The sequence below is a fragment of the Fulmarus glacialis genome, unplaced genomic scaffold, assembly GCF_000690835.1.
Source record: "Fulmarus glacialis isolate BGI_N327 unplaced genomic scaffold, ASM69083v1 scaffold1267, whole genome shotgun sequence".
Taxonomy (NCBI): domain Eukaryota; kingdom Metazoa; phylum Chordata; class Aves; order Procellariiformes; family Procellariidae; genus Fulmarus; species Fulmarus glacialis.
In genome coordinates, this window is record NW_009223652.1 from 39254 (window position 1) to 98482 (window position 59229).

At 37.9% G+C, this 59229-nt stretch overlaps 1 protein-coding gene across 1 annotated transcript; it reads right to left on the reverse strand.

Annotated features, from left to right (window-relative positions):
• Positions 1-6682: 6682 nt before the first annotated feature.
• PDK3 (pyruvate dehydrogenase kinase, isozyme 3) lies at positions 6683-43480 on the reverse strand. The gene is made up of 10 exons (XM_009581858.1): positions 43344-43480; positions 33904-33975; positions 25369-25553; positions 23168-23257; positions 19480-19557; positions 17281-17357; positions 15925-16026; positions 15222-15332; positions 9591-9704; positions 6683-8437 (listed from the first exon to the last, which is right to left on the reverse strand). Exons 1-10 carry the CDS (start codon positions 43409-43411, stop codon positions 8294-8296), a joined length of 1041 nt encoding a protein of 346 aa, XP_009580153.1. The 5' UTR covers positions 43412-43480; the 3' UTR covers positions 6683-8293.
• Between the last annotated feature and the right edge of the window lie 15749 nt (positions 43481-59229).

Genomic DNA, 59229 nt, shown 5'->3' on the forward strand with positions numbered 1-59229 from the left:
GCAGAAGCCACGCACACCACCGACAACCTCAAGTCTGCTAGGACGGCTCCTGCATTTTAACGCCTTACATCTCACAACAGTGCAAGCTGGCATCATTTTCCACAGCCACAAGAAAATTTCAATGAAGCTGTCCTTTGAAAGCTTTCTAATACCAAAACACAGATCAACATGTGACCTTGAAAACTGGCAGAACTGAAGCTTTCTTCTGAAAAGTCTTAAATCAGCATATTTACAGGCATCTGCTCATTTATTAATTTCAAGAAAAGAATCCACAGTGGCAGATCAAGACAGAAAATCATCTTACAGCTTTCAACTCATGTCTCCTAGTTGCATGCTAGTAGAAGCAAAGTACCATGCCTGTTGCCGTTGGACTAGGAGACACAAAGGGAAATAGTTTGGGCCAAAACCATAAAAAATTATCCAAGTCACTAGATGGAGAAGGGTTTTCAGATTGCTGTAACAAGTCTTTTGAATGGCTGATACTCTTAAACAAAACACAGCAGGCATTATTTACTAAACTCACTTGATTTTACTCTTACTACTAGAGGAGATGGTACAAAAGCTAAAAGTAAAAACAGCCTTAGAGTTAGATGATGAATATAAACTAATCTGACAAAAAATTGTTTCATTTTTCCTATTAAGCATGCCTGACGTTTTGTAATGCCTCACTACCTTTAAAAACTGTCTACTGCAAGATTTCTGTTTTCACTGAAAGTAAGAAATCTAAGTACCAAATGAGTCTACAACAGCCTAGAAGAGACACGAATGTATGACAAGCTGCTCCCTTATTACAAATTGTTCTCCCACATAAGCCTGTGTCCTAGAGCCATAAATCTTCATTATACTGCTGCTGCAACTAGTTGCTTCACATTCTACAGAGAGCTACTGTCAAATATTATGCTGACAGATTTTGCAATTTTGAGCTACTTAATTAACCACTCAGCTCCTGTGAATATCCTATCATGGCAAATGGTTAAGCAGCGAGAAAGTGCAACATAGAGATTTCTTCTCATCTGAAGTTTTAAAATAAATTCTTCATCGGAAAGAAACTTAGATCTCAGTTCTAGCATAATTCTGACCAACTGGAGCCTCATTTATTACTTAATGAGAAAGTTAATGAGTCAAGAAATCTGGGTCTCCAGGCATTTTCCTGCTCTGGAACTGCCTGGTAACAGACTTTGTTCTTCATTTTCTTGAATAAGTTACAAATGCATATAAAACTCCATGGAAAGTTGAAGAAATTTCAAGGTAGAAGCCTTGGGTGTTATTTTATAACAGACCTTTCAAGTGTCAAGAATAATCCAGGAAATTTTAGCGTTAGGGAGATTTACGTAGCAGAAAAAAACAAATCCAAACCAAAGAAAACAACGTGTGGTAACAAACCATGCTGACGTACCCAGATCAATCGGATACCAGAGTTTCAGAAATCCCCAGTAACTCACTTCTGGTTCTAAACCAGTGTAGGGCTTCTGCTGCTTCAATATCAGGAAATCAAAAACTCCAGGAAGCAAGGATGCACTAGAGGCAATCCTTAACAATACTGAACATTAAGGGAAATGCATACTGCACAGAAGTATTAGGAAGTGGCTAAAACTGTAGGCTTCATCTCTATTCACTTCAGAGGAAGCGTCAGCACTGCCAAAATAGGTAGCTCAATCTTTACCTTCAGCATCTCACTGAATTTGGTCCCTCTAAATCCCTTATTTCCGCAACCCAGCAGCCTGAAGTGCTGTGAAGCTCTGCTCCTACCACAGTAACAATGAAGATTCAAGGGCTTAAATACTCCCTTCTGTTACTTGCATTGATATATTAAACGAACAAACTATTAAGTTTTGATCAGTAAGGGCTATAAAACCAAAGAAAAAAAAAATCCATACACTTCTATAGCAAAATGGTTAGTGAAACCACAGCAGTCTAGCTAAATTTAAGCCAAGTTTGAAACACACCTAGCATTCGGCTGGTACCAAAATTCAGCTCTTAGGTTTTGCTAACGCTAACACCTTTTCTGCTTATAAACCTGTGTGTTCCCTCAAAACCAAGAATTTGGAGAACATGAATGAAACTCATTTTTTGAAATGTTACTTCATATTTCCAAATGGCAAAGTTCTCAGTCGCCATATAAGTTTAATTTATAATTATTTCAACTTAATGCTCTTAAACGACAACCATTTCTGGATTCCTCTATGAAAGTGAGAAAAGGAGAATTTGGGGTTCTTGCCACAGACTTTCTATTTTAGGCAGTTATTCAGAAACAGCCATTTCTAAGTAAGAGGCCTGAACTTTTCTTTCCTCAGTATTCTGAGAAAGAACAATGAATTCTAGTTAAAGAGAGAGAGTAAAACAAGAGGTTAATCCAATTTTCTCAGACTACAAAAGAGAAAATTAAGTTTTATCCCAAAATACATTAGGGTACACATTCCCACCTACAGCCCCTCCCTTCCTGCCGCCCCCAGCTATAAACCTATATAAACCAGGGAGCTCATCTTGTATAGAGAAAGGAATAACACAGAAAAAAATATTTGCAGAAGTGATGGACCCAGAGTAATTTCTGTAGTGACTAGTTTTTCAAGAAGCCAGTCTCCCACAAATGTTTTTGCAGTTCCATTATTTTGCAGAAAGACATCTTCAGATTTACAATTAGCAAGAAAATTCTTACATTTCAATTTTTCCCACTCAAATAAAGTGCAATTTTATTTTCCATACAACTGCCGTCTTTTTAAATATTTTGATATCAGGTCCTTGACATAACAGCAAAATCAAGAATTGCAAAGTTCAGCTATGTTGGCCATATGATTTTATCTTTTTAAAAAGAGGGGGAGGGGAGATGGACATGGAAACACCTAAATGTATGTTTCCATAGAAAATTTCAACTGCTTACTGACAAAACAGGCAAGAAAAACACTTTTATCTGAAATTACTCTGAGCTCCCAACTGCAGCTGTCTGAGGGTGTCCCTCTGTAGGCATGTGTGAAGTTGACCTTGGGCTGTCAAACTAAGCTCCACAGTGTGTGAAATCGAATCAGTCCCTTAAAAATGTCATCATATAGTTTTTACATATTTTTATTTGTTAGCAACGGAAAGAAAAAAGGAAAATAAGAGTATACACAAGTTATATACACAGGTATTGGACTAGAAACAATTCCAACACAAGTTACAGAAGACTCAAAATTAAAACATCACCAAGTAATCTCATGAAAAATTAGCTTCCCACTCACCCGTTACAGGTTCACTTGATTCAAATGACGCCACCTCAAAGGAAAGGCAACACGAGACCCTCTTTCAAAAAAAACAGGCCAGCTCACCAGTAAGAGTTCTGTCCCATAACCGACGTTGGGAACAAATTGACTTGATTTCCACCCACGTCAGAAACTCACATCATAAAACCCAGTATGAGTTTAGCACACTTAACAGTTCATCAGAGACGGCAAGTGTGAAACAGCTAGCAGGTCCCTCGCATAAGGACAGTCCTTGCTGAACAGCTGAGAGCACCGATAGTGCACCACCTGGAAACATGCCCTGCCACTGCCTGGTATGATCTACAGAGGGTATGAACTTCAAAGGACTGTCAATCTGGCACCTCTTGGCAGTATTCAAGTCAAAGGAAAAATTTTAATAAAGCAGTTAATACTAGTTTGACAATGTCAGAATTATCACACACACACTAATCCTACCGATACTACATAAAAAAAATCTCTAGATCTAAGAAATAAACAAGTTCTCTGTGCCAATTTCTGAGATCTTTTAAGGCAACATAATACTGCAACTAAAGCACGTGAACTTTAAATTTTCTTATTTATTTTTAATTAGAAAGCCACTTCAGTTAGACAAATCTTCATTGTTTCAAATTAACGTCAACAGCTTAAGTCCTGATCCTGAGAACAGATTCAAGTGGAATTAGTCTCATATACTGTTTACTTGTTGCAAGCATTTGCAAGATTCAGCCCTGAAGTCGCTACACAATTTATAACTATGTTCCTCATTTGTGAATACACTCACCTTTGAACTCAGTAATACATGGTTCTGTCATGTGCCATCATATTCTCTTAAGTTCTGCAAAAACACTTTTATACATATTAATTCATAGGCAGGCGAGTATGTCAGGAAGAAGAGATGAGGAGCTACTAGAAACCACAGCATCTATATGGCAACCGAGGAAACATGCAAGGAAACTGAACACCACACAATCAGACATGGTTATCTTCAAGAGATAAATACTAAAAATACACATTTAGGCTGTTTTCTACTAAATTATTTATATCAGTCAAGACCACTTCGCAGCACCTAACACATAAGGATCTAGAAGTGCTGATTAAAGGCGGGGGCAGGGGGAAATGTCTTCCACTTCAATGAGGTCAGGATTTCACCCTAAATACTAAATTTGGGTGGAGGTGAATAAGAGATCGCACTACACTGAAAGATCACGCTTGCTCACTTTTTGGAGAAAGTGAACAGCTGTTTCAAAGCAAATTCTACATGCCACTGAGGACAGAGAAAAAGTATGTTATCCAGTTGGAGCAGCAAGTGTAATTTACATAGCCAAAAAGTAGCTTGAGTTTTTCAAGAACACTACAATTAATATCCATATTCTTTAAGCATGTGTCAAGGAACCTGCTCTAAACACTGCCCAGGAGGTAGCACAAACTGCAGCAGGACAAAGACTTTCTCAGTATTATCCTAGATCATCACAGTGAAGTACAGAGGAAAAGACTGTGCATTTGAGTTGTAGAAGAAGCATTTCAGTATCTTCTGAATATTTCTCATCAAGTGCTGACACTGAAAGACCCCTTGTTAGCCTCAAAACAAAGTCTAGAAAAGCAGGGAGCACAAATATGTATATGATTTGGAGAGACTTCAGTATCTATTAATATTAAACTAGGCAAGGGATTAATAGATTACGCTCAAGACACATAGACCAGAAAAATGGACAACGGACAAAAAAGTTAAACTATGTGTTACACTACGACACATAGAAGTTGTTTGTAAATTCTCACGAAGAATTGAGGAACAAACATCTCTTGCTCACTTTGTTTCTGTTAATCACTAAACACAACAGATACGAAGCATTTTCACTGAAAACATTTTTTTCTATTTACGTGTCCTGTAACTCAAGACAAGCAGGTTGCAATAACATTAGCAGGCCATACATCTGAAATCCATAAAAAAGAAATATACTTTTATATTGTCAGAAAGTTTGGAATTAACAGCCCCAAGATATTATAACAAATAGTTGTAACAGACTCCAATCAAAGGTAGAAGTAACTGAAAAAAGATCAGTATCTGTAGTTAAACTAGCCATATTAAAAACCCATCCAGCCTCATCTTTCAGGCATACCCATTGAAAAACTCTCTTCTAATCAAAGGCCTGCTGCTGTTGTTTCCTAAGACAGTTTTCAGACTACTACCCCTATGTAGAAACATGGCATGAGGACAATGAGCGAAGAACAATTTATGGCATACCTGGGATCTCCACTAAAGCACAGGCTGCCTAGACAAGGTTGGAGAAGAGAAGAGTTGCTTCTCACTCATATTCACCATAATGCCCACGAACAGACCTTGGGAAGTGGAAAGAAAACGCATTCCTTGTGCTCTACCTTCCTGCTTTGAGCTGTTCATACATACACGCTCAGGGTTCTTGGAAATAGGTGTCACTTCAGGGGACTTCAGTTTTCACGTACTAGAGCACTTCAGTCCCCAAAGCCAGCCAGTTGTTTTTGTGAATAAAGAAGTGAAATGACTAATATACCATAACATCCTCCGCGATATCTTCAGCTTTCACTCATTGGCTTCCATGGTTTATATTTGCTTCATGAAAACAAGTTCAATATGCCTGCATCCTTTCTTTTCTTTCTGTTCCCTCTCCTCTTCATGTATAAGGAGACAGCCAAAAAGAAGTACCAGATCAGGATTTACTACTTCAAAATACGATTTCTAACAAAAGCTGAAACTGGGCTTCTTACACAAACTATCTTATTCCCTGGAATGTTTTAGGTAGTGTTCTAGGAAAAACTGACCACATGCAACTGGGAAAATATTAGTTTCATCACAAATTTCTATTTTTAAGCAAGCCCTCCCCTGCGATTACTAGAGAACATATACAACTTGAACTGAATTTTAAAAACAGTAAGAAGTTATGGGTGAGGGCAGAAGTTAAGTGACTAAATTTTAGTAGATGTGACTTCCAACTGGTGTTTCAGTCAAAGTATTACTCTGATTTCACCCCAGAAGCATAGCTGTATCACTTAACTAGCAATTTGCCTTCTCTGCAGCAGTGCCTGCAGTCGTGGGAAATTATTGCTCTGGAGGCCACACCCTCACCATACCATGCCAAGATCCCCCAGCCAGGGTCAAACGAGTCTGGTTTGGGAACAGAAGAGGACAGCCCCATCAGCACGCACCCTCCTCCTACCTGCTGGCACCGCTTAACCAGCTAACAAGTCAGACAGCCTTCAGCAGCTGTCCTGGTATCTCTACCTCTGAACAGTATGGCAGCACTCCGCAGAGACATGTATGAGAGAGCGTTAAAATGACCTGGCGCTCCAGCGTGACTTATCTGTACAGCGTAGCGAAGTCCACAGACCCTCAAGCCCTGCAAACTCATGAACTGTTCACATACAAATTCTTGAACTGACTGCAACAGATGAGAGTAAGGGTTTGCAAGGTAAGGACTCCGACTCTTCAGAAATGGGGCCATATGAAGTTTATTGCTCAAAGCACTTTGTAATCCTTTGATGAAATATGCTATGTAAGTGCAAAGTACTATCATTAAGTCAAACTAAGATTTCTTTTAAAAAATACCTAGGGATTTCTCAACATTTCCCTGTTTACCTAATAGATCAGTTCTTTACAAAAATAAATATTGGGAGGACAAAAGGGACAGTTCCCCCACAATTTTAGCAACCAAGTCTCATTTTTTCATGCTAAAATCTGCAATATCTTTCAAAAAAATATCAAAACACCTAAGAGAAACTCAGGGTGCAGAGTTGTAAGCAACTCATCTACTTTATTCCCACGGCTAGGATATCACCAGAACTTCTAGATTTCCCAGATTTTTCTGAAAGGCCATAGTATCAGAAACAGTATTTGGCAAAGACTTGGTGAAGAACAGTTTCCTAATAGTCAGCAATAACCCTTACAATAAATTTAGGGGGAAAATATTTAGGTTTTTTCCTCTTTGATTTTTTTTTTCTTAAATCAGGTACCAGCTATGTTTTATCCCTCCCATTTCTACGGTATTTCCAGTTTCATGTATTTAGACCAATGACAATTTCCAAAAGCTGGTGTACAACATCTTTATATACACTACAAATTCAGATTACCAGACTATAGTCAGACACTGAATTATATAAATAACTTTGCAAACTATTTACAGGTTTTAACTAATCAGGTTCCAAGCAACCAACACTCTTAAGGCAAATTCATTTGTATGACTGGCTGTCTGGCCTTTCAGCATTTCCCTCCCCTCCCCAACCCCCCAAAACTGATAGGCAATAAACATGAAATTGAATTACCCCCTGCCCCTGTATTGACAGAATTTCTTGTATGGAGAGATGATCTAACTGCTTATGATCTTTCCTCAAAACAAGGAAAAATGTATAGAAATGCATTTCTGTGTTTGCGTGTCAAGAAAATCATTAAGGTGCATACCAAGGAGTGGAAGTCCCAATGTCTTATAACAACATCATTTTTGTATGCACTTGACAAATGGATTTGGGAATTTGGGGAAAGCATCAGTTTAAAGCTGCACAACCCTTTTTAGAACTATGCATTTACAAGCTCATTAGATATAAGATCCGAAGAGCTCAAAGGGATTTTCTGTAACAGGTGACACTGTGCAATATAAAATGCAGCAAAGAGTGGATTTTCAAAGTGTATGTTTAACTACATTAGAATTTTTCTCTTATACCATATTGCTGTGCAAGATACTGTTCACCATTTAAATGGATTCTGCACAGCTCGCCAATCCTTATATTGGAATAAAAATTGGCCATTTCAAATAGTATCTTTTTGTTACAACATTGTATTCTTAAGTGCAATCAGAGTGCAATCCCTTTTGTCAATGCATGACTGAAGCAACCAAGCATATTCTGGTGAAGTAGACAGGATTCACATACCAAACGTGCTTAGTGCCTTCCTATAAGTCCCAATCATCACTTTGTTCTTTGTATTTTTCAATGCCCTGATTAGGTCTTTGTTTGGAAGTAATTAGCTATTGTGGTTTGAAGGATTTTGGAACAAAGCAGAGACTTTATACTGAATGCAGAGGTCATCTCCAATAGAGACAAAAGGTGGCAAATTATCGATTAGCTTTATATTTAGAAGCATCCCTTGGTTCACTGCTAGGATTGCTCCAGTCATCTGCTTCAGGTGTGGTCTTGTAGTGTCGCCATGCTGACTTATTAAAAACCGGAAGTCTTTCAAATGATTCACTTGAAAGGGCCTATGGAAAAACAAAAGCAACGGTAAGATATCATTAGAGATACTCTGGGGAGTTCTACAGTTACAACCTCTGTATCGAACAAGTGTCACAATTATCCGAGTGTTACATGTCACAATACTATTTTGAAAATACTTTAGCTGTGACTGATTCGCTCTAGTCACAGTCAAAGTACTAGTCATAGTAAAAGTTAAAAGAAAATAGTAACACTTTAAAATATTTCCCTTCTTTCCAGGGAGTGGTGTCTACAAAGAAAGCAAGAAAAAAAGTTTTGTTCAAAAACATTTTAGGGAGATTTGTCATTGACATGGGGCAGACAGCTACTTTACTTAAACATTTCACTTCTTCAACAAACTCGGACTCTGTCAGCACACTGATCTGTGAGGACTGATCTAATTCAGTCCATTAGCATGCCTTTTTCCTCTGAGAAAGACCATGCCTTTTCCCTCCACACATACATGCACAGGATTAAACTCATCAGAAACTAAAGTTAGCACAGGATTCCACAAACTCACTCGCTACGTACAGCAAGGCACAGTGACAACGGATTCCACAAACTCACTCGCTACATACAGCAAGGCACAGTGACAATGCTAAGTCAATGACCTACACATGAGCTATACACTATTATTCTTTTAAATTTCCTGATGAAATTCAAGCAGTTAGTTTCAACCTTAAGCTCCTGAGTAGCCTGGGGTCTCGCAGAAAAATGACAAGAGGATCAATACAGTCTATTGCAAAAAGGTCAAGAACTACATAGAAAAAAAATTATGTACTAGTCAGGAGTTACTCAACAGTCTTCTCAGTTTTATTGTGGTTGAAACTTTTAGAATCAAAAAGTAATAACCAAAACTATCTCTCATCACACAGTTCTTTGAAAATTCAGCCCTTATGACGGATTAACAAAATGCAAAGATCCAACTCAGGGGACTGAAAAAAAAAAATAAAAGCAAACTAACTAGTAGTAGTGCTGGGTTAATATTTACAACCTTGGTTTTTTGGATTCTGTGTAACTGATTTAGACAAAATATAACAAAGATAGCAATTACAAATTTGAAAACAAGTTGAAGAGTGAAAAGAGAGAAAGTTCACTTACTCAGCCTGCTATAAACAAATTGCACTGCATTACCAGCTTATAAAAGGGTCAAATTCATACCTTCAAATAAATTACAGCATCTGAACCAACGCCTTCCATTGAGTAGAGTTTAAGGTCACCTTGAAAGTACCTAGCGTACAGACGAGAAATTGGCAAGCCATAGCCAAACCCAGCCTACAAAAACAAGAAAACAAAAGGAAAAACATGATGGGAAGTTAAAAAAATGCAATAGATCACTGCAATCATTTATAAAACAGAAGATACCTAAATATTAGATTTGCAACAAATTACTTTTCAAGCTTTCCTTTATTATTCAGCCTACACTATAAGTTGGTATTCAGCTTTTTGAGCAATCTCCTTTTTTCCTAGGCATAATTTTTTAGTTTAAGTACAGGAAAGGGAAAAATATCAGAGTCCTTTTTTAGAACTACCTTGTCCATTCTGCATTTTCTCAAAGAGACAGGTAGGTGTAACATACACTACATGCTGCCTCCAATCACCAAAGCAAAACGATACTCTCTACTGCTTCCTCACTATGATTACCATTGCTATAATATTCCATTCTTTCTTTGCTAAAAATAAGATTTTTGACGGCATTTTTTTCTCCCCGAAGCCCGGGATTATTATTCTGAAACGTCTCCACACTTAGGAGACTACACAAGAAAGCCAGAGACAACTCTGTTTACTTCATCTAGGTCACAATATTAAATGATTGCTGATGCCATACTGCAATAGAGATCAGGAGACTACTGCAGAAGACTACATACAAAGCAATAAAGCAATACAAGGCAAATAATCCTCACTGTTGTTTACCCATCTAACAAAAGATCAGGATTCCACAGCACTGATTGATCTACTAAGGACTGAGACCCTGTACAGACCACACAATTTTCAAAGCATAATAGACTTGACAGGTACAAATTTTAGATTTTACATTTACAACACTAATATTTGTAACCATAGCTGCAGCAAGGTCAATGCTTGGCACCTCTTCCAACCCACCCTTGCCAGAAAAAGTTGTAAAAAACCCAAGCCTTTCTCACTGCAGCCAGGGAGTAAGATTTTGGTCTACAAATCGACTCTTTCAGATGACTGGGTATGTGCTGAGAATCACAGTGGTTGATTATTCATGTGAACCCCCCCTGAATTTTTCAGGGCCATCCAGAGCAATGAAGGAAGGGTTCCAGACACAAGCATTTGAAAAGAAGGATATACAAGGCAATGAAGTAATACAACTTTTCCATAAGGATGGATTACAAGAAGAATTAGACCAGAAAACCAGTAAGTCGTTCCACTATAATATTTCTACAAAGTCAACCTGACAGATAACTGAGAATCATGCCCTGAATCTTAGAAACAAAGCCCCAAAGTGATACAAAAAAGAGAAGGCTAAGAAGGACTTGTGAGCATTATACACAGCTAGTATCTGGTATCACTTTACAGGAAATCCCATGAGGGAGGGGTGAACATTAAAGAACTTTGTACTACAGTATCCATCACAAATTCTCTTGCTGCCATCTACTATCTCTACTGTATCTTTTGACCTCTTTGCCTTGTTTTTACAGAAGTCTAAATTTAGTGATCTCAAATTGGTTAGAGTTGCTCACTCAGTTCTTCTGAGCAAAATGAGAAACAGAAATGCCAAAGATGCCCTTTTCTACTCACACCACTTGTCACAGTTATTAGTGTCCATTTCCACAGTTAAAACAGTTGCTTAGCTCCACTTTTTCAAACAACAGTATGCTTTAAAAACGTAATTCTCAAAGATTCCCATTAAAGACACCTGCATCACTTTCAAACATCTGGTCTTGAAACTAGACGCATTTATTTCTTAACCTCTAAAAAATGGAAGTTACTTGACTGTCTTAGCAAGCACTAAAAAAAAAAATTCCAAAAACTGACTTGCATCTCTTCTGGAGACTGGACAATAAACACATTACAGAAATTAAAAAGCACAGTAACCGAAGGGCAAGTTGTAGATAGTACATACCACCAGGAACAGCTCAAGTAAAGGGCAAGTATCAAGCAATCCTGAAAACACGTTATACTTTCCTCTCTCCAGAATTACACCTCCTTAAAACCCATGCCCAACTTCTGTTTGTCTCCTGCTCCTTGCAGGAAAATCTTTTTTTTTTTTTTTTTAAAATGCTCTGTGCTAGCCCACATGATTATTTCATACTGCTATCTTCCAAAAATTTCCTGTCAGTCTCTTCTCTACATTGTCTTCAGGGTATTTTCCAAAACAGACAACTGAAGAAATAACATAAGAAATATGAAAACGACAGATCCCAGATGAGTACCTTGTTAAGGCAAGACCTTGCAAAAGGTCTATTTTGCAAAAGCCAGTTAACAAGAAGTGATTACTATGTAGGTCTGTGCTTGACCTAGAGGACAGAATATAGTCAATGATGGCACATCTGCCTTGAGAAGGGAAAGCTGTTTAGAGACGATTTCTCATTAAATATTACAGTATGCATTATACAAATAGGAAATTATTAAGTTTCTGTGTTACTAGTGTCTACAAGTTAAATTAAACCTAATTTAAGCCACAGTTCTCCCACTACACACAAATGCTGCCAGAAAGAGAATCATTAAATTCTCTAAGGAAACCTAATTATCATTAAACATTACCATGTGTTTCTAACGTTTCCACTATGTGTATAGCAGTAGAGATGAATACAAGACCTGCTAGAATGCGAATGCTGCCATGGTAACAAGGTTTCTCAGCAGTTATTGAACAACAGTTGCAATAACACCAAGAAAGAATTTTCACCAATCAACAAAAAGATCCCTCTCTTCCACTTCCCAAGTCCATGAATGTTTCATAAACTAGACAGGGGATCATATAACAAGGAGAGGGAGTGTTAGAAAAATATGTCTATTTACACTGCACTGCAAGAATATTACCTAAGTCAAGAATGACACAAGCACAGACCTACCTACCTTCTGGAGCACTGTAATTCTTAAGTGGTTTGGTCTTTGGCACTAAGCAATACAGAAACACTCCTTCTGCATGGACTTTGAAGAGGATTTATGCGGAACCTTTCTGCTGAAGGATTTTTATTTCTAGAAGTATAGCATAATTGTTTTCATAACTGGATCTGGGCCATAATACATAACGTGTCAAGCTTCACTGCTAAGTTCTTTTTCCTCTTAGTAGAAAGATATGCCACAGACTTGTGGCAAAGCTCTTGACTTTTTTCTTTCTGCACACACATATAAATAACAGAGCTTAACAACTCTTCTCGACATTCACTCATGTACAGACATCAGTCAGACTCACAGGGCAAAAGCTGCCAGGTTCACAAGAGAGGGGGATACTTTGCAGGTCTGACTACAGTGACATATAGACTGAACAGGAAAACAAAGCCAGAAAATGGGGTACAGTAGAAGAATACTAAGTATAAAAGCCACAGAATCAAAGCAAGCGATCTTGAAGATGAGGAGATAAACACAGGAATGCATTGCTAAAGATGCACAAAAAAAAAAAAAAAGAATAGTGTCAATCCTAAGATTTTACAATCAGAGAGCCACAAAGGGAGAGACATTTTAATAGTGAATACAACTGGTAATCAAGATCTAAGTTTATAGTGATAACAAGTTTCAGGAAATCCTTGTAGGCTGATACAGTAAATTGCTGATCAAAAGTGAGACAGAGCAAAGGCAGATTATGAATCAAGAAAGATTCTATCGCTCCTGACATAAAGAAAAAAGTTTATATTTTAATTAAGGCCTGTTCCCTATCACCCATCCCATTCAAGAATATTCTATGAAAAGGCAAAAGTTTGAAATGTATTACTAAGGTGTGTTGTAGAGGTAGGAGCTGCGAAGGATTAATCTCAAGTCAACGCAGATACAGAACTGGGTTTCACACCTACCATGGTGGCATCAAACACTGGTGAAAACAATGCAATACACTTACGTGCCACAAAGTTATGAACTGTGCACTAAGACAGTACCATAAAGACTTTCTGCTAAAAATCTAAAAGGAAATTTATTATCTCTGAACCACTCTGAACTGGTTTCACCCTCAGTTCACTGTTATTATTTTATATCAGAAATAGTCACACATTCTCTGTGCCACATTTTATTAGCTGCCTGAAGGCACTTCAAGCACAGAAGTATCAGCAGGGCGGGTGGGGGTGGGGGTGGGGAATCACTTAGGAACATGCTAGATGAGAGCGTTCCTAAATGGGGAAAGGAAATTTCTCAAAGAATCAACTTTTTCTGGACATGCTTGAAGAGAAAGGATTGCATCAGAAGCAATCGAGAACAAAGATGAGAAAAGGCAAAGATGCATTATCAGTATTGATCCACTTATTGAAAGCCAGTCAAACGGAACAGTAGCTGTATCATTTTTATCACAATGAGCCAATATGTAATTTAATAAAATGATTTAGAAATAATAATTTGACTTTAATAATAATTTAAAAAATCACGCTTGCTAAAAGAATCTACGCATTCCACACTGAAATATTTCCCTGCTTGGAAAAAACTATGGGGAAATTTTGTTTGTTTGAAATCTGACCCTGATACATCTCAGAAGGGAGTATCACATGAGATATTTCCAACTGAAAAGGAATATACCAAAAGTGTTCATATCACATGCAGGTTTGGGAATTTCTTTTTTCAAAATGTGTTTTTACAGTCCATAACTTACATAAAAATAATTTTCAAAGTTCTATATAAGCTTGTGCATTAGCAGGAGGTGTTTCTCAAGTGCTGTAATTCTGACAGTGTGGCTCACCTTTTCAATATTTATTATATGAAATTTAGATAAACAGTAATTTACACACTGAAGAGGAACTCATTAGGTTATCCACCTTCTTAGTAATAACAGCACTAAAAATCCTGTCCATTAACCTGTGAAAATATTGTGCTTATGCAGACATGCTTGTTTCCAAGAATATAATGTCAAGACAAAGAAAAGCAATTTTCTACTCCAAACTCTAAGTGATGATAACAGAATCAATTTTCTCCTGATATGTTTTACCTGCACAGAATTGCTAATGATAAACAATTTCTTCAATGGAAAACCTGACCCAGTAGATTGCAGTGAAGGGAAACGTACAACCAGAGCAGTGCAAAGGGACATTTAAATACATATTTGTCCTGGTTTTGGCTGGGATAGAGTTAATTTTCTTCCTAGTAGTTGGTATAATGCTGTGTTTTGGATTTAGTATGAGAATAATGTTGATAACACATTGATGTTTTAGTTGTTGCTGACCAGTGTTTACGCTAGTCAAGGACTTCTCAGCTTCCCATGCTCTGTCAGGTGCACAAGAAGCTGGGAGGGGACACAGCCAGGACAGCTGATCCCAACTGACCACAGGGATATTCCATACCGCATGACATCATGCTCAGCATATAAAGGTGGGGGAAGAAGAAGGAAGAGTGGGACATTCGGAGTGATGGTGCTTGCCTTCCCAAGTAACCGTTACACATGATGGAGCCCTGCTTTCCTGGGGATAGCTGAACACCTGCCTGCCAACGGGAAGTAGTGAATGAATTCCTTGTTTTGCTTTGCTTGCATGCGTGGCTTTTGCTTTACCTATTAAACTGTCTTTATCTCAACCCACGAGTTTTCTCCCTTTTCCCCTTCCGATTCTCTCCCCCATCCCACCGGGGGGGAGTGAGCGAGCGGCTGGGGTTAAACCACGACAGTCCTTTGCAGGACTTGCAATTGCTTACCAAAGGCACAGCTCTCGAGGGCTCCAAACTAGGCCTGGGTGCTGTTGAGTACATGTAGTTAAACAATCTGTCTATTTTTCTTAAAGGTACACCTCCACCTTGATCACTTATCTAAGGAATGAAAAGTTAGAGTTTTAAACATTATGTTCTGAAAAAACCCTGCAAAACTCAAGCAGCATTATCTAAATGACTTTAGAAATATTAAAGGAGCAGCTAAGGACTTCGGGTTTGTCTAATTTGGAAAAAAGGAGGCTGAGGGGTGACCTCATTGTGCTCTACAGCTTCCTGAGGAAGGGAATTGGAGAGCGATGTGATCTCTTCTCCCTGGTATCCAGCGACAGGATGTGAGGGAATGGTTCAAAGCTGCGGCAGAGGAGGTTTAGACTGGACATTAGGAAGCATTTCTTTACCAAGAAGGTGGTCAAACACTGGAACAGGCTTCCTAGAGAGGTGGTCAATGCCCCAAGCCTGTCAGTGTTTAAGAGGCATTTGGACAAAGCACTTAATAACATGCTTTAACTTTTGGTCAGCCCTGAATTGGTCAGGCAGTTGGACTAGATGTTTGTTGTAGGTCCCTTCCAACTGAAAATATTCTATTCTAATGAATATGAAACAAACGTCAGAAGTGATACAATAATTAATTTGCCTTTTCAAATTACAACCTAGCAGGTTTGTAAGCTGCGTATTATTTTTAGGCATTTACCTTAATAGATAGATCTTCTTTCCCCAAAGTGACTAAAGTTTTGATCGATGGATAGCCTTCTCTCTTACCTTCATGCAATTCCACTGTAGCTCTCATTGAATTCTGGAGATAAAAGAAAAACCAGTGTCTTTGATTCTAACTTTACCATATATGCTTTTTGTGACAACTCAGAACTTGCATTTATTTTGTTGAATCTAGATACTTTAACCTACATTTGTATACAAGACAGAAAAGGCCATATTTAAAACAAATTCAAGAAGTGCTTTCAAGTCAATGAATTATCCAGTTAAGCTTTCACATCAAAACTCCATTATACCTACTTATATCTATTTGATATATAGAGAGATATAGGCAGAGAACATAAAGCAAGAATTTTTTTTTTTCCGTGTGAAATCAAGTAATTATATGTAAGGGATGACAACATCCTTCACCTCCACCTTGCAGAACACCAAGAGTGATGTTCACCACAGAGAACAAGCTTTGATTTTCTCAGCCTGGGTCACATAATTTTTAAGTTACCATCTATCAATCTGACTTTATCATATCTATTAACAGAGTTTCCACTGCCAGTCTGTCACAGATTACCATTACTTACAGCTACAACTTACTGGTTTCATACTGTTTCATGACTTGTACCAAAACATACCTACAAGTAGCATACAAATTCTCACCTGTTTTGCCCTAGAACTAATTGTTACAAATGGCAAAATAAGGGAAGATTTAAATGAACATACTTGACAAATGTCAGAAATCAAACCCAAAATACCATTATTTAGGAAATACAAGAAAAGTTTCTCTCTGACCAAATGCATTTTTCCCCTGAACTTCTAGAGTTCAATTGCACCACCTAGAGACCACCTACCTTATTTGAAAGCATACAATAGCTCTCACACTTTCCATTTTCACTGTTCCCATTATTCAGAAAACACAAATAAAAACAAAACAAAGCACGTAATTTATACTATTCAAAGACATATGGGCTGTTTCCACAATAAACAGCAGACACTGATCCTAACCAGTCCTCAAATATGCAATAAAGAAGCACGCTTATGAAAATTGCAAGGTAATGAATATATCATAATTGCAAAAATAGACTATCATGAGCGTTTTAAGTTAATCAGCTGCAAAAGCACAGAAGAAGTGGGAAAACACAGAAATTTTTTTAAGTACACAAGGGCGTAAGAGAAGGCTGTAAGCCTAGCTTGTAACAGTTTCAAACCCTCTTCACTTGTTTAAGAATAAGCTTAAGAAAGGAAAACTGAAATAACATTGAAAAGCTATAACTGAAAAGAATCTCGATTTCAACAGTAATGTAAGTTCACAAAACCCTTCCAAATATTAACAAGTGCAACCTACCTTGAATAATTCAAATAACATATGAAACAAATGAGAAGGTACATAGACTACTTGAATAGGCTTGTTTGGAGCTTTAGCTAAAAAAATAAAAATAAAAAAGCCAAATTATTTTTTTTCAAAACAGTATTTTGTAGCATTTCTATTTACAGGAATAACATAAAACTGTAGGCAAAGACAAATATGTAAGCATGTTCTAATTTTCCAAGTGCAAGATTAGCTCCATGAAGTAAAAACATAAATTTCAGTTACTGCTATCACCCGAAATAACACATTCTAATGATGATTTTCAAAGACACCTCTGTCAGCAGACTTTCTTTAGATATGAAACTTCAACTAAGCAGGGGCTGGTTTTGTACTGACAATGTATGTTAACTAAGAGAACTTTCCCACGTAAGTGGGAAACTTTCTTTTTCTTAACACACACAATATTTAAGCATAATATTTGCTGCACAAAAAGAATCTTAAACTAAAAAAATTCACTCTTTAAATATTCTAAAAACAACTACATATTTTCCCTTAATTAAAATATAGAAAATGTAAAGTATTCGTAAAATTTTTCAAAATGTATTTCAAACAGTATCACAGTTTTCTTATTCCAAATCATAACTGAATTGTTTGTCCACTGTTGTCCTGTTGTTAGTGTTTCGGCAGAGGTGTATGGCTTGGCACAGCTCTGAATGCTAGAGTGCTAATTGATTTGGCAGGAAATAATACAGCTGCATTTAATACATTGCAGGACAGTTTTGGTACTGAAGATGCAGTCATCCCTGAACATTCAAATATCTACTGGCATTAAATTATACAGTCACAGCTTGTCGGATTCAGCAGCAGTTCAGATTGAAGCAAAGTCTCTAAATGCCTGCTTCATAAATTGCAGGAAGATACAAACATGCACACAGAACACGACTGGAGTCAACTTCATCCTTTTTGGCACTGAGGGCTGATGATAATACCAGCTACTACTTTAAGAGAGACAGTAGTGAAAACTTTTAGGAAAAGGAAAAGACCAAAATAATGCTTTGCATAATTAGTTGCAAGGCAACTTGCTGGTTTACTATGTTAATTTTGTCAGAGTCCATACTCCAATCCTCTTATGCATCACCAAAACCAAGGCAGACTGATTCGTACTCGTTTGAGGCATAGAGTACACGTAGAAAACAAGTTATTATTGCTCTTGTGAGGTAATCTGCAAAGTCGCTTTCCTCACATTGACAATAAGCTAGTTTAAATGAAACAAGTAATTCTTTCCTCGCTTCTTTTTTTATGAGATCCAGCAACTTAGGCCTTCAAATGAATTTTGCATTGGTTCCTCTGCTGCAGTACTTTTAGCTCTAAAAATCACTCAGTTTTGGAAAGGGGAGAAGGTTGGGTCCTTTGATTTTGGGAGAAGGGGCTGGTAGTAATGCATCAGTGTTGACAATATCGCTTTTGTGTAGAGAAGTATTTCTACAATATTAAATAGTACTTTGAGCAACATATATTCCCGTACATCACTCCCTCTATTTTAAGTGTTACCTATTTCTGAGACTTTTGCAATTCTTCTGTTGAAGTTTGGAAACATCTTAGTCTTATGTTTGGACAGCTGTCCAAAATTTGTGAGAGGATCACTCAAGACAATTTACCTCTTGTCAATAGAAATGATGAACAAAAATCAGTCAATACACTGATAAGGACTGTCTCACCAGTTTCGTAGCATCCAATTTTCATCTTTACAATCAACTTGAAACAGATTTTCGTGTGAGAAGTTTATGGTAGGACTTAAAGCACAGACTATGTAAAAAAAGTTTCTAATTTTGCCATCTTACATGGAAGAGCTCACCACTGGTGCAAGGACCCATAGTGGAATTTACAAGCACACTTCAAAATGAAACAAATTTCAGCTCTATTAAAACATTAGTTAGAAGGCAGGCGTGTTTCTTCCCCAGTTATGAAGATTCTTGACTACTTTATTTTCCTTTAAAGTGATAGCGAATTCAGCAACTAGCACTCTGCATTCAGCATCAAGAAGTAAACAAACATGTCATGATGATAAACTATAATTCAGGTGCCCTTGTAGACACCTTAGAAGAAGACAAGTAACTCTGCACATAGAACTGCAGAGTTCAAATTTTAACTTACAATTAATTAACAAAACTAGAAATCACAGGTATTAGAAATGTTTTTTCTTACATGCATCACTTAAATTAATTTTACAATTACCATTGAATTCTTCAACTTCCAGATCAGGTGCCACCAGATAGTACTGTTCACATAACATCTTGGCTGTTTCATAAGCATCTACAAAATAGAACACTAATTTACCAAAATCATCTACAGACGACCAGCAAAGTTCATTCTGCATGTGAAAGACTACAAGCAGAACACTCATTTTAGTAACTAGTTTACAAGCGTGAAACTAGTATCCATTCTAATCCCTTTTTCTCTGTATTCTTATAGCCCATTTGTCAAGAAAGGGCAAATTCTGTTTAAAGCTCTACACACAAAAGCAGATTACTAGAGACAAGCTATTTTTCGTCTTTGTTCAGGACTTGAAAACCAGAAGGGTATAATCTTAGGCTGACCATAATATCTACTTATTTGTCACATCCCAATCACAATTTAATGCTTGTTCTTTCCATCTCATATAAAAAAAGATGACATTGCAACCATAAATTCAGTTTTTCCAAACACGATACTGTTTACAACACTTGATTTTCAAGGTCTTTTGGGGGAAAGCTGGAATCTTTTAAGATTCTTCATTCTTTCCTACTGAACCCCATAATCCAAATTAGGCTTCATGTACTGTCAAAATACAGCAAGAAAGTTTAAGCCATCTTTTGTTTGAAAGATTTCTTTAGTGGTTCTAAATATTCACTGGTAGCTTATTTGCAAAAATATTTTAAAAACGAGCAGCAAGCGTTAGCTTAAAGCAAAACCACAAACTCACATGTGCTAACTACATTGCTTAAGCTACCTTAATGAAAGTGGCTTCCTCGTAGTAAGTGTGGGCTAAGAGCAAGCACATAAACAGATGGGCAGTTCTGCAGAAAGAAATTTGCTAAGATACCATAACAACTGCATTTGACCTCACCCTACATCTATCTTCTTCCTCCTGTCCAAAGTAACACTACAAAACAAAACAGTCACTGTCAAGACCCAGAGCTATGTGACAAACACAAAGAAAGTAAAATCACTAGTCCCCAGAAAGGGCTGGTTACCTATAATTGTTCTCCTTCAAGATGTCTACAGAAATAATCTACAATGTGCCCTGTTATCTGAAAAAAATTTATATCAGTTGTTCAGACATCTGCAAGGCTGGACATATCACACAAATGCTGCTTGAGGTCTAGTAAAATCCAGTTAATCAACACTGAAAATGTTCTTGATCAAGTCCTAGGAATGTCTCACAAAATCAGCTATCCAGTAGGAACCTTTTGTGTCAAGATGGTCAGCTCCAAAGACTTTCTACAAGAGTCCTGTCATTAACACAATAAAATGTGCCCTAGTAAAAAGATCAAAATCCCATTTAATATCCGAGCTGTACAGAGAACCTCAGCCTGGGATGTGCATTATTTAGGAAAGAAAGATGCAGGAATACCTACACTTACACGATATTCTAAGATCATCTCAGAACTTCCGATGGCTTTAGGAGTAGTGCTTTAGGAAAAAGGGGCATAAGAAGCACAGCCACAATCTTGACCCACTCATCAAAAGCTGAAGATAGCAATGTAGCTAGTATGACCATAAGGCCATCTACATGGAGAAAGGAATACATTAGCACACTTCAAAGAGTTTCCACATTATAGAAATGAAAATTAGATATGGATCCAGGGGGCAGGAGTTGGATTCTTATTGCGGAGAAAAACTTCAAGGCCTCTGAAAAGCGAATCAATAACTGTGTGGGAATAAATCAAAAGCCCTTAATACACGGATGTGGAGCAGACACAGCCACTATGCAAACCTTGAGAGAACAAAGCAGTTCTGAATAAATCCACTTAGCCTCCCTAAATTTAATGTAGAACTCTCATCCATTTTCAAGAAGTAGCCACCCTAACATCCTTGAGACGAACGGTAAGGCACTATCACTTCATGATCCAGTAAAATATCCAGCCCTGAGCAAAACTGTGTCAAACAGGGTCTGAGTCCAGTCTTACATTTTACTTTCTTCTAAAAGCCAACTCTTTGGCAGAGTCCCAAGACTGTAAAAGAGACTACAAAGCACCCGTCATGGCTGGAGGTAAGTAGCAACAAGAGCGAAGGATCTACCAGCACATCTAAAATCCTGCCTCCGGGAACAAGCCTGGATTTGCTGTCAGCTCAAAAATCTTCCTGTAGGACAGTCAGTGAGATAGAGAGACCCACCTCAGGCAGTTACAGACACAACACTTGGTGGAGCTGCTTGAGTAAGAAGTGACTGTTTAAATCATTTCTTCAATTTTGTTTGAAGGGCATACAGAGCTTGAAGCTGCCACATACAGTGCCAAAATCAACATCTTAACCCTGACAAATTGCTCAGAATGCCACCTGTGAACCAGAACATTCTGGAGCTAGCACAGTATACAGAATGTAAATTAACCCCTCCACCAATTCTACAAGGAAATGGCTTCAATCACCTTGACTCTAGAAAGGCTATGTCTTTAAGGACATTTTGTTTCTTTGAAAGACAACACTGGATACTGTTTATGATGCCCTCATTTTGTTAGTGATTGTTTCTTCAGATGTGGCAGATCTATTTTAGGTACTGTCTTGAAAACTGGACTGAGCACCTTCTGACACTATGCACTCCTCTGTTCAAGGCAACAACTATGAATTTGATCATCAAAATAGATTCAAATATTGCTATTAGAAGGAGTAACTAAATAAACAACACATCTGTAACATATACAATGCTGAGGTCAAAGTGGAATAAGATCAATGAAAAGAAAAGAAAGCTGCTGAAAAAAGGCCACCTTAGAGCCAAAAAGAGCTAGAAGCCAAGAAACTTTCATAACAGTAAAAAGCATCTACATTACAACGCAAGCTATGCAGGTCAAAGTCTGACATAAGAAAGGTTTCCCTCTTACTTCACCAAAGGCTAAGAGAAAGCAAAGGGGAGAAACATATTCTTCCCCTCTTACAGCTGCACAAACAGCAGTGAAGGATAGAGGGTGGAATTCACTTCTACAGCAAGACCTGTATTTATAAACAGATACACCCAGAGTGTGAACCTTCAATAAACAAGTTCTTGAAACAGACAGCATGCTTCATGGTCACTTACTAACATTCTGAAAGCATATGAACATTCACAACATGAAGCAAACAGGATTTATTAAGCAAACAGGATTTCTAATGCAACTGTACCAGATCATTCAGGTACAACCATCACATACATGTCTGCTGTATAAGAGAGAACAGGCTGTGATATGATCTGATGCACATAGTAATGGGGAGTTTCACTGGAATATCTGTACACCTGAGGACATTTTACTGAAAGGCCTAACTAAACAAATTGGAAAATTTCACTTATTCTCATTTTTCTTTAGTACCAGCATCAGATAAAAAAGCAGTACATGAGAACCTGCTTCTAAGTATTTTAGGGAAGAAAACATCTAAAGTTTAATAAAACACTTAGATATTTAATCTGATATTTAAAAGGACAGATTGAAGTTATTAAAAAATACATTTGTTTTCTTAGTTCTGTTAGCATACCAAAGGTTTCTCCATTCTCAATAATGAAGACATTAGTAAGACTCAATAAGCCCATGGCTTTATTGTGAGCAACTGCAGAACTTCCATTTTTTTCTTTTTTTTTATTTTATTAAATTAATTTAAATCACCTTTGGTCTTTTGTATCTCAATAACATATTTATGGGTATTTTAAGTTGTGGTTTTTTTTAAAAAAACAACAAAAATATTAACTTCCTCTTACCTTTAACCACCTCTGCCACATTACAATTAGGATCAATACTTCCAATATGCTTGGGATGAGCAGGATTAATATCTCCGCCAAAAAGAAGTGCTAAAAGGAAAAAGAAATGGCACTAAATTGTCTATTACGCTTGAGGCAGCCCAGAAAGTTTAAATCTGATGGTATCTGAAACTTACTGGATAGCGCATCATTTTGTAAAAAGATACTTTAGCAAATTGCCAGAATCCTTGTTTAGGAAGACTACTTGCCTCCCTCCTCCTTTTTTTTTTTTTTCCTTTTAAATTTTTAATAGCTAAGACTAGTTAATACAGAAATAGTGGTGTGGGAGTGTTAAGGTAAAAACTTACATTTCAAAGTGGACTACCAAAAATTAGATAAAACTAAAACGTAAAATGCTTCATTCATACCATTATGTCGGAACAGCAGCACTCAACAATGAAAATGTTATACTAAGAAGGACTGAGGAACTGTAAGACAGCATTAAAAGCCTTTTACACTCACCTAAGCTGCAATTTCACAGCTGGCACAGAGGTCTCACTCACTCTACTTTTTCCCTGACCCTCAGCAGTATGCTCCCCGCTCCCTCCTTTGCACAAGGGTCTGGCACTCACCAGATCCTTCACCAAGAGTTTAGCTCTCAAAGAAGTAGAAAAGTTTTACACTCTTTTGGCAGAAGTGATTTTCTGCTATTTTAGTAAGTTAGTCAGCTCTGATATGAAACAGATACAGCATGAGGCGAGCAAAAGACAAGATCTGAAAGCTTTTCCTATTCCGGTCACGGTGAGCTAACACACTGGCACACTGCACCTTGCAGAACTGCACTGTAAGAAACAGATTGTCAATAACGTATGAAACAAATGCAACTACATAAAAACCCGTTTCTGCATTCTGCTTTCCCATTCTCTTTTTCATCAGTGCTTCAAGATTAATATTTGCCATCACAGATGGATCACCAACATTGCTTAGCACAGAGAAATTGTACAAGGTTAATTAAACTTTAAGCATCTATAAGTGGTTTAAAGTTTCAACCAGTTAAATAAAAGTGTCCACAGGAAAAGCCATTTCAGTTCAATGTAGTAAGTTTAGTATTTTAGAACTAGTGCAAATTATGCTAACACTCGGCCTAATAATTCTATTAGGACAATGTTTTTACTTATTGCTAGAACTTTTCTCTGAGAGCCTTTTAACTTGGTTTTATGTCTGTCATTTGTCTGCCCAGGCACAAGTAAAGAATAAGCTGCACATTTATCTCATTTTTTGTGCTTTGCCACATGGAAGTTACTTGTACACACAGCAAGGCATCTGCTAGTCACATAAAAGATTACTGGAAAGACACACAGCTTGTAGTAAAATATACCTTACACTACAGTACTCTAGCATCCGCATTATCTGTAGTGTACTACAATTTCTAAGAGCTCCTGAAAGCAGAATACGGGCAGAGAATGAAGCTCTAGAGCTAAAAGGTACAGGATACACTAAAGAGATCACAAAATTGTCGTTAACTTTATACAGATCACTTTCTGCATGGTTGCACATACTGGTTAATAGGAGCTGTACAAGTAACACCTTTCACTCTGTAATATGAATACAAAAAAGTAACTTTAGTAGTAACAAAAAATGAAACAGAACCTAATGACAAAAGATGACTAATTGTAGCATTTATTCCTAGTGAATAGGAAGTAGAGGGAGACAAGGGATATAATTTAAAACTTAAGTTAGAAATACTCAACCTCTTTACAAGGCAGGAAAGTCTAGATAACTTGCTGAAAAACCAACAATAAAAATAAATAGTGCATAACCTATTCAAAATTTATGGCATCCTTGCATTTAATTATGAAATAAATGTCAGCTCTACAAACTATGTTGAGAGATTTGTGAGCAGACAGATACAGCTACTCCACTACTATCTCAAAATACTTCACATATCACTATGCAAGCTGTCTCTGCCAACAAGATTAAAAAGTGACAGCCATGCTGACAAAGCCTGACAATTCTAGAAGAAAGCGTACTGGTGTTTTGGAATAATTTCTGATAACTGTGAAGTACCAAATAAACCAGTTGCCAGTACATCTTTTACCATAATTAGCACAGAATATTAAAAATTAGTCATGAATATGAAAAACAAAACAAAACAAAGCTATGCCTTCAGGTTTGCAAGCAATAACTAATGAATTCTCAAAGATAAAAAAGCAATTACTTACTGTGTTGGTTAATAAGCATACGGAAAGAGATGCGGTTGGTGTAGAATCTATCTAGAAAATACTGGATGTTACTGCTAACAAATGGATCAAAGCCGTATTTTTCCTTGTATTCAATCACCCCTTGTGCCATGGTTGGAACCACATCATTGTGTCTGTTTCTGACTTTAATTAAAACATCTAAAAAGCTAGAGGAAACAAAATTAGAAGCAGATTGTTAAAAGTATAATTAAACTGAATCTCTCACTTCTGTTTTCAACTCCCCACAGCATAACCATTTTATCTGTTTACTATCCCTCCAAGTCAACAAAAAATTATCAGAAGGAGAAGATAAAAATATAGCAGTAGCTAAACAAACCCATTTAAAGAGAAAAATTTGGTCAACCTCTCACTCACAAGATCTGTGAAATATTTAGGGCCTCAAATTAAGTTATTCCTCCCCAAAACACTCCTTTAAATCAAATCTCTCTTCACCATTAATGGAATACAAAAGATTTTCTTTTATTGCAATCATATGTACCATGGTAACTCTCATCCTCTGCAACCAACGGTAGCTGGGAGATTGGAAGGAAACTCAGGAAAAACAGCCTGACTGCCCTTCATAATCTCCTGAGAAGTTTTACGCTTCATACTTTCTTCCCAACACCTCAACCGTGCCGGTTAACTTTTGAAAGCATTTCTTTTACCTGGCATCTATTCTGCTAAATTTGAATATCAGGATAGGTAATTATTATCAGTGTGACTTCTGTTCAGTTTCCTTTTACACCGCTGGATGGCAGAGCACATACAATGGTGTTCTGACAGGCTCTTCTCTGTGGTAGCTCGGGAAGTTTTAGGATATCACTTCCATTGCTTTTAACAAACACCTGGTAACAAGCATGCACTTACTTTGAAACAGCTTGGAGGATTTTTGTTTCTCCTGCCAAGGCAGCTCAACACCTATAATCTTCAAAGTGCTCATCCTTTTTTTTTCCCCCACATGCAAACTCATACATACTTGAAATATTAATTATTAATAGCTTTCTAAAGCCTAGACATGGAAAATCAGTACTACTCAACTCTGCTACATTCTCTAATATTAAATGAATATTAACACCACAATGATTACATGATCTTGTTTAAAAAAAAAAACCACACAGTGAAATGCAGCTTTCAAAAGGAAGTACAGCTGGGAGACTTGTTCAGCTATGCCTATATCTGCAATTCTGAAGATCCTTTTTAAAAAAATATCAACAGCAAAACATTCTCAGCAGATTTATAATGAACACTGAAAAGAAATGTAATAATTATTTTTATCAAAAGTAGAATATATACCAGCTAAGGAAGGAATCATAGAATAGTTTGGGTTGGAAGGGACCTTTAAAGGTCATCTAGTCCAACCCCCCTGCAATGAGCAGGGGAAAGAACATTAAGACCACCAAAAGTAAAAAAGACTACCAATTAGTCACCACATTTAAAGCAGGTGCTTTCGTCCTTTTCATAACCACTTAGCCAAGACAATCATTTGATAGTACACCATACCATTCTTAACAAGTGATACACTTTAAAAATTATTTCTCCCACTCTACACTGCCAGCTCCAAAAGAATATAGGATTCATTTTTAATAGTTTTTTCATCATCCGCAGTCTAACCACCAGTTTTTGCCTGTGTGTTAACAAACAGTTCAGTAGTCTTTCAACACTATTTTGTTGCATAGAAAAGGGGAAGTTTTAACAACCTAATTCCCCAATCTAAATACCATCACAGTACAGAATGACTGTTCTCTCACTTACTGATCTTGCTGACTGGACAGCTTAAAATATTTTAATGCTTAAAAGACTCTTCTCATGTTTATTAAGTCTTGATTCTGTGTGATCTGTAACCACTGAGATCTGATGTTAGTTTTTGAAACAAGACTAGTGCCTGGCAGTACTCATGCTGCTTCTCTGTTTCAGAGCAACAAGACATTAGCTAAAAACAGAGCTGAGAAACAACACTTACAATCACATCTGAAAGACAACTGACAACACCCTCCACTAGCTGCTATTTGCTGACAGCTTTGCTATTTGTTTTTAAATATCTCCACTATCCACAATATATACAACATGATGCCTACATACTCCATGAAGGCAAACTGTTTGCTGACATCCCACTACCAAATGCACAGAGCATGCTGAAGGGTAATGAAAGGGCTAGGAGGTTTATCTGCTACAGACCAGCAAATCATAGTTGAAGCTTAGTGTGCAAATAAGCACAATAAAAGAATTCTTCATTACTGCAGTGATATGACAAACTTCCCATTCCATCTTCAAAACTGAGTTCACTCAAGCGTTTCCATCAAGCAGATGCTTTTAAAGGATCAAACACATGAAGTATACAGGCACGTTTCAAAGCAGCAGGGCAGAAATCAAAACACATTTCCTTAATCTTACCACTCACTCCTTACCACGCCCCCACCCCACACACCCCTGAAAGACACAAAGCTTTTACTGTACTCAACTGTAGGAGACCATATCAAGGAATTTTTAAAATGCTCATAGGATTAGCTGGGAGGGAGGAATACCTCAGAATAGCTCTGAAAATTTTATTTAGCAATGACTGTTTTTTCAAAATTCAGTGTATCGTATTTTCAAAACCAAATGAATAAATAATGCAGTTGGTTTGACAGATGAGAAATTATTAATATGAAGCTATTTTAGTCAAGTGAGCTTCAGTGGCTTCTGTATTAACAAAAGAATATTTCAGGCGTTACCATTGCTGTTAAATAAATTAAGCCTATAGACTTCTGCAAAGACAATTAATGAATGTCACAACACAAGTTATTATTTAACTCCCTAATGACTGTATGTATTATTCTGTTTTGATCTATCATCACAGTGCAAAAAAAGAAGTCATAAGAAAGTCAAAATAAAGACAAAGAGAATTTTTGCTATGTCTCTTTTATGCATAATAGTATCTGAAAGATTAAAGACAAGAAAGTGATGAGTAGGCTAAAAGAGAAATCCTTTCAAATGGAACAGACATGCAATGGGGTTTTTTTGATTAGTTACTCTTTTTTAAAGAATCACCAGAAAGACAGGTAAAAGTTCACGCTCTGAAAGATTTCTCTACCAGAAAGTGTAGCTACTTTCAAAGTGCAAAACTAACTGAAGTAGCATTTCACATTACTTGAAAGTAACAAAATGGTACCTTCTTAATCAAATCTACTCCAATATTTACTTATTTCAAATTGCTAACAGAATAACTGTTTTAATCTTAGTGCTGCAGAAAGGAAAGTTACTTCTCGTTTACTAAGTTTCTTGTGTGTGTGTTATCTCTAGACATACTGGCAGCTTACTACTACAGTTGCTCTCAGTTCCAGGGCACTCACCCACACTCCCTCCCACGAGAGGGCCGCAAAGAGAAAAATCAGCAAAGAAACTCACAGGTATAGGGGGTAGAGTAAGTGTTCTTTGAAAGTACATGGAACAGCACATTTTAAAAACCCTTCAGTTTCTGAAAAACAACTTCTGCCTCTGTGTATTTATCCAGATGCATATTGACACCACAGGAAATTTCCAACACTTCTGTCAGCTTACACCCTCTACCAAGCATGGACACCTTACCTTAACACTCCTGCAATCACACTGTTTGACAGAACTGTGGAAAGACTACCACCTGACCGCTCTGCAGCTTGAGGAAAAATATTTGTGTTATCAAAAATGCAAAAGTAACCTGAACTTTTGGCATATGCCCAAACTACTGACAGTGACAGTAATGTGGCGACATTGTAGTAAGTCTTCATAAGGTCTGCTAACCAAGAGAATGTAATAAAGAAACTGAAGCACCTCTGAACCTCTTCATCACAGAAATGCTGAGACAAAAAATCCCTTTAAAGGATTTTCTCCAACGTTCATAAAAAGGTAACACTCATGAACATACATCTGTCCTCAAATTCATACACTAAGAGCAGAGATAAGTTGGGCCATTCCAGAAAACATCAGCTTTAGTTTAGTCTCTGCACTTACTCCTAAACGTTCACCCTCTCTATTGCGTTGGCACTACTGTCTGTCTTTGTAGGCCACACGGTCTAATAGTTTAGGGACCATAGGGCTATTTTCCCACTAGATTAATTTCCCAATTCACTTCACTGCATGGCTTCATAGACAGCTGTGCCAGTACATGGATAACATCTATAATCCTGTAACACTGATCATAAAATTGTTTCCTCAGAAAGAGAGTCCGAATTCTGAGATATTCTGAGATAGCCTGAGAACACCAGACCAGGCTCCCCAGACAAGCAGAAATACACAAATAATCAGGGGACAGCTTTATGTTCAACTGATAAGTCATTCCACCATTTTAGAAAGCATTAATTGAAGAACTACTGCCAACATTGATACAGCACATCTGTGGATATCAAACCTCTCTAAAAGATCGTTTTAGCTCCCTCTCTCTCCTGTGCTACTGTTGTTACCTTGATTAGCCATAACAGAAACTGAAGGCCGCCTCAGCTGACAAAAAGACCACCAGGGCACTCATTCCATTTCCAAAAATCAACTGCTCTGTAAGTCTTTGTGTATTTGAGCACATGAGGTGGTGTCCTGGTTTCGGCTGGGATGGAGTTGATTTTCTTCCTATTAACTGGTATGGTGCTGTGTTTTGGATGTAGTATGAGAATAATGTTGATAACACCCTGATGTTTAGTTGTTGCTAAGTAATGTTTACGCTAGTCAAGGACTTTTCATCTTCCCATGCTCTGACAGGTGCGCAGGGGGCTGGGAGGGAGCGTGGCCAGGACGGCTGGCCCAGCTGGCCAATGGGCTATTCCATACCATATGACATCATGCTCAGCATATAAAGCTGGGCGAAGAAGAAGGGGGGGACGTTCGGCATGACGGCGTTTGTCTTCCCAAGTAACCATTTACGTGTGATGGAGCCCTGCTTTCCTGGAGGTGGCTGAACACCTGCCTGCTGATGGGAAGTAGTGAATGAATTCCTTGTTTTGCTATGCTTGCGTGCATGGCTTTTGTTTTACCTATTAAACTGTCTTTATCTCAACCCACGAGTTTTCTCACTTTTACCCTTCTGATTCTCTCCCCCATCCCACCTGGGGCGAGTGAGCAAGCGGCTGCGTGGTGCTCAATGGCCAGCTGGGGTTAAACCATAACAGGTGGACACCACATTCAGCTCCAAACAGAAGCTTCTGGGGTGGTACAGGGGCAGAAGTACTTCCATCCAGGCAAGTCTCACGTTTTGTGATACTAATTAAGCTAAAGGAATAAGAGATGGGGGCCATCATGAAATGATACCACACAGGGCACTAACAAGGATGGGCACTGCGATGACTAGAGGATGCAAGACTGGGTCTTCTGTAATATGAAGTATATAATATGTAATATTAATATGCAATATGCATGCTTCTACAGTGTGCTCAAGGCAGGAACAAGACAGCTGAGAGGAACCAAGAGATGAAGCATGCTCCAACTCCTCTTCATATGCTACTATATGCAAGATACTCAAAAGGTAAACCGCAGATACCACTAGGACAAGAAACGCTCTGATTCAAAGGACCGGGCATACCTTACAGATTGAACTTCCACATGTCCTTCTCTAAGCAAACCAATCTGGTTGAAGAAAAGTACTATTTGTATTCATGCATCCCTAAAGACACTACCCACAAAGTCCCAGATAATGGCTCAAATTCTGTATTAAACGACACATGCAATTACAAAAGAATAGAAAAGTTATGTAAACATAAATGAACTCAGATATGTGGTTTTTTCCACTGAAAAGTAGTTCATTAACTACTAGAGTTCCCAATATTTCTCCTCTGACCATAAGGCATAAAAGTAGGATAGGGCTAGACAGCAGCAACATGGAATATTGGTACAGAAGTTGAGAAATTTGTTGGATTTATCTGTGGGTTATAACAAGATAAATACGGATGTAGTTAAGAGTATTTTTGAAAGACATAGTTTGCGAAGAATATTAAAATAATAGCTAATTATAGTTCAATATCCAGTTAAATGGCATAGCCTTCAGAAAGTTAGGAATAGATGACATGCGAAGAACAGGAAAGTAAATCTGACTCTCTAATCTTAGGTAGCCTATCCAATACTGTCAAGAAGTACAAATCTGCTCTTTAATCAGATAACGTGTCTTTCGTCTCTTTTCACAGGCCAAACTCAGTATAAAAGGTGACTTTTACTGTCAAAGTCCCTAGCTGGATTTCACCTCAGTAGGTAACAAGAAATTCCCAACATTCTTATTATATGTACTTAATTACATATAATACAGTAATTGCAAGATTTCAAAGATTTTAAGAAACAGTTATACTGACTGAGTAAATATTTGGTTCATCATCAAGCATTTGATATATCATACTGATACAGAACACCTCAAACAATTATTTCCAATTGCCATGAAACATATCAAGAATTCGTGTTATCCATATGGCAAAATCAGATAATTGATTTGATAATTATGAACAGACTCTAAAACCAGATCTCCAAGAAAATTGTTCATCAACCTTTTTAAAAATATATATATTGTGATCTACCTTGAACCTCTGAAGTACATAAAAAGCTGAAATTCAGCTACCTAAATACAGAACATCTAAGATGGTACCAGAAACTACATAACCACCTTGCCTGCACCGGCACATCCAGGATATTATAGGACCTGTGTTACACTTGGCAGGCTCGCTTAGATGTCTAGGACAGCTTGTGCCATCTCAAAAGGCAACAGACACCTAAGTTTTGGTAACTTAATCCCACTCAAAACATTCCTCTAATTCAAGCAGTAGAACTTACTGCTAAACTAGTCACAAACAGAAATTCTTGTCCCATCAGCAAACAGGCTGTAAATACAGAATCACAAAATGTAACAGCTAGAGGTAGTCGAAAAGTTCATCTAATTTATCCACTACAGAATAAGCATCACCAAAAGCTATCTGATCTATTCTTAAAAGCTTTTAAAATGGGATGCTCTACAGTCTTCTGAAATGTCTTTTTCAGTCTGTCCTCACTAATATTAGAATTTGTACTTTTTGCCCTGTGTACAATCTCAACTTTAATAAAAATCAGCCATTTTTTAATTCTCCACGTCTTCACTTAGACCAACCAATCTTCCTTTATCAGAGTGACTTTTTTTTTTTTGCACACTCAGACTTCCAGTGCCTCCCACTTCAACCTCTTTTTTGCCAGTCTAAACAAATACCTTCAACATTATTCAGAGATGGAACTATCCAAGTCTCTAATTCTTGTTCCTTTCACATCAATACTGTCCACGTGTGTTTTGATTTCTTAACACATAGTACCCAGAACTGAAGACAGTATTCCAGCTTAGGACTCGCACTGAGAAAATAGTTACTTTCCCCTTATTCAATAGCACTACAATTCACTCAGTCTATAATCCTTACAGGTCCTTCTACAGGTCTGCCACGCAGGGAATTTGGTACTTGCGCACTTGAGTTTCTCCTGCATGTACTGCTTGATACTTAAAAAATAAAGTGTAAAGATTTCAGATAACATGCCCACAACCAAAAGAGCGTAACATCTAAAATGCATTACCTAATAAAACCCTTAACCTAACATAACATAGCAGTTAATGTAACTGAAACTGAAGACAAACCACCATTTTTGCACAGCACAGGCCACATCTTGCACAAACAGAGCATTTGTTGGACTGCAAGATGTTTTACGAAACACTTCCTATAAAGCACTGCTTGATCAGGCAAGATTTCCAGAACTTAAAAAGAAATTCAAGTTTAAAACACAAGCTACCCTAAGAAAACTAATCAATGGAATAAAAAACCTGCAAGAAGTAATCTCCTGAAACAAAGTTGACTGCTATACGGTACAGGGTAACCATAGACCTTAGTGTTGGCGGGGGAGTTGTTTTGGGTTTTTTTTTTTGTTTTTAACTCTCTGATGCATATGTTGCACCTGTTGTTCTCACTTACATGGGGGGGGGGGGGGTCTTTTTGGGGGGGGGTCTGTTTTATGCATACAAATTTCAAGGACACATTCTAATGACAATTTTAATATGACTTTGTTGATAAAGAAAATCGGCTAAGCTTTCCTTTCTTCTCAAAACATAAGTAATATTATTCAATGAGGTAGGTGAACACCAATAATTGAAGTCCATTAAAAAAGCTTTTAGATAAAAACAATGACTGACACATTGAATGTTTTCGAACTGAAAAAATCCAAGTGTATTAATGTGTGAATATACATTATATACAACAGATTACTAAGGTCAATGTATACTAAAATGATATTTTAGTCGTAAGTATTTGATATGCAAGTATATTCTCACATGCATGTTTGTCTTCTCAATACAGCCTTGGAGGAAGCATTTCATGCCGTTTCTTAAACTATCAGACTGTATAAATGCAAAATATATTGTTCAAAAGCACTTAGATTCCTATATTCTGCTCCAGATTACAATTTTGGCCTTTGCTGCACAAATTCTACCTTACAAATAAGATCACTGTTATCCTATAGTACAAAAACACTTGCTTTTTGAGACAGATTATTTTAAAATGAACCATCACAAGAAAACAAATTACTCACTCATCCAGAACATGAGGATCCTCAGGACTTTTATTTTCATATTCTAAAAGCTCAAGGAAACTCTGCATGTACCTGAAATAAGCAAAAATGATAAAGAAAGAGTTAAAATACTTAAACCTAAATTACTTTTGAATTTTTTTTGATCTTAAGACTACAACCTTATCTGAAACAACAGAAGCATAGTACACAGTTCTCTGCAAAGGCTAAAACGAAGTGGGATGCTGCAACAAAGGGAAAGAAAGCAAATACAATATATTATATTGAGTTTAAAAGTATTATTTATGACCCTACAGTCCACGATTCAGGAAAACTGCTATGTAAATCAAGCTGAAGTTAACAAAAGCAAACCCTCTCTTCAGGTAGGTCTGTAATTTCAGATAACTTAGTTTGTCCCTGAATCTTGATTTCCTGGTCCATCCACTTTGTACAGATGTTAGTTTGCTCCCACATTCCTCAGAGAGATCCAATCTTCCTTCCAAAATAAAGCTCCAGGGAACACTCTCCAAAAGCCGTGCTAATAAGACTGCACCAAGCTGGTCCTACCACAGTACTCCAGAAGAATACGCCCCTTCACACACTCCCACATCTCCTCACATTGTACCTTAGGCCACATGACACAACCCTCAGTTTCATAAAAACACCACTTTTACAGAACACAGCTCTCTCTAGTTCAGACATTCGGCACACATGAGATTTAACTGAGGCTTAGAGACACAGAGGTACCACACAGGTCCCAAAAAAGATTTAAGGCAAAGTACCAATCAAGATGAACGTGGCCAGCCTGCGCTGTAGGAAACTAGCCCAACACCAGTATAAATGCCACCACCTCACACCACTGGTGCATTTAGCAGTATAGATGTAGCTTTAAAGAAGACAGAATTGGGACCTATTTCTTGAAGTAAATCATGCAAGGTATCAATCACACACATAAAATGTCGGGTTTCAACGTTACCACAAGGAGCTGTCATTCCTCTCCCTTTTGCCCTTCCTTCACTCCTGGTTAAGCACTGCCACTTACACTATGATAACATCAATGCTAATCAGTGGTGTGTGTCAACAGCTGTAACTCCCTGCAATGGCAAAACAGCCAGCCAAATAGGTTTGGTTTTTCTTAATCATTCTCACACATGAAAACAACTCATAAAAAGGTCTAACCGGCTAAAGCTAGCACAAGAGAGAAAAGATAACCATAAAGCCTACATAAGGAAAAAGCAAAGTAAGTGACCAAGCCTTTTCCCTTTCAGTAGCAGCAACCCATTAAATCATGCATAAGCTCAGTGCCTATTAGACCAACCCCAGTCACCGAAGCTTGGATAACTTCACATTACAACAAAACCTCTTTTGGTAGCAGTTCTATGTTAAGATCAGCTTAAGCAGGCTATGAAACTTCACCTTACATCTTCAAGCTTCAGCGAAGCTTAAGAGAGCACTGCTGTCTACATGACTCCTTCCAGAATGGGAGGGATGCTGCTGCTCCACCCCCCATCTCAGTTGCAGCTATCACAGGTCACTGTGACATTTCTCCAGGGAGACTGACATTTTCAACATGGTCAGCACAGTAACACCAGCTCCTGTCCCTCTGTGTGTTTTCGCCCTCCTGCAACCATCACAAATGACTACAGAAATCCCCTAAATGTTTGTCAGTTACAAGTTCAGGAAGGAGCTGATGTCTCTAGTACTGCTTATTTTAAAACATGTTCTTTTACACTGCTAAGAGATAGTACTAGTTTAGAACAATCATCACACCATGCTCCCAGGAATTCAAGAAATTGCCTAGGGTCACTTCAGGGAACAGGCAGTAACTTAAGGAGCCATAGCCCACTATCCACCGAAGATGAGTTCCTGAGAAGTGCAACATTTAGCAGTCAGAAACATACTGAAGCAGTTCTAACTACACAGGGACAGTATACGTGATGTGGATAGAGAGGCAGGGGAAGAATCACCGGGACCGTCAGCTGGAGGAGGGACTGAGTTTCTGGAAGAGTGAATGAGAACTAATCTCCTTTGAGAATGTGTCCTTGCACGCACTCCCCTTCTATTAATTCTCACTGGAAAAAGCTGCTTTACTCTCTGAACTCAGTTGCTTCACTTGCAAGACTTAACATGTAACAAATTATGATCACCCTCACTCCTTTGTTTCAAAGAGGTACGTGTTCTTCAACATCATCTGCCTCATGAATCAAGGTCAATAAAGTTAATCATGGGTACAGGATGGGAAAAAAGGTACCATTACTAGAGTGAGCAAAACACAGTAATAAACAATCAACAAAGGAACTCCAAAATGAAAAACGGGAAAGTGGTGGACAAGGCATTGAGGCAATTGAGAGCGTCATCAGTTTGGCTCTATGGAGGCAATAAGATGAGCTTTTGACTTCTTGCCAAACCAGGCAACGTCATGGAGAAGCAATGCCTAAGGTCCATTCCTGTGCCCAATTTTGCTCTGCCTCTAGTGAACACATGACACTCCACAACCAGTCTTTGCTACCTCCTTCACCATTTCCTTGACGGGTGATGAGAACATACCTAAGTCATTCAATCCATAATTGTCTCAAAGAGGAAACTGACTTTCTGGACTTTTTTCTGTGAATAGAGAAAAGGGTATCATTCATGTGGCATCCTTTTCTTGCAAATACATTTAGGAATGAAAAAAGCCATGTAACTTGACTTAAGACCACCACATTGTCAGACTGGACTAGTTCCCTCATGCTGTGGGTTGTAATATAACAAGAAAGCTAAGATCTTATTTGCTGTCTTAAATTTGTTTCTGTAGTAAAAGGAAATCAGGCAAAATATTTCTTTGATTCTACAGAGAAAAGCAATCTACCCAAAAAATACCTGCATGATTTCTGTGAAGGAGTCTTATTCTATTCTTCAAATACAGGCTGATCTCTTGCCACTCAATGACTCTATCTACGTCAGCATTTTTATTTCCAAATCTAAACCTGCAGTATGGTTTTGCAATGAATCCCCCACTAATCTTCACTTAATCCACACTGCTTATATTTGCAAAGTGGTTTTGGCACTTCTCAGAAGACCAGGTTCTTCTCAGAAGAAACTAAACTGGAAGTTGCTGTAGATGTGCATCAAATGTGTGAAACCCAAGGCAGCCATCATGACCTGAACCAATGCGTGGGCCAAAACGCTATGATTTCTCCAGCACAGGCACCATACAGCCAGGAGGTGGACTATGGACTGTCACAAGTACCTTCCACACTCATATTACACGAAAGACCAAATGCTGTACGTGTCAGCAAGTTTGCCAACAACCCCTCTACTCTTTATGCTCCCCTCTCCCATCCTTTCAAACCTTCTCCTGGTTTGAAATCCTTTCCCTTCCTACTTTAATTTTTGTTGCCATCCTCCCTGTTTTGTGGAGGCCTTTATTTTTTTTCCTTGCCCTGTCTTTGTTTTTCCCCACACACCCAGTCCACTCTTCTACACCCATTTTCATAAAGGCAACAATAGGCCTTTCTGCCACCCAGAACACTCGGGACTGCAAGCCAGCTTTCCACGGAAATTCAGAATCACAGAATCGTTTAGGTTGCAAGAGATCTCTTGAAATCAGCTAGTCCAACCTTCCTGCTCAAGCAGGGTCAACTAGAGCAGGCTGTCCAGGACCATGTCCAGTTGGGTTTTGAATATCTCCAGATGGAGACTCCACAGCCTCTCTGGGCAACCTTCTTGTGGTGTTTGATCACCCTCACTGTAAAAAAGTTTTTTCTTATGTTCAGATGGAATTTCATGTGCTTTAATTTGTATTTATTGCCTCTGTCACTGAGCACTACTGAAAAAAGTCTGGCTCCCTCATCTTCATTCTCTCCCACTAGGTATTTATACACACTGATAAATATCTGCCCCCCTGCCCACCCAAGCCTTCTCTTCTTCAGGTTGAACAGTCCAGATGGCTTGCTGAGTAACTCTAAGGAGATATTCAGCTCTCTCATCTTCTTCCCATATGAAAGATACTTCAATAAATCCGTGTCATGAAAGAACCGACAGCTTCTCTTATGGCAAAGCCAGTCAGAGGAGGCTATTAGGAAGCTGCTCACTCCCATCTGTCATCATATAATATTACGAAAGTCCTGTTTCTGAAGACCTAGGACAACCACCACACTTGAGAAGCGACACAGCAGGTGCTTTTTACTACAGACCTCCTACCAGAAATCTCAAACATCAGCAATCCCATGCTGATGCTGAGGATAAAACAGCAATGAGTATTTCTGGTACAGACGGTAGCTGATACCTGATTTTTGTGCTATGTGGATTTGATTGGTTGCCTACCATTACTGGCATGCTCTATTGAGATTCATACTCTGTTAGCTTATTGGGACATTGGTCCTAAGACTGCAGCCCCTGGAATAATCAAACATCACTACTCCTGTGTTTGATTATTCTACTTCTACGAGAGTATCAGGCAGTGGCAAGCCAAGTGTTTCTCTTATCTAATGCACGAAGTAATTGTGCAGAAAACTGTCTCAGAAAAAGACTAAAGCAGGTCTCAACCAGAAAAAGCTGCCAAACGTGGTCACCAGTCTTCAGCACAACCAGCAGGCGGAACAGCTTCTGAGGTCATTATGCTGCAGGCTCAACATAGCACCAATGAGGAACTGAGAGTTTCTGAAACAAAGGAAAATTACACAAACTAAATGCTCTAAGGAAATTTATGAAAGTGCTAAAGTAATTTCTCTTTAATCTCTGTGGTGATGGAGAAACTATGGAAACAGGCAATGCTTTTCCTTTAGCTGGAGTTATCAACAATATTTAGATGTCTCTTTCTGATTCTAAAGTAAATTGATATTACTTTAGAAGTCAAGTTCATTAGCACAAGCACTGTATCCAGCAAGTTAGAGGGACCAGCTCAGAGAAAAGGTTATTAACTTCAAATCTAACTTCCATCTCTTTTACTATCTCTTCCAATTCCTTGACTGAAGCTAGAAAAAAGTTACCTTACGTCAAACAAATCTAACCCACTGTCCAATGTCTACCACTATACATCACCCAACCTGGGATGTTGTAATACCCGGTATATTATCCCAAGTCTCTAAATAAAAAATCAGAGCTGCAAATGCTGTACGTCTTTTTCTTTTATCCCATTGTGATTTCCGGTTGTTTGTGGGGGTTTTTTTGTTTGGTTTTGTTTTGGGTTTTTTTGTTTGTTTGTTTGTTTTTTGTTTTGGTTTGGTTTTTTACACAAAATTCATCCCCCCCCGCTCCCTCTCAAACAGCTTAAGATTAAAGAATTAAGTAAAAACAGGTCCCAAAAAAACCACAGCACAGACGAAAAAAAGAATGTCAGTTATATTTTGCTATCTTCGGTGAGTCATCAAAAGCAGAAATCAAAGCCTATGCCCTTCAAATCTGTTGTCTTTCTGGTATTTAATTTTTTATCACAATACACTAAAATTCATTGGGTAAGCTCTTTGGTTTCAAGCACCCTTTAGCCTTAGTTCTTTTGTTAATTACTGCCAGGTGGATTGAATTCTTGTTAGTCTGCCAAATGTAATAATTCTAGAATAGCACATTTCATAAATGAAATCACTGCAAATGCAGATAATGTCAACTCCAGATTTTCTTTTCCTTTTTTTTTTTTTTAAACTCATGCAAGATACCTTTGCTTTTTTCCTATGTGTATTTCGCTAAGATTTTCCCTTAGCATCTCTCTAACACCAAAGCACTGAAAAGATAAAACGTATCTCCATGGTAACACAATCTTACTAGCATAGTCTGAATGTAAAAAATAGAGGAAAAATAATTATTAATTCCCAAACTGTACTGATTTCTCTAATGGGTCTTCCCAAGGAGATAAATGGAAATTTATATCCTTTTCCAGGGAAAAGCACTAAAAAAAAGTAGAGAAATTTGGTCAGTGTTAATTAAAATGTGAATTTTAGGTATGACTGAGTAGCATATTGTGCAAAACTCACGCTCACTTTATATATTTTACAAGCTCTGACCTTATCCATTATAAGGCTTTATTGTAACTATTTTCCCCTCATCGCATCACATTAGTGATGATACCCTTTATTATGCAATTCTGTCAACATGTTCAATATCCTACCTGCAGCACACTTTAGCTAGAAAGTTCCCTCTGAAAGCTGGCCTAAAAAAGGTCCACTTCTTTGGAACTAAGAAGTTGCCATTAGTTTTGAAAAACGGAAAATAAGTTGCTGATCCCTAGCACGCTGATTGTTGATCTGTCTGTTATTTAGAATCACAGCAGTTCACAGCCAGAACATATTAACTGTTATTATTTTGATTCACTTTATTCCTTCCCTTGCTAGTCCATGCAAAACATACACATAAAAGAAGTTACAAACTCACACTGGGACAGAGCTAATGTTTTACCTTTGCACAGACTGAAATGCAAAACTTTTTTTTTGTTCATAGTTCAGTCTGTGGATAATGCCACCTTTATTCAGAAAAGCGTAGCTGAGTAGCACAAGGAAGGACAGCTGTCTTGCCTGTCCTCATTGCTGCACACATCAGGCTAAGGAACCCAGAAAGGACAGAGGAAAAAAAAAAGCACCTTTCCTGAGAGCAATCAAGCAATCAGTTGTAAAATCTGTTAGGCAGCGCATTGCAGTCAAGGAGTGTGGTACAGGAAGCAAAGTGCCTACAGCATGACGATGAAGATGGATTAGAGAACCGAGAGGAGAATAGGGCTTGCCTGCAGCAGGGAGCATATTCCCAGAAGTAACAAGTTGAGGTTGCTTCCCAAGGGACCTATTCATGCAACCCAGACTGTCACTGCCTGGCTGGACAGAGGATTGACAGGAAAGGATCCATGCTCTGCAGTAGACAGGGTTAATTTGTTTGCTTACTGCACCAAACCTAACTTCCATCTATTTACAGAGCCACCTTACTCTAATTTAAAAGTTTAATAAAACCTACTTTAAAGATTAGGAGCTTTTTGTATTTTTTGGCATGCTGACGTTAAGGAATAGACTGGGAACTCAAATTTCAAAGCTCCAGCTGAAAGCCTCACCAAAAGTCTCACCAAAAGAACAGAAAAACATAGGCTTCTAGTGCAAAGTGGTAGCATAAATAAATCATAAGTATGCTGGTGACTACATATACTACTGAAAATTAGCAAATAGATTAAGGTAAACAATGCATTAAATTATGTCTTTCCTCATTTGTGGCAAATGTACTTCAGATTTTTTGTTTGCCTATTAATAAATGGTCAAGCTTCCTCAACCTATGGCGTAGTAAAAATAAAGGATCATGAAATCTGATCTGCAAAAAATTTCTTTCTTGAAGTATCAAACAAGCGTGTCAAGAAGAGGTTTCTTCATTTTACAAGTTCACAAAACAGCTGAACAGCTAAATTTATATTTATTTATTCTACTGCATAAAATTCAGGAATCTCTCTCTAGATACGTCTAAACTTTAGGTTAAGAAATTATAAATATGTTTCAAAACCTGCTATCAGCATAGCTATATAATACTCAAGGTCATTCACATTGAAGTTAATAAAACTGTTTTGTTTTGGTCTTTTTAGAAGCTAACCAATGCAGTAAATTTTGCCCAAGGTTCATCACCATATCACTAGGACTTATAATCTACAGGTAAATATTTTAAAAAGCAATTAAAAACCTCTAAACAGAAAAATAAGAAATAAGCTGTTTAAAGTCCACATCTATAATCAGGTAGACAACATGCTACAGTTACTGTTGTTACTTCTGACATAAGATCACAAAAATATTCATACATAATCTCAGTGAAGATATTTGTTTCCACAAAAACTGTTAGTTAACTGAGGATCAAAATTAGAAGAACACTACGACAAACATTTTGATTTCAAACTTCCATCTCTGGGTTGGATGTCCACTTGAACTTCTTCACCACGTTAAAGTCTGATATTTTGGCCCATTTAACAGAAAACTATCAATCTACAGCTATGATAGTGCAAATCACATTATCATATAAAATATATGATTTGGACAAGTATCTTACAGTCATTATATATTCTAATACACTCAAGACTGATTTTTTTTTTGTTTTGTTTTGTTTTAAAATCAGTAGTATCTATCTTAGCCATAAAAGTCATCCCATGAGTCCTCAAACCTCTAAGCAAAAATTCTGAAGGGGGCATCCACTCTAAACACCCATTCAGTTCCTTTGCCAGAAGTGATCCAAATGTTGCTTGACTCTGTATTAGCAGGGCAAAAACATATGGCAGAAAACAATATTTGGACTAGCAGAATTATTCTGTAGAGTCACCACAGAAAAATTATTTCTTTTTCTTCATTCATCTGTCTGTCCACATTTCACTAAAGACAGCTTCACAAGTCATCTAGATTAGAAAAGCCTAAAAGGCCTGCATATTATCCACTTTTTCCTATTTGGCATAACAGTTTCCGGTAACATCAGACAGATGATACAAGCCTTCAAACCTTGCAAGCTGCCACTTAACCACAAAGTGATTGTTATTGTGTGGCTCCACAGCACTCACATTTATTTGAAGCACTTAATCACTATGTTTGAAGTGGTCATCAAGACAGCTAGTATTACCTTTAATAGACAAACATATTTAAGCCAAAGTACACAGTATCACATATCCTAATTTATATTTTCTAAGTCTGAAGCTTGATAAATATGAGACCAAACCCAGCAGTCAATGTACAGTCAACATGGAACTTCTTGGCTCAAGGGCTATGACTGAACTTAAGAGGCCTACAACATTAGTTGCTGTTACAGTTAGATAAGCTGTTATTCACAAAGGGAAGTTTGTTGTATACTGCAAAGATATTTTTACATAAATTCTTTGGATCAAGTATTTGTAGGTAGAGAGACAATAAATACCGCATGAGCAACAGTTTTTTAGAGCTTAATACATACAAGGCAGTAGTCTCCAAACCTCACTGAACATGCAAGTAGGCTAGAAATTTATTACTGTGGAAAAGATGTCAGGACTTTGAATCACTTTGGATATACACTAGTTTTTCCAATGGAGAATGTTACTTACTGGATGACACCAGATTTTTGCCCTGTTCCATAAATTCCACTGAATACCAGGTTATGTTCTGAAATATTTAGCAGTGAGAAGAACATACGAGGTTTAAATTTTTGTTCAGTATTTTTGACAAAGGAATAATAAGGAGAAAGAACAGCTATTTCAAGAAGTCATGGGTGCAATACAGTAAGGAATATTTAGAAAGCTCACTCTTGAAAGTTACTGACTGATTCTAATTATCTGGGAGACAACAGTATGCTTTTACTAACTTACAAATTCTTATCTCTAAGATCCATATTAGAGTATTTACTTAACATTAGACAGAAGAAAATGAAACTTCATTTGACAAGAAACACACATTATAAAAAATTCAAGGCAGAAAACAGCCGTCAGTTCAAGACAATTTAAGCTGAGTTGCAAGTAAAGCAACACATATAGTGTTAGTTTTACACCAATTTTTCAATCCACTTTTTTTTAAACTTACCAACTCTGTACTAGCCCAACTGAAGGCCTGTTAAGTAAATTATCAGGCAACAAATTGACTTCTCTCATGGTGTTAGCTAGTCGCACAGGAAGTTCTTTCCGCAGAAACGTGTACGAAGTCTTCTCGCATGCATTGTCACGACCTGTTAGAAGGAAGGAAAAAAACAGATGCCCATTGCAGCAGATCAAATCTTAGACTTCCCAGTGCTAGAAGATTAAACAAACAAACAAAAATCACTTGTGGAAATAAAAATAGTTTAAAAATAACTTCTTCCAGTACCCACCTTCACTTCCCTCTATTATGTGTCCCAAGACACATAATATACTTTTACCTCCCTCCAGCTTAAACCCTTTTATCTGACATTCCTCCTCACTTCACATCATCTCATCCTCTCCTATAAATAAAAATCTCTCATCTTATAAATAAAAATCAAATACCAAAGACTTGATATTAGCTGGAAATAAGACCCCAAAACCTAGCTTTTATCAGTATGACTTTTCTATAAAACTTTTAACTACAAATATTTGAAAGTATAAGAGATGTTAAGACTCTTGCCCAAATAGAATGGAAGATCAGACCTGACTTGACATACTTTTTTGTATTTTGCAGCGTTTCACAATTGGGGGAACTCCCCACCACAACTAATTTCTAAAGAGTCCAGGTAAATTAAAATTTAAAAAAAAAAAAAAAAAAAAAATCCATATTTTACTTGTAATGAACAGCCAGTATTCTGCTTTCATCTAGAAAGACAGCAAATGTCTTTTGTGATGACAACCAGTAACTGCCCGCAAAATTTGTGAGTGAAGGTATAATACAAGAGCTATAAATTATGTTCAAGCAAACCAGAAAGTGTTAAAAGCACTGCTAGGCACATAATCATTGAGATTTGCAATTTGAAAGACTCAAGTACAATGCAACCAGCGCAATCAAGGTGATACTTTTTAAGACAGTCCCATTATAATCAGCTGAATAGCAGAGTTTTCACCTTCTTTGCATAGGTAACATGCATTGATGGATTAGTTCCCAAACTATAACACAAGCTTGGGGGAATATGCAGGAAGGATTAGGGTTTCCCTTTTTTCTTGCTCATTTAGGTATCGTCAATCAGTGGATCATTAAATTCCATTAGTGTCAGCAATTCTATTATTGTCCTTCCAGCAAATATTTGGACCTATTTTACTTATTTGCATTTTTACACCTTCAGTTACAAATACACACATCCTGTCAAAATTAGACAAAGGAAATAAGACATTACATTGCTGTTTTCTGTGAAGCACAGTAATGATTTCAGAGTTCAGTCCTTCAATTAAGTTAGGTATCAATTCACCTACAACAGAGGATAGACACTTGTTTGTTCACAAGTCACTGTATATAGTAGGTCTTCAGGAAGACTGTGGCTGGGCAGCAGGAAAGACTCTCTGACTAGCTCACCCTACACCTTCTGGGCTGGAAAAACCTTCAGGAACAAAGACAAATGCTTCTTCTCAAGAGTGACTGAGAGCAAGTTTAGTTATTTTCTAGGCAATAAAAAGCAAAAGGAATGAAAGACAGCCCAGACAGAGAATGAGGAAACGCTGAACAAGAACCCACAGCCTGCAGGAGTCTGTGAAAGGGCATGGGGGCCCTTCACGGACACAGTCCCCAGGTTTGTGCAAGGCAGACAACAAAAGCTGCTAGACTGGAAAGCATGACTGGCAGAAGACTCACTTCCTCTCCTCCCATGAGCAAGGACACATCTCTATTCAATCTGTCTCACCCCAGCAGTTCTAAACTGTCTCTTTTTAAGGAGTTGCATTACTCTACTGTACAGCTACGTTTTAGGTACAGAGCCCTTTGGAGTCCCTTTGCATGTTCAGTGCAGGAAAAGGAGATGAAGTTCTGTTTCAAGCCTGCCTAACTTGAAGGCTTGCTTCACCATAACTTCAGTACACCTTTTTGGTTTGGGGCACGCGGTCAGAATATCAGCTGCTTAGCTGTATGCAATTTATCTAAGAGCCTCCACAGAGTTGCTTCGGCTTCTAGAGTAAGGTCAGTTATCTGCTTGCCAACCAGCACGTGCATGGGAAGAGAGAATGGGTATTCACTAGGATCAGCAACAATTAGACATCCTCCAGCTTTCAGAGCAAAAAGCATACTGTGTCCTAACAGTTACTCCTTGGCTACTGTTCCTCACAGCAACGCCTATACAATCACATTTGTCAAAATGAGGGACATCCTACTAAGTACAAAAAACAAAATCTGAGTCTCTAAGTTAGGAATTTTCTTAATCTAATTTATCATACACAAGTAAGTCTAAGTTCTAAAGATCCTTCCAGAAACAGCGTTCTAGTAAGCTGTAACGCCACTTTTGCAGGCTTAGCCTACAGACGGATATCTTTTTTTTCCATAGGTTGGCTTTATTTTTGTTTTATTCATCACATCTTTTTTCAAAATATACAGCATTTTTTCTTGATTTTGTTATCACTCCGCTGGGTCAATACACATTGCCAGAATCAGGCTTCTGTCTTCAACACCGTAAGCTAAAGCCAGTTTAAATCCACCAGTTTCAGTTCATGGGAATTTGAAGTCACTCTCTCAGGGTTAAAGCGAAAGTGAAACTTGTGAATAATCTCTCGTGATTTATACTGCAGCCCCCAAGAAGTTACTCAATATACTCAATAATACAAATATATAAAACAATGACCCACTTACCTTTGTATGAATTCAAATGGAAGAAAGAATACAGTAATCTTATGCCCTAGTGCAGACTACACTGCACTGGACATAAAGGACTGTATTTAGCTTTATTTCCAAAAACAGGGGGTACTGCGTCAGAGAGTTGGTTAATTATGGTGCACTGAAGACCAACAGTAGCAGACTTCAAGGCAGAATGTAATGACATGGAAGTATAATGCTAGCGTGGCATTATAATATACTAGGAGTACAGCTTTGGTTATGAATTACTAATAGAAGGCCCACTGCTTTTATACTTGAAGCAATGCACTGCAAATATGGTTTTATGCTATCTTGTTAAATTATATGAAATTAACATTCATTTTTAACTCTGAGGAGTCATCAATTTTCACCTATAAATCACTGAACTATAGGAATACTGCAGAAGAGTCTGGTCAGAAGATGCAATGTGAGGATCACTGGCATAAAGAAAAAGCTTCACATACATATTTTACTTGTAATTTTACTGTCTTGAGTAGTCCTACAGACATCAGTGCAACTACTGGTTAAATACTGTATGTAAGTTTCTTCCAGAGACAGGATATAAATAGGAAAAGCATTCAAGACTTAAGAAACAAAAAGCTGTGGGGTCCACCTCAGAACAGCCATCCTGCTATCAATGGCCAGCAACAGACTCTGAGCTCCAAGGTGGGGAAATGGGACCTTACTGTTCAACTAACCACAGAACCTACACTGCTAGAGACAGAAAAGTTTTAATAAGATTATCCATACAGCATTCCCACCTTGATATTACACCTACAGCAAGGCCTTTGCCTTCACTTTTACAGCCCACTACTCCTCATTATTTAACTATTAGTGACTAATTAGGGTTCTTTTTTGTCTCGCCTTCTTTACTAGTGCTTTCCATCTACATTTTTCTAAGTAAAATGAGTATGTTCAAATTAAAAACAGCAAACCCACCACCAAAGACTTTTTCAAAGTTTTAGATTCGACCTTCTCTGAATGCTGGATGTGCTCCCATTAAAATATTTCACCTTTAATAACTAAGGATTTCTGTGTAACTTTTATATTCATGCTGAGTTTGAGTTATTCAAAAAAAGGCTAGGTTAACATTTCATCCTAAAGAGTATTTCAATACAAACATATATTCATTTTCTTTAAATGAAGACTGATCTGCTGAGATAGCATAGCAGTTTCTTTCTACAGACTCAGTAATGATATATGATGTACTTCTGCTTAGTTGTCAAATACTTAAAATTTAGATTTCAAGCACTAGTAACAAATGAGCACAACAAAAAATTGTTTGTTCAACTTGTGGTTTTTAATACTTAAAAGTAAAGCAGTTAGGAAGATTTTAAAGCTCTTTGTTTGTTTTTAAGATTTTAAAGCAGATTAAAACTTTTGGAGTGATATTTCAAGATACTGAAAATTTTCTGCAAGTCAGAAGTTAGGGAAGATTTTCATTTCAAGAAAAACAGCTAAAAAAATTATTTCCTTAAACTGGCAGCTGCGTAGGTTTCTGATACCAGCACCTCATTTGTGGATCGGCCCGCATGCTACGCTACACCCATGAAAGAAACATCAGCTCAAGCAAGAGTTTGAAGTTCCCAATGCCATGTATGAGAGATTAGAAATATTAGAAAGGAGAGAATGTCCAAGAAACCACAGCACCTGGAAGTCTTGGATCCTCTACAGCTTACCAAAAAGCCTGAATCATGTTTCTTGAATTGACTGTTTCTAGCTACATACCTATTGGAAATGTTTCAGTAAGCTGTGTAACAGATCACCCTCCAGCATCCTGCTACCTGTGAGAACACAGAACAACAGTCCAAGTCTTCAGATCCTTTCAAAAGCCAACAGAATTTCATTGTATAGTTTAGCTAGTCCTGAACATATTAATGGAAAAAATAACAATGAAGGAAAAAAACCCCACGCTTTTGGAGGTATACAAATCCATCAGGAATAACTGTTCTCATCTCAAACTGCTGAGTTGTTAAAGATTTTAAATACCATTTCTGAAGTACATAAACTGTTAGACACGTTTTCTTTTCCTAATGCAGAATCTTACCCTTTCAGAACAGTGCATCAGAAATGCAGTTATTTCAGTTTTCACAAGTTCTGCATTGATTTTTGTGAAGATAAAACTCTGACAGAGTTCCACGGAAGAATTAAGCAATATTCTGCTTTGTTAACAACCTTGTGAAGAATGAAGGACAGATATATTACCGACATTGCAAATTTGACCCTTTCATTAAGAATGCGACTAATCTCCAGAATTAATTATACTTCATTAAAACTCCTTTTGCCCAGCTTGATAATGGATGTTTAATGCAGGCAGTACAGCCAAAAAAAGACATTCTAGTGGACAGCATCTGTTTTATTTCATATATATACATTTATATACCCAGAAACACATAAAGCAAAGATCTCTTTAAAAGCGTGCTTTAAAAAATTGAAAACCGAAATATTAGAAGACTCACTCAAAGTGAAACACTTCTTATCCACAAAGCCAAGAAGAAAGAAAAGTAAGACATCACATGATATGCGGTTCACAATTTTACACACACCATCAACGTTTATTTCTCAGTGTCTGTAATACAGCAATACTTGATTTTGATTGAACAATAATTCAGTTTTGTTGCTTAAGTGGAAAAATTGTGCAGACCAAATTCTTAAGTCAGGCACTGAAACGGGTTTCCTTCAAGGAGGAGTATCACATTAAGGCAACATAAAGAACAAACCATACAGCATACTACCTCTTTGCTATAGGTCTACTCTGCCACAGGGAACAAAGCAGCCCGTACTACTCTTCAGGGTGGAAAATAACCCCGTAAAATAATTCTGTTTTCTAAGGGACTAGAATTTAATTCAGGGTCAAGAGGCTAGATTATCTTTAAATTTTTACTCTTCTTAATGAAAGTTATACTTTCAAGCTGATGAAGAAACTCCCAGATCATACCTACGGTGCTTACAACCTAACCCAGAATTTGACCAAAGAGGGTGAAGGAAAAGCACATGTAAAATAACCCACTCCACTCAACACTGGTAAATTACATCCATTTCTGAGCATCTTCTCAAAGGGTAGATGAACCAAGCAGAAATCCAGATGACCACAACAGTAAAACAGTCTGTGACAAGGAATGAATCCGACTGGATTTATCCAAGAAGTAGTAGATAAAGAATACAGCAACACTCTTCAAAGCCTTACAGTTCACTACAGAGGAGGCAGCAGTAACCTAGTCCATCAAGGACCAAACAACTATTAGACTCAAACTGCAGATTCAAGTCATAATTCGACAGAAACTTCCCGATGGTAAGCACTATAAAAGAGAGCAACCCGCTCTGCTTTTTTTGCCATCTTTTACTAGTGAAGCTAGACATCTGCCCAAGATTACATTAAGCTAGTTAATTCAGTCTCTGAACTGGAGATTAGATTGAACACTGCCTAACATTCTTTGTAGCCCTAATTCTCTCATGATCCAAGAGGAAGAAAATGATCACCACGTATCTTCTCAATCACCTGCAAAAAGAAAGCAGTGCAATTTCACACAGGGAGAGAAACAAGCAAAAGGTGAGAACTCTAAAGCAAGTCAGAGTTAGTAAAAATGCAGCACAGATTGCTTAAATTAAGTTATACAATAGAAGTTACTTTGACAGAAAAATGGCAATAGAAAGCAAGACATTTGTGAAGGAAGTAATCTTCAAATTATTACTACTGCATGCATACCTAGCACAAAAACTGAAAGAAATGTCAAGTGTCACCACAATAGGTCTTTAAAAAGGGTTAAAAAAAGAGGTTGTTTAACAAATGCTCTACCATCTTCAATCTTCTGAACAATCTTACCCGTCTGCACTAGTCAGTCACGCTATACAAAACTCATATAGAAAAGCATATTCAGGGCCTCCTCTCTGCCAAATCTTCAAATCTTCAGTTCAAAACTAGCACCAGAGATTGTGATGCCAATCTTGAGACTCCTTTGTTTAAGTACAAGTCAATGTAACAGACTGACAACAGATACAGCCTTCAACGTAGTGAAAATAAGATACATTAGTCGAACAAGAATCTAAGCAGTGATCTCCTGGACTTTACATCAAACTAAGGTCAGTGAAGAATATTCTATGGACAACTTTCCATATAACAGCCTTACACATGATGGAAACAAGCCAGGGTTTGTAACAATACAGTGGGAATGGTACCTACACAAACATTGCTGCATTTGGAATGGTCACTATCCACAAGAGAGAGCGTGTCTCTAAATGATGGTGGATTTGCTTATGCAGTGAAGTATGACACACCTGAAGAACTGATTTGACTGTCCTTGCTCAAGTTTAAATTGAGAATATAGGTAAACTTATTTAAATAAGACAATAATATATTAAGATTTCATAAAAAGTTCACCCAGAGGAGGCATTTAATATTAAAATCAATTTTCTTAAATGTGAAAAGGTGTTAAGACATTTCCACCAAAAATAAATCATGCCATTTATTCAATTAGACAAGTATCAGAGGGGAAAAAAAAAGATAAGAAAACGTATAAATAAAACATGATCCAGAAGCTTTGACGTAATGCAGGTCACAGAAGCAGGCTTGAATGGATTAGGTCTTCTATATGCAATACCATCAGATGGGAAAAGATTAAAAGTGGAATGTTTCGGGGTTATACATCAATATTATCACTGGTGGACCTTCAATCCAAAGGAAATTCAGGAAGCAGAGTTCTACTTCCAGACAGTTTTTTCTACTAATCTATTTTCCCCTCTCTGGGATTCAACTCTTCTCTGAACATTCACTCATCTCTTCCCTGTTTTTCTCTTTCACTTTTTACCCCATAGCGCTAAGAAATGGAAAACAAATGTAATGTTGATAACAAGGCCCGCTCAGGCTCTAGGGATCATATGCCTGCAGCATGTAGCGGAAAAAAAAAGTATTTTTCAATTGAAAGGAATGAACATTCATCACAGTGCTCCCTCTGAATCAGTATCTTTTCAATTCCTTCCATTGCAGTGATGGAATTGGACAACTGTTGCAAAGCCGGAAAGCTGCCTGGCAGAAAAGGACCTGGGGGTGTTGGTCGACAGCCGGCTGAATATGAGCCGGCAGTGTGCCCAGGTGGCCAAGAAGGCCAACGCCATCCTGGCCTGTATCAGAAATAGTGTGGCCAGCAGGAGTAGGGAAGTGACTGTCACCCTCTACTCGGCCCTGGTGAGGCCACACCTCAAATACTGTGTTCAGTTTTGGGCTCCTTGCTACAAGAAGGACATTGAGGTGCTGGAGCGTGTCCAGAGAAGGGCAACGAAGCTGGTGAAGGGCCTGGAGCACAAGTCTTATGAGGAGCGGCTGAGGGAACTGGGGTTGTTTAGCCTGGAGAAGAGGAGGCTGAGGGGAGACCTCATCGCGCTCTACAACTACCTGAAAGGAGGTTGTAGCGAGGTGGGGGTTGGTCTCTTCTCCCAAGTAACAAGCGATAGGACAAGAGGAAATGGCCTCAAGTTGCGCCAGGGGAGGTTTAGATTGGGTATTAGGAAAAATTTCTTTACTGAAAGAGTGGTCAGGCCTTGGAACAGGCTGCCCAGGGAAGTGGTGGAGTCACCATCCCTGGAGGTATTTAAAAGACGTGTAGATGTGGTGTTGGGGGACGTGGGTTAGTGGTGGACATGTCAGTGCTAGGTCAATGGTTGGACTTGATGATCTTAAAGGTCTTTTCCAACCTAAACGATTCTATGATTCTAGATAAAACTTTTGTTCTGTGTCCTGCAACAAGAGCCACAAACAATGCAGAGGCTATTCACACACATGCAGCAGACCCTGATTCAATTCTCGCAAATTCTACAAACTGCCAGAGCAATACTATGCTGTCCAAGATTCAGATTACAAAAGGATTAATTCCATATAGAAGGCTGTACACAAACCTCATTTTTGCTGCAGAAGAGGTTACAAACTCAGCATGAGACCATGAACTCTGGTTCCTCCAGAACATTATCAAATGCTCTCAGTTCAGCTGTCAGATTCCCACATTCATGAAATACCCATTTGAGAACAGATACAGTAGTAGTCCTTCATAGATGATGATCTAATGATGATTAGGATCATCATAGATGATTAGGCTGTCACATCCCTACCAGGTACTGGACTGCGGGGGTCACATCATAAAAGCATCAGTAATTTTTGAGTATTAACACTTACCTGTCAGAGGAAACAAGAAAATAAAAAAATAAGTGCACTTTTTAGTCTTTTTGTTGCACTAGAGGTCTAGTCCTCCCCATTAACTATGTATCTAACACTGAGCTGAGACATTAGATACCACACTACTTTAAGACTCAAAAGCAGCAAAGTCCCACCTGTTTTATGTCTGAGAGAAGGGCATAAAAACAAGATCAGAAGCATTTCACCTCCTATCCCTGTGAAACTACTACTACTGCTTTTATCTAGGGCAAAATAAATGAAGAAAGACGGGAAGGCAGGAGTGATCGACCATACCTGCTCTCTTCTCTTGAGCTTCCACAATACTTTTTAGCTCCTGTACAGGCAAACAAAACAAAAAACAAAACAAAGTGAAGCAGAGGGATGGAGAAATCTTCAAAAGAATATGCAAAAAGATCAAGGCATCAGAGCGGACTGAGCAAAGGCTAAAACTAGTAACTTGCTGCTGAAGCTAGGAAAACAGAACTAAAGAAGGATCGATGAATTCCACTGATTATATACCATTTCAGGAGCATGGGCCATATATTAAAAGGCAAACAAGCTATACTTGCACAGCCCCAACAAATGTGGCTACAAAAAAAAAAACCACAAACAAAAAACCCCAACCAAACACCACCCCAACCCCAAAAGCATTCCTATTGCTCTATAGAAATAAAGACATTTTCAGCATACTCTCCAGGTATTTATCTCACCAATCACTAAAAATACCAACCCCACAAAAAGCATACAGGGTCTGCTTGTTTGGTAAAGACAGGGCTTTGTAAAACCCAATGAAGATGATGAAGCAAAAAGTAAAAGAACACACACAGCATAACTGGAGATGCTGACTCTTGCTGACCCTTACTCTCTACCACAGGCTGCCTCTAAGAAAGCTGTTTGTTGAAATTGGATTCCCTTTTCCGACCTACCACGTTGTGCTACAGGACACCAACCACAACCCGTACAGCTATTCCAACACAAGTAGCCAGCAGATGGCCAAATTTAAGGATCCAGCCCACACTAATCTTAGGTATTCAGCCTGTTTTTAGACATCTCAGACCTAAGCTTCATCTCAAGTTCCACCACTGCTCTCTAAGGCACTGCTCTCTCCCACCAACACCTACAATTTTTTCATTAAAGTGCCCTGTTTTAAGGACATGCTTTCACTTGGCACATAGGATCAGTATATTAAGAGATTGATTCTATGTCAGTAAGGAAACTGGAGAAGCTCTGAAGTTGCAAAAAAAATGCAACTTGAAGAATTAAGGACAGGAAAATATTTTTAGATCTTACTGAACTATAATAAATGTATCACTTTATGAAGTCTGAACAATTAAGTTTTGTTAAACAACTACTGCCAGAAAACCAGCTAAAGCCAGAGGAATTAAGGTCTGCAAGTAAGCTTTCCCACATAACTTGTTTCTGTTCTTCAGTCCAATTCTCATTACTAGTTGCACCTTTGTGGAGGTACACAGAGTCTTCTCAATCTAAATTATTTACGTTCATAGATGAGAATTTAGTTGTTAACACTGTACGACCATTGATTTCCACTCTGTGCCATTTCACTGATATGTACCATCCAAACTAGCAAGCTCACGTGCTGATTAGCTTTCCAGCTAAACTTTCCAACAGTCATGTGACACAGCATACAGATAAGTTACTAGAACTGAAGTACAGAAACAGTTGAGCTTAGTAAACCATTTCTGATTTATGCAATTCAACTAACAACAGATTCAAGCACTCTTTGACTGCCAGGCCAACTGCAGCATTTACTTTCTATTCCAAAGGAAAATTTCAGGATACCATTCACTAATGAGAATGCATTAGCCTATATTCTGTTGTCTAACTGACCAGACCAAATCCCATGCTTTATCTTTTAGTCCCTGTCAACATACCAACAGGAAGGCTATTCCAAATCTCCAGCATAAATAAAATTAACATTTATGAGCAAAGACTCACACAGTTAATACCAATTACATAAAACTACTGCCAATACCACATGGTCCAGTTTCCCTTCAGTCTCAGTGAGATGAAACATATTAGGCTGTTAACCATCTTGTTACAAAATGCTTTTTATGATTAACAAACCACAATGCAAAAAAGATTAGAGGATTCCTCTATGCCACTGCTAGTTACCAGGGTTTGAATGTATCTATCCAGTCTATAAATCTTTAAGAAAAGCATAAACAAGGACTAAAACAAAGAAGTAGCAGTTAAAATGTGAATTAATTTTAGCAAAAAGTCGTTTTGTAACTTTTTAGCTTTGCCTCTTTCTCTATTTACACAGTCTTAAACCTAATTCTGAAAAATATCAACTAAAATTTGCACAGGTGTATTATTTTAAGGAATTAAATCAGTGAAAGTATTTATAATCCTATGTTACTTATTTTACACTGACTACAAACTAATGTGACTGGGTTTTTTTAGAGAGAGAGAGAGAGAGAGATACACACACACAGAGTTAAGAGTATCCTCTTCCCAGGCAAAGAAAATAATTTAAACAAACAGGGCAAAGAAACTCGTAAGAGACAATAGAAAGGTTTAGAGGAAAATAGATTTACATAGAAAGGTTCAGAGGAAAAAAGGGTCAATATAATAGTCTGCTGTAACACACAAAGCACCAGAAAAAGGAGAAAAATTGTATATCTCAGAGTCACAGTTCAGTGCTCTAATCCATCCTTCCAACCTACTATTCCAAGAAGAAAAATTACATTTAACTGATTCCAGGAATATGCAAAAAATCCTAAACATATTTTAAAATGGGTAAGTAGCAGCCTATAAAATACTTTAGCAATTTTGGGAAAAAGGTGGCTTTTGCAAACACTAATATATTAAGGATAACTGGCATCAAGAAAAGCTGCTTTAATATAGCAACTATGGAATTAGACAAAACAATTCCTAAATCTATGCCAAATTCTGTTATGGATTATATTGTTTTGGACCATGGGGAACTGGAGAAATACTACTCACTCTGCACAGAACAGTGCCAGGAAGATCAATGACTGTTAGTGAAACGAAGAGTATATATGGAGTGTTCTTCATAAACATGTGTACTGACTCTGGCTGGGATGGAGTCAGCTTTCCTCACAGCAACCCATAAGGTGCCGGGCTTCGGATTTGTGACTGCAAGTGTTGATGACACACCCGTGTTTTGGCTGTTGCTGAACAGTACTTGCACAGCGTGAAGGCTTTCTCTCTTCCTCCTGCACTCGGCCCCCACCCCAGCAAGTCAGTTTGGGGGTGGTAAGAGGCTGGAAGGAGACAGAGCCGGGGACAGCTGACCTAAGCTGGCCAAAGGGATGTTCCATATTACATGATGTCATGCCCAGCAGTAAAAAACTAGGTGGCTCTGTCTCCCAAGACAGCCATTACATCAAGACCAGCTGGGCATCAGCCTGCTTGTGGGAGGTGGCGAGTGACCGCCTTTGCATCACTTGCCTCTCTTCTTCTTTCCTTCCTTATTAAACTGTCTTTATCTCGACCCACAAATTTTCCTCACTTTTGCTCTTCCTAGTCTCTCCCCCATCCCAATGACAGGAGGGAGGAGGGAAGCAACCACCTGTGTGGGTGCTTAGCACTGGACAGGGTCAACCCACCAGAACACTGCACATCTACTACATAGCAATCTCATCTTAAAGTTATTCCATAGTTTTCTGTGGGTTGTTTTTTTTTTTAACTAAAAATTTCACATGGGACTATACCAAAACTTCATAAAAAGCCAGGTACACATCTACTGCTACTGCCTTAGCAAACATCAAATTAACCTGGAAATCAGACTGCCTCAACACAATTTATTGTCTCTTTACCACCTTATTATCTCTTGGTGCTTATCTATGTATTACTTCATTACTAGCTCTACCATTTTTTCAGCTACTTCAGTCAATCTGACTTATTCTAATGTCCTCCTCTTCCTTTTCTTTAGAAGACATTTCCCACTTCCACAGCCCTGGGGCCATCACCATCAGCTATTTCCATGAAGCCTGTAAGCAACAGCTGTGCTGCACTAGGCACTCCCATTTGCAGAAGTGGTCAGCTACTCACCAAACACAGCATTGGCTTGCTTCTACTGGCACCCACTAAGCTAAGAGGATCTAAACATACTTCAACTTACCCAGAATTTGTATCAGGGACAGGGGGGAGTTGTGATTTCCTTTAAGTTTCTGGATACAATTTATCTTTTTCTGAAGATCAAAACAAAGATGAATTCAGCCATCTTTATCATTATATACTTACTTTAATCAAGTAAACATTGTACTTCAGCATTCTCCCCAATTACTATAAATTATCTCAGCATCTTTTCTCTGCTTTTCTATCCCGACTTTTCACCTTAGCTGTTATTTGTACTGCAACCTGAGATGTATGTCCTCATTTCCAGTTTTCATGATCCTTTTTTAATGAACAGTATTTCTAGAATTCCTAACACTGCTCTACTGCTCTCTTATCTTCTGCCTGCATCAGAATTTCTCTTTCAGAAATTGACAGATCATCTTATATTCCTTATGTCTTAGGAGAGACCCTATCTACCTATTTCCTTAGCTTGTAAAAATTATGCTACTTTAAAATCCCTAGCTGTCATTTCTTCCATTCCTGAAGGGAAGGAATGCTATTTATTCATCATTATTTTCACCAAAATTGAATTAAGTTTCAGATTTTCAAGAACCTCCTTATTAGTCCAAATCTAGTCTAAAGCAGGCACTTCAACAATTTCTACCAGTTTCTGGGGAAAAAAAAAAAAGGTGCCCCAAACATTCTTAGATCTTCAAGAACTGCAAATCCTATCTTTTTGTCCTTCCAGAAAGTAGTTTTGTCAAGTTCCCGATTTCTGTCGAGCTGTATTCGCTATCACTTTTGTTACTTGCTAAAAAAAACCCCACCAAAACCAAAAAAACCCACAAAAACCCAAAACATTGTTTACTGCTCCATGCAGATTAGGCATTCTTGTCTTCTTTCTTTCACCAAAAGACATTCCAGTGTCTACTTCAACGTCACATCAGCTTCAGCAAAAAAATGCACGAGTATGCACATATGTACATATGCAGCATAACACCATCTCCCTTTCCAAGCACCTGAAGACAGAGGACTGCAGCAGCACCTTTGGTCAGTCCAAAGACAAACAGAATGCAGACTAAGAAATCTTCTGCCGTTCAGGGAAACAAAACACTATCAATCCCGTCAGCTGGAGAATGCTCACTTGCAGACTACTAGCCTATGCTTACAGGCAAGAAGTGGCCAGTCAAATCACCTACTGAAGGCAGAATTTCCTGTGCTTGGCCTTTATAACACCACCCCACCCACCCCCCACCCCCCAAAAATCTACTGCCTTGGTGATCCAGTTTGATCATCCACAGCAATTTATGGAATTTGTACTATAACTATACTAAAACACTGAATTCGCAATATATGAAGTCTCAATTACTTACAGAAATGAAATGTTCCTTTATTGCATAATCAAAATAGTTAAAAATTTAAACCAAGGCTAACATTTTTCTTGAGAACTTTGCAGAACTGCACTAATGAAGATTAGCAGCATAGAATTTGAAAACAAACCTTTTCGGGGTGGGGGGGGGAGGGGGCAGGCGCAGGGGAAAGGGAAATGCAACTATCAAGCAAGCACACTTGATCCCTGAAACAGTCTCCAAAAGTGACTGATACAGATCATTCTGTAAATGAAACGCACCATGATCTAATACTACATAGTACTCCCACACACATACAAAAATAGCTCTACTATACCACAGTTCAATAGTGACTGCTGAACAAAGTTATCTAACCACAATGACTTCCAGACCTTCACAACAATCAATATTAGGCCTTATAAAAACCTTCAGTATTATATGTAGTATTGGAATATCACTGCCTGCCAGAGACTGGCAGAGCTATAAATAGTAACACGTTATAAATAACAACAGTTCCATCACAAAGGCTTCCAGGTACTTGCTGTGCTGCAGCCCACTCAAAGAAAACCCCTTTTTATGTTACGAAATGCAAACTTTATCCATGCTCACATCTAGAGAAAGAAGGACTGAATATAGAAAAGCAATAACCCCAAAATAATTCAAGAACAAAAGCAGACAGACAATCCAGCTTTCACTGTGACAAAAGGATAGACTTTAAAGGTAAAAACAAAATAGTAGTAAAATGATTCTATTCCCATGTTAGGTAAAACTCCTATTAGGATTCGATTTAAAGCTCTAACAGACACATTTTAAAGAGTAATATTGAAAATCCTGGAAAAGCCAAAAAAGTTAGTTCCATGGTATTTTCATGAGGCTTGAAATAACTCATTTAAACAATGTATTTAGCTTTACAAAATCACAATAAAATATTCCATCACACGTACAAAAACCTCATAGTGAAAAAATTCCAGGCACCAAAGGATCCCAACCTACCAACGAAAGCTATAACAAAATCGCTGGTTGGAAGCTGAAGCCAGTCAGATGAAAATAAAAGACAGTAATGTCTGACTAGCATTCACCTTTCTGATCCAATTCAGTGGTTAGCATACCAATACTTTACATTCATGTTAAGAGGAAATCTCTTTTTGAAGATGCATTTAAATCAAGCGTAAGGTTTTAAGGTCAATGCACAGACAGCAGTAGAAAAAACCACAGCTGCATGCAACAAACGGCAGGTAATTATTTAACAGTATCTTTCCAGCCCTAAACTTTTTGAGTGTTAGATGCACAGTCTCTCCACTAACGTTGTGTTAGAAAACCCACAAAACATCTAACATCTTTTTGTGTAAAAAAACCTTCTAATAGTCACCTTCCATCAGAAGATTAATAATTATGTTTGGAGACAGAAGGCTGCTTTCAACCCCTACTTTCCCACCCTCACACCTTGTTGTGCAAATTGTATCTGCTAGCTACCTTTTCAATGGCACATTTTCAGTTGCAGTGCTGATGCATGCCTGCTGCCAACAAGACAACATGCAGTGTAAACACTCTTGCAGAAACCAGATCTAATACTGCACATACAACTGACAGCAGCCAACAGCAATGCCAATCAGATTCATAGAATCATTAAGGTTGG

Bases quoted from the DNA above. Each gene is read 5' to 3' on its own strand.
- PDK3 (XM_009581858.1), bottom strand. From the start codon at position 43,411: ATGAGAGAAGTCAATTTGTTGCCTGATAATTTACTTAACAGGCCTTCA. The intron at 23,258-25,368 runs GTAAGTAATTGC...TTTTCCTTTTAG, and splicing joins TATGCTTATTAACCAACACA to CACTTCTTTTTGGCGGAGAT. The intron at 19,558-23,167 runs GTAAGAGGAAGT...TCTATTTTGTAG, and splicing joins TGTGGCAGAGGTGGTTAAAG to ATGCTTATGAAACAGCCAAG.